Genomic DNA, 72,089 nt, shown 5'->3' on the forward strand with positions numbered 1-72,089 from the left:
CTGCCATCAAATCTCCATTCCCCAATCCACTGCTCTAAACACACCCCTTTGCCAATGCAATAAATACAGAGACCCTTGTCCTCACCTACCACCACACCAGCCCCCGCATCCAACACCTCATCTTTAAACACTTCTGCTAATTCCAACTAGACTCCACCACCAAGAACATTGTTCCCCTCGCACCCCTCTCTGCCTTCTGCAAGGACCGTTCCCTTCCACAGTCCTTCCTGTGCAAGTGGAAAAGATGCAAAATCAGCCAGTACACCACACCCCCCACCACCCCCATCCAGGGACCCAAACAATCCCTCCAGGTGAGACAGAGGTTCACCTGCCTCTCTTCCGACCTAGTCTACATCGGGAAGACCAAACGTAAACTTAGGGAACAGTTCACAGAGCATTGCAGCCTGTCCCGCAGGGGCCAACTCGACCTCCCAGTGACTGCCCATTTCAATTCCCCCAAACACTTACTTTCTGACATTACCATCCTTGGCCTCCTTTATTGCCACACCATCCAAACTGCAAATTGGAGGTACAACACGTTATCTTCCGTCTGGGCAGCCTACAGCCCGAGGACTCAACTTTGAGTTCTCCAATTTCAAACAACCTCCCTTCCCATCCACCGATTCCCTGCCCAGCCCCCCACCATGCCTTCTACTGCTCCCTGCCACCAACCGGATTCACTCCTCCCATTGATCAACCAGGTTGTACTCTCTACCAGTCTTCACCTATCCCCACTTCACCACCTGGCCTCCACCACTCCCTTTATCTGCAGTTTCCCCTTACTCCCAAGCCCAATCCTGAAGAAGGGTCACACCCGAAATGTCAACTTCTCCACTTCCTGATGCTGCCTTGCTTGCTGTCTTCTTCCATCCTCCTTCCTGTCTACAATGCTTAAAGGGTTGCTGCTCCAGCAATTGCATGATACTCCTCAGGCACTGCAACAGTCCATGCCCAAACTCAACAAAGTCTGGACAATACTCAGGGTTTCAGCTGACAGGTAAGCAGTAACATTCACATCACACATGTGCCAAACAATGAGCATTTCCAGCAATAGAGAATCTTACCATTCTCCCTTGACATTTAATGGCAATTCCATCACCTTGAATCACAGAAACCCTACAGTGTGGAAACAGGTCATTTGGTCTAACAAGTCCACACTGACCCTCTGAAGAGTGGCCCACCCAGACCCATTCTCCTGCCCTATTATTCTACATTTAACCCTGACTAATGCACCCAATTCATGGCCAATTCATCTAACCTGCACATCTTTGAACTGTGAGAGGAAACGGGAGCACCCAGCAGAAATGAGGAGACTATGCAAACACCACACAGACAGTCGCTCGAGGCTAGAATTGAATCCGGATCATTGGCACTGTTAGGCAGCAGTGCTAACCACTGAGCCACCATGCCTCCTAGTCCCCAACTTTCAACATGCTGGGGTTACCATTGAACAGAAGGTAAACTGGACTAGCCATATAACTACCGTGGCTGCAACAACAGGTAACAAGGCTAGGAACCTTGTAGGGAATAACTCCTGACTCCCAAAGCCTGTCCATCATTTACAAGGCACAAGTCAGTACTGTGATTGAATACTTCCTGCTAGTGTAGATGAGTGCAGCTCCGACAATCAAGAAGCTTTGACACCATGCAGGACAAAACAGACCACTTATGGAATTATAGAGTCATAGAGATGTACAGCATGGAAACAGACCCTTCAGTCCAACCCATCTATGCCGACCAGATATCCCAACCCAATCTAGTCCCACCTGCCAGCACATGGCCCATATCCCTCCAAACCCTTCCTATTCATATACCCATCCAAATGCCTCTTAAATGTTGCAATTGTACCAGCCTCCACCACTTCCTCTGGCAGCCCATTCCGGACACCTACCACCCTCTGCGTGAAAAAGTTTCCCCTTAGGTCTCTTTTATATCTTTCCACTCTCACCCTACACCTATGCCTTCTAGTTCTGGACTCACCGACCCCAGGAAAAAGATTTTGTCTATTTATCCTATCCATGCCCCTCATAATCCTGTAAACCTCTATAAGGTCATCCCTCAGCCTCCAACGGTCCAGGAAAACAGCCCCAGCCTGTTCAGCCTCTCCCTATAGCTCAAATCCTCCAACACTGGTAACACCCTTGTAAATCTTTTCTGAACCCTTTCAAGTTTCACAACATCTCTCCAATAGGAAGGAGACCAGAATAGCACGCAATATTCCAACAGTGGCCTAACCAATATCCTGTACAGCCACAACATGACCTCCCAGCTCCTGTACTCAATACTCTAACCAATAAAGGAAAGCATACCAATCGCCTTCTTCACTATCCTATCTACCTGGGACTCAACTCTCAAGGAGCTATGAACCTGCACTCCAAGGTCTCTTTGTTCAACAACACTCCCTAGGACCTAACCATTAAGCATGTAAGACCTGCTAAGATTTGCTTTCCCAAATTGCAGCACCTCGCCTTTATCTGAATTAAACTCCATCTACCACTTCTCAGCTTATTGGGCCATCTGATCAATATGCTGTTGTAATCTGAGGTAACCGTCGCTATCCACTACACCTCCAATTTTTGTGTCATCTGCAAACTTACTAACTTTACCTCTTATGCTCACATCCAAAATATTTACGTGAATAATGAATAATGAAAAGTTGTGGACCCAGCCAGTTCTGTATCCAAATGGCTAGTTCTCCATGTATTCTGTGAGATCTCACCTTTCCAACCAGTCTCCCAGGGAGAACACTTGAGTGGTGCTGCGTGTACAAACATTTACTCCCTCCACCACTGGCATTCAGTAGTAGCATTGTATACCATCCACAAGAAGCATTGCAGAAAATCACTAATGTTTCTTAGACAGGACCTTTCAATCTCACATCCACTACCATCAAGAAGGATGAGAATAAAAATAGATGGGAATTCTACTATCTACATAGAACATAGAACATAGAAGGATACAGCGCAGTACAGGCCCTTCGGCCCTCGATGTTGCGCCGACCGAATCCTACCTAACCTATACTAGCCCAATAACTTCCAAATGCCTATCCAATGCCCGCTTAAATGACCATAAAGAAGGAGAGTTCACCACATGTTCCCCTCCACTCACCATCTTGAAAACACAGCATTGTGCCTTCAGCATTGCAGTGTCAATAATCTTGGAACCTTTAAAGGCATTATGGGTACACCCCCATTAAATTGTCTGCAGTTGTTCAAAGAGGCAGCACACCACCACCTTCAAGGGCAACATAGATGGGCAATAAATGTTGACCCAGCCAGTGATGCCCATTTGCCACAAATGAATAAAAGCAATATCGCTCAAGCTATCCTCATCCAGGGCCTTCAGAAGGAAATTTGTTTGTCAGCAAAGTTTCACAGCATATCACCACAAACATGTGTGGGCGGCACAGTGGTTAGCACTGCTGCCTCACAGCGCCAGACACCCGCGTTCAATTCCCGCCTTAGGTGACTGATTGTGTGGAGTTTGCACATTCGCCCCGTGTCTGTGTGGGTTTCCTCCGGGTGCTCTGGTTTCCTCCCACAGTCCAAAAGTGTGCAGGTTAGGTGAATTAGCCATGCTAAATTGCCCGTAGTGTTAGGTGAAGGGGTAAATGTACGGGAATGGGTCTGGGTGGGTTGCGCTTCAGAGGGTCGGTGTGGACTCGTTGGGCCGAAGGGCCTGTTTCCACACTGTAAGTAATCTAAAACCTAGAATCCAAGGTGGACTACTTTTGGTGAAACACTCCCAGTTTGATCCAAATATTTGAAGTGCATTAAAATTCTAATAATGTGCTTTTTGTCACTGATGATAGAATGGACAGCACTTGGAGTGCTCATCTGGTGGTCTGGTCTTGCAAAATTGCAAACAGTTTACTTTAACTGGACTTGTGCTTCCGTAACTGAAAGGGTGCTTAAAATAAAGGCAGCTGCCAGGAGAACAGGCATTTACTTGCATGAAAATGAATCTTGGACTCCATCCCAGCCATTTGCTGCACAAAACATCTAGATGTATCCGGTAATCTGTGAATCCTTGTGATAAATTAGAAATGGACATAATATATCATGTTTCCTGACCTCAGGATGCACACAAGCACTTTTCAGCTAACAATTACTTTTGAAGTACAGCAATGCGAGGAAACACCATCTTCATTGCAGCAGCATTTCACAAACAGCAATGAAATAATATCCAGATCATCTATTTTAGCAGTTGGCCAAGTTACTGAGGGAGTTCCCTGGTTTTCGCTTGAAATTGGGCCGTGGGACTTTTACATCTATCTCAGAGGGCAAATAGAATGGCTGCTTCAACTCTCGTCTGATAAGTCACATGCTCAACAGTGCAGCACTTCCTCAGTCATGGAGAGCACTGTCATCGTTAACTTTATGCTCAAATCTCGAGTGGGATTTGAACCCATTATCCGTTTTAGAGGCCAATACTGATCTTCAGGATAATTTTATGTTGTTCAGTCACAGGATGCAGCCGAAGCTCAGCCAGTATTCATTGCCCATTCATAATTGCTCTGATGAAGTGGTATTGGCTTTCTTCCTAAATTCTTCTAGGAGAAAGTGAGGACTGCAGATGCTGGAGATCACCACTCCACCAAGAACATGCAGGTCCTTGGACTCCTCCATCACCAGACCATAGCAACACGACGGCTGGAGGAAGAGCGCCTCATCTTCCACCAAGGAACCCTCCAACCACACGGGATGAACTCAGATTTCTCCAGTTTCCTCATTCCCCCCCCCCCACCTTCGCTCAGTCCCAACCCTCGAACTCAGCACCGCCTTCCTAACCTGCAATTTTCTTCCTGGCCTCTCCACCCCACCCCCACTCCGGCCTATCACCCTCACCTTAACCTCCTTCCACCTATAGCATTTCCAACGCCCCTCCCCCAAGTCCCTCCACCCTACCTTTTATCTTAGTCTGCTTGGCACACTCTCCTCATACCTGAAGAAAGGCTCATGCCCGAAACGTCGATTCTTCTGCTCCTTGGATGCTGCCTGACCTGCTGCGCTTTTCCAGCAACACATTTTCAGCTTTCTTCCGAAATTGCTTGGCATATAGGGACATCCAACGTACTATTAGGAAGAGAATGAAGAGCATTGAATGAATAATAATAAAACTTAAAAGTCAGGTGACTTGGAGGAAAACTTGCAGGTGGTGGTGTTTCCATGTATCTAATGCACTTGTCTTTTAAAATAGTGATGGCGATTTTGAAGATGTTGTTGAAAGAGCCTTACTAAGTGCGGTACATCTTGTATATGGTACACATAATGCCACTGTGTATTGAAGGGAACAAATGTCAAAGGTAGTGGATGTGGTGCCAGAAAGTGGCTTGTCCTGGAAGGTGTAATGCTTCTTGAGTGTTTTTGGAGCTGCACACATCCAGTTAAGTGAAGAGAGTTCCATCATACTTCTGACTTGTGCATTGTAGATAGTGGACAGGCTTTAAGGAAACAGAAGTTACCTGTCACCGAGCCTGTACCTGCTCTTGTGGTCACTGTATTATATAGACTCAGAGAGATTTACAGCACAGAAACAGACCCTTCGGTCCAACTCATCCATACCAACCAAATATCCTAAATTAATCTAGTCCCATTTGCCAGGATTTGGTACATATCCCTCCTATTCATATAACCATCAGATGCCTTTTAAATGTTGTAATTATACCAGCCTCCATCACTTCCTCTAGAAGCTCATTCCAGACACGCACCATCCTCGGCGTGAAAAGGCTGCCCCTTATGTCAATTTTAATACTTTCTCCTCTCACATTAAACATATGCCCTCTAGTTTGGACTCTCCTGCTCCAGGGAAAAGAGCTTGTCTATTTATCCCATTCATGTCCCTCATGATTTTATAAACATCTGTAAGGTCATCCCTCAGCCTTCAACGTTCCAGGGAAAACAGCCCCAGCTTATTCAGCTTCTCCCTATAGCTCACACCCTCCAACCCTGGCAATCTCCTTGTAAATCTTTTCTGCACCCTTTCAAGTTTCATATGGCTTATCCTGTTCAGGTTCTGGTTAATGGAGATTATTATGAAGAAAATAGCAGTTAGTAAAGATGTTAAAGAATGTAGAGAAACATGAAAGTAGAAAGGAATAATCCAAAGAAGCCAAGTGACTTTGACATCCCTACTCCTGAAGGCAGGGCAGAGCAGAATTCAGTGATGATAGCAAGTTAGTCTTCCAGTAACCTGATATTAATCAGCAGTATGTACCATGGCATCCTGCAGGAAAAGATGTAAGGTGTTTGGATTGGCTGCTATAGCTCTCATATCCTGTTATCACAATTAGTCAGAATTCATTGAATGGATGATGGTGCAAGGTCCGAGATTTCAATATGCTTTGCAAAATGTGAGGAGCTTAAATGAGTGTTGTCAAGCCAAAGAACATGATGCAATGTGATACCCAAATAAGCAATAACTGAAAGTTGTTCTGGAGAATATCCAAGTACTTCCCTGTGATTCCGTTACATGTACTCCTAATTATTTAAAATTACTGTTACACTGTCTGTTTGATCCAAGTCTTCAGTCACCTGTCCTTATGTCTTCTACAATTGTGTATTTTTATTGGCTGATCATGCTCCAATGAAGCACTTAGGGAATTTTGCTACATTAAATGCACCATATAAATATAAGTTGTTGTTGTACTTTGTGTTGTGGAGATCACATTTTTGTTCCTTTCTCAACTCGAAATGGGCAGTGATGTTCCTGTATCTGCTTTTAGATAGAAAGCTGAGGAGGAATGAAAGGATGAAAAATTTGTCTTACACCACAGGTAGCATAAAGTTCCCCACCTTCTGGTGTTCACACTCTCCACTATACATTTATATGCTCCTAAATTCAGGTCACCTAGAAATACACTTGTGGTGGTGGTGTTTCACAAAGAAAGCTATTACTCAGTAATGTCACATTCTGCAATCTAACCTGCTGTCCATCTCCATAGGCAGTGCATTAACAATACTGTGAAAAACAACAGTGCAATCAGTTTGTACCCAACAATATGCCTCCAGGCAAATCAGTAACACGTCAGTCTGCTGTGCACTGATGAACCAAACAAGAAATAATTTCCCACACTTCCTCAGTAACTACACTTCATTGACTGTTATTATGCAAGATGTTATACGAATGAAAGTCTTTCTTTCAGATACATTTAATCAGTTAGCTACTTCCCCAAAAACTTCAGGATTTCACGGTGAGAATTGAATGACAGTTACACTGTGCGGAAACAATCACTCAACATGATTTTCCCTAAATTGATTAATGTCCATTGAACAGGATCACCACTCAATTAAGTATGATGGGCAGGCTCTCAAAGGTGGAGAACCAATGAGGTGACTTGCAGGTAATCAAGAGTAAAAGCAGCCTAAAACAGAGATGCCATCTCTTCAGCTCTCCTAATAAAAAAAAACTTGCTGAATTCCCTTAAAGGATCAGATAAATATATATTGCACTTTTCTCAATTCATCCAGTCTGAGAACAACAACTAATTCAAACCTAAAAGGGAAAAAAAACAGATCAATCAGCAAAGCTTGTAGGGTGAGGAATCTCTCCATAGTTCATCTTGTAATGGCACCTGCAGCCATCAAAGCATGCAAGAATGGCCTCTAAGCCTGACTGGAGCACTGGCTCCACCAGCCTGCTACTGGGAGTCAGCCTCAAGGCCCTGTACTTTTATCCCATCATCTGCAGGAACCTTGAGGTTGGCTAGAACATCCCATCATCCACTAATAATTGGATTGAGGGCAGGTGGTGAATCCTATCATCCTCCACTCATATGGAAATGGCATGCCAGCTGGTAGCTTGAAATACCATTACCGCCCATATTGGTTTTTACCCCTAAGGAATATGCTAGACAAAACCAGTCCACATTATCATGAATAACAGGTACTATAACAGCAGAGTATAGCAATTGTGTTCTGACTGGACTTCTTAAAGTACATGAAGTCAATCTTATCACCTACATCAACTGGAGTAGACTGAAATAAACGCTGTTCCTGTTATGATTGTATGAAGACTAAATCACCCTCCTCCCTTCCATAAATAGTCCTGCTGAAGGATTTATGCCCAAAACATCAACTCTCCTGCTCCTCAGATGCTGCCTGACCTGCTGTGCTTTCCCAGTGCCACACATTTTGACCCTTCCACAGGTACATAGGGTACTGGAGCTGGTGAACTCATATAGCTGGATGCCAATATGTTCCAGAAGGAAAGAACAATAAAACCTGTAAATGATATATACTGTCTGACTTGTATATTTGAAAATGGAACCCCCATATGATCAATACATTGAATTCCAATTATTCCATTTTTTAAACCCCATTTTTCCTCCTCCGAATTATCATATTACTGCCAAAACTGTGGGGTTCAATCCCTGTATCACCCAAGAAAGGCACAGAGGTCTGCCTCCATATGGCACATACTGTAAAATGTTGAGGTACACCAAGTATCTGCAGTGGGTGGAGACCTGAGGAAGATGTTCTCACCTTACAGATGTTTATAAGATCATGAGGGACATGGATTGGGTAAATCAACAAGGTCTTTTCCCTGGGGTCACAAAGTCCAAAACTAGAGAGCATATGTTTAATGTGAGAGGAGAAAGAATTAAAAGGGACCTAAGGGGCAACCTTTTCACACAGACGGTGGTGCATGTATGGAATGACCTGTCAGCGGAAATGGTGGAGGCTGGTACAATTACAATATTTAAAAGGCATCTGGATTGGTATATGAACAGGAAGGGTTTAGAGGGGTATGGACCAAATGCTGGCAAATAGGACTAGATTAATTTAGGATATATGGTCGGCATGGAAGAGTTGGACCGAAGGGTCTGTTGCCGTGATGCATATCTCTATGGCTGTATAAATACTGTGATCACAAGAGCAGATCCAAGCTAGGAATTTCTCATTCTCGTATACATGCAACACTTAGCAGCTGGCTACCCTGAATGTCCTAATAAAAATGCAGAAGTGGACTGTAAGTGAGCAAAAAAAAATCTGAGGCCCTTAGTGTACAGACGGCACAGGTACCAATAACGAGGATGTTACATTGATGTTGAAGGCATTTGATTTTCCATGTTTGATTCCAACTGTCCAGCCACATTGATGGCTGGCTTTACAGAGTTTTGAATAATGCCGGTCCGAGTGAAATGTTAATGGCTGAAAACACAGTGAGACAGTGTAAGTACAGGTTCAACCATTAGCGCTCACTGTTTTAAGTGTATCCGAAACAGAAGCTGAGCGGCGTGTGCTGGCTGCAGCGAAAGCTGCTGTGTGGGGGCTGCCACCATCCTCTAGAAACTCTGTCTGCTGCCTCACCCAGAGACTCCCAACACAGTGTAAAGTCGGCTGCGGAGGCATTTACGCATAATTGATTTTGCGCCGGTGGCGAAATGGAGACACTTATTTCCACACAGCCGCTGTTTTGTGTAAATGACACACTGGTGAATAAAGATTCTCCCCGTGACTAAGGGGCAGACAGAAATGGAACCGTACATTACACACCCAGCCGTTCGCTCTCCCTCCCTCCCTCCCTCCCTCACACGCACCAACCACTCCCTTCCATTTCTTCCCACTCGCTCCGTCTCGTATATGATGCATCTCGGACCTAAGAACAGAATCAAAACATCTCCATGGAAACTAATTTCCAGGGCTGCTACTGCAGACGTCAGTTGCCACCGCGCCCTGATTCTTCATCGGAGCAGTGGGTGGGATAGACAGAGATTGGACTGTACAGGGTGTTTTTTTTTGGAGGGGGGAGATGAGGGTGTGCTGCAGTGTCTACAGCCTGGGGTGTCTCTACACAGCCTGGCTGTACAGTGAGGTAAAGCCAAGGGATCTCACACGTTGAGAAAACTCTAGTTCCTCCCTCCCTCTCTCTTCATTTCTACACCTGAGACCAATCTAGCCAAGGGCGAGGTCGCATTCCGCGCTTGCGCTCTCTCTCTGCAGTCTGCTGACTTCTCAGAGCGCAGGGGAAAAACAACAACATTTCAGTCGGAGACTAGCCCCAGTGATCCACGTTCCCTTCCCCCCTCAACTCCACTCTCCTTCGCGACTGTGAAAGAAAAAAAAACTCTCGTTTCCCACTTCTCCCCCATCCCCCTCAAATATCAAAATGGTGCACGGTGGCATGAAATGCATTAAGTACCTTTTGTTCGGCTTTAATTTCCTCTTCTGGGTAAGTTTGACTGATCGTGTGTATGTTTCTCTCTGCGCTTGGCTTCGTCGTTTCGGGTTTAACAGAGAGAGTTTTGACTGCCCAAATATTACTGTCTGCAGGTGGAAGAAAATAATTTCGGTTTGATTGTCTTCTGTCTCCCCACCTTATCTCTGTTTTTAGAAAAAAAACAAAGTTGCTTTGAAATCTAGTCGAGTTTTCCAACAGTTTTTTGTTTTGATCTGTAGTGAGATGTGGCATTTTCACTAACTTTTGAACTCCGATTTTTTTTTACCGTTGCTGAGTTCCTGCAGTTTTCTTTCTAACTCAATGGTTCTGTGTGAAGTGGGAAATCGGTTAGGTCGGTACTGTTATCTGATGGAAATCTGTTGGGGGGGTGGGGTGGGGTAGGGGAGGTGGGAAAGACAAACATGGCTGTTATTTAAGAACATAGCCTCACCTGTTCACTGTCAAGACCTGTTCATTGGAAAGTTTGGATTGGCCGAAAATTGGAAGTGCTGCAAAATTCTCTTCAGTCTTAGAAGTCCTAACTTAAAACTTTTTTTTATTTGGACTGTTCTGTGCTTGGCATGTATTTTACAACACTATTACGTGCTCTATACAAGTGTGGTATACCTATGAAGTATACTGTTTGCTTTAATTTAGCTATTGTGCACCCAAGTTGTGATTTGCTCTTTTATGGGGTTACACCTGAAATGTTGACTTCTCCACCTTCAGATGCTGCCTGGCTTGCCATGTTCTTCCAGCCTCCTGCTTGTCTATCTTGGAATCCAGCATATGCAGTTTTTGGTCTCTAATTCTACTCTATTGCCTACAATTTCTGTGTCCATTTCTCCCATCACCCCCTCCCAAAAGCCCTCCTTCATGCCTTGGGTTTTGCCAGATGTAACCAGCTAGCCATTCTAACTAATTTTCACCAGCAAAAGATTAACCTTTCTTTAGAACATAAGAACTAGGAGCAGGCGTAGGCCATCTGGCCCTTTGAGCCACTCTACCATTCAATCAGATCATGGCAACTTTTTACCATTCAAGTAGTAATCCTTTTTACTGTTACTCCTACCAAATTGGTAGTACTTCACATTTATTAGCATTGTATTCTATCTGCCAGACTTTAGCTCACTCACTTAAAGTATCTCTATTCCTCTGCAAAGTTTCAGTCCTCTGCGCACTTTGCTCTGCCACTCATCTTAGCTTTGGCATACACTACATGCCCCCCAAAAGCAAAATAATGCTGATATGAAAAGATTGGAAATAAAAATGGGAAGTGCTGGAACATCTGAGGGGAAGCAACAGTTAATGTTTTGAATCCAATAATTCTTAGTCCAAAGAATAATCATACTGGACTCAATGCTCACTCTTTTTCTCCCTTCACAAATGCTGCCAGACCTGGGTTTCTCCAGTACTTAGAAGTGATGGAATGCATAGCTTTTATTCCAAATGCTATATTTGCTGACCTATGTTGGCTCCTTTTTTTATTATTAAATCCCTTGGTGTTAATGTTTTGAAGGCCTGAAAGTGATTGGTAAGGATATGAAAGATTATTTGCCTGGAAATGAGATTATTTGTCCAGACAAAGGAATTTAGAATAAAGGTACAGTTCAAGAGTAAAGAGTTCCTGGATTCTGACTGGGAAGGATTTTTTTTTTGAAATATTAGAGGGCAGTGAATCTTCTAAATATACTCAAGAATATTTAAATTCCTGGATCTCCAAGGAATCAAGGGTGTGGGCTTAAAATAAAAAGACTTGAGATAGATGAGGGCCCTTCCTGATGAAGGGCTTGTGCCCGAAACGTCGAATTTCCTGTTACTTGGATGCTGCCTGACCTGCTGCGCTTTAACCAGCAACACATTTTCAGCTTTGAGATAGATGATCAAACTTAAATGGTGGAGCATGTTTGAGCTTTATGGTGGACTCCTGGCCCAATTTCTTAGGTTCATTTACTTCTAACCTCTGTTCCTAAAACCATACAAGGCTTCAGCTTTTCTTCAACTCTCATCTCTTTAAAAAAAGGCCTAATTTCCTTTGCTTCACCATTGGCAACAATGCCTTCACCAAATAGTTTTGAAGTTCTGATACTTAACATGACTTAACAAGTACTTAACATTTAATAAATCAAGCTTTTAGTCTTAACCAATAATATTGCCTTTGGCTCAATGTCAATCTTGTCTGTTTGTACTTATAAGTTCTAAGGCAATTCATATTAAGTATCCCAAATAGATGCAACTTGTTCCTTTTTGTTTGCGAATTGTCTGTTTTAAACTAAAGCAAAAGTGAAGGTCACGTATCTAACAATCTTCTAATTTGTCTCGACTCCTGGATTTTTGTGTGGTGACTTTTCTTTTAATCCAGAAGTTGCAGCCTTTGGCAAATGGTCTACTTGTTTGTAATGAGTGGTGCAAATTAGTGTCCCTTTGACAAAGTGAACTATTTTTTTCAGAGGGAGGGTGGTGGTGTAGTGTTTCCAATTTGAAGTCAATTTTCTTGAATTTTTACCTATTGCTTCAATCTCTCTTATTAAAAAGATAATGGAGTACAAAGATTGAAAATCTAAATTTGATTTTTTTGTGCTGGCATTAAACACGACAGTGGAAGCTGCCAGCTAAAAATAACTGGGATAGAGAAGGGTGGGAACCAACTCCTGTCTATTTAGGCTGTAGCTATAGTGTTAACTTGGTGCGTGCTGAAATCTCCTTGTGTTCTAGAAATATGCATGAAAGGTATTTAGGGTTCTTATGCAGGGACTGTATATTTACCTCTGGATCAAAACTCCCAAGGTTGAATGCTAACTACATCAAAGGGTGTATTATAACGTGTGAAGAAGTTCATTAAAAACATCTAGAAGGCATTCAGACTTACTGCAGGGCCATCAATAAGTTCAGGTGGTGTCCCATGAAGGATGTTGTAGCACCCGACTGTCTACCTGTTTTCCTGTCATTTCCTGACGTGTGCTCAGGTGTCTGAAAAAGGAGTAAGCAGGGTCCACCAGGCAATAGAGGCCTTTAGGGATCAGTGGGCTCAGTGCATTAGCAAGGGTGATTTGCGATTTTTAAAGTTTGATAAGCTTCCATTGCTGTTCTATAAACAAAAACCAGAAGGTTAACTGATGGGTTTTTTGTCACTGTGCCCCACCAGGCACTGTGCCCCACCAGTTTAATGTTTTACTCTGCCTGAATGCCTTTGCCTCTTCCGATCAGGGATGAGCAGTATAATGTAGCTTTGTGTATCCACACTTTCCCAAGAGTCTTGTTTTAAAGTTTACATTGATATTATTAAAGTGAAGTATGTAAATCTTGTGTGACCATATCTCCTTATGTAGATAATTTTATACCTAATTAAATTTGGGTCTAACGCTATACTATTTCTTAGACAATCAGAAAACTTGAGTCATCCCATGTGTTCCTTTAGTGGTTTGGCCTTTATGAGAATATAGTCTTCACTTTAAATCTTGACTGGGTATCTGGAAAAGTTTCAGACTTAAGGTCATACTTCACTTGGCTTGTCGTAGGGGCTGCAATTTAGCCTCAGATAATGATGAAAAGGAGGGGAGAGATGGGAAGCAGCAACTAAAAATATTTTCTAACCTTGTATTTTGATGGATCAAGTGATTGTTTGTTGCACCTTCTGTCATTGAAGATAGGCTTTTAAAATCTGAACAGTCTCTTAGTGGGAGATTATTTTTATATTTTACTGTTACACATGCATTACAACAACATAAAGCTTTACCTTAATTGGTCAAAAGTTAGTGCAGTCATTATATATTTAGGCTTGAGCTGTTTGTTCTGTCTGAGTTCAGAAAATCAATTTAGATAAATTTTAACATTTTTGTAAGTGACAGTTTACTGTTAACAAGTTGATGAGGTAAATGTCCTATGCTAATATTTGCCAGAATTATCAACAAAAGCACAGTTAAACTGCTTACCAGTAATGAGTGCATCAAATCAATTGTATAGAATTTTAGCATGAATGGACCTTGCTAGTATGACCTTCAGAGATGACCTTGCCCTGAAAAGAACTGTAATGGAGATGCTTTTGTTGCTGATTGTTTAATTATATTCTAGTTTATAATAGCAACAGATCAACTTTAAATGCAGAGTACAGTGTAAAATACTTGAGTGAATTTCTACTTTGACAAACCAACTACTGAGAATGGTTCCTGATTACCCAACTTGTGTGCATTTTGCAAGTATTAAGTGACACAGGTGCAAGTCTAAGTTAAATATCACCATGGAGAGCTTCAGGATTGTTTACAAGTTTTTTAAATTGTTTTGCATCGGGCTAACAGTTTTTGTGATCGTAGAATCCCTACAGTGTGGAAACAGACGCTCTGAAGAATAACCCACCCCCCTACTGTTATCCTATATTTACCCCTGACTAATGCACCTAACCTACACGTTGCTGAACACTGGCCAATTTAGCATGACCAATTCACCTACCCTGCAGATCTTTGGAATGTGGGAGGGGGCCAGAGCACCCAGAGGAAACCCATGCAGACACGGAGCACGTGCAAACTCCACACACAGTTGCCAGAGGCTGGAATCAAACCCAGGTCCCTGACACTGAGGCAGCAATGCTAACTACTGAGCCACTGTTCCGCCCATTGATCTATTGAAACCTGTGCTTGTTTATCAGTTAATATTGTTTCATAAAGCTGGTAGTTTGCAAGTTGAGACATGGGTTCTTGTCTGGCAGCTGGTTCTGTTTACATTGTTTATCAGCAACATAAGGTGTTCATTGTTCACACAAGGGCATGGTGCACTGAAAGTTTGCAGCAATTGTGGGTGTGCTGGTGTGAATTGTCTATTTACCTCAATGATGGTCAAGAGTCTGGAACCTACCTTTTAAAACACAATTTTCTTTCGCACCCTAAATCTAGATTATATGCTAAGGAGTGCAGACCTTCATTCCTTATTCATTTTCATAGCCAGAACAGATGTTCAGTATCAAAGAAATATTTTTCTGGAAAGTTACTAAAGGGGCCAAGCAGAGCCCTTTTTTATTTTTTCTCAAAAAAAACTTCTGGCCAGGGTTGTGCACTGTGATGCAGCCTAAATGGTTGGGAATAGCTCATTCGTAAAGTTATAGCTCTATTATTGTATAGATTTGAAATGGAAGCCAGTTTACAGTAAATGTACAAATGAGATACTGCAAATTCAGGTAATCTGAAATAAAAGTAAATGTTCAGTGGGTCAGGAAGCATCTGTGAAGAGAGCTCAATAGAGTTAACATTTAAGGTCAGCAAACTTCTGCCAGTTTGTTCAGGCATTTTCTGCTTTAATTTCTGCAAATTAAAGTATTCCCACTAGTAATTAGTTGGTCTAAACTAAAACTTCACGTGGTTTAGCTTAAAATTTGATTTTTGGCCAGTGATGTGATAAATACCATGTGATATCTAACAAGTAATCTAAGATTTCATGCATGTGGGTGGATACTATGTGATCCCTCTTTTTAGAATTATATATAGGAGCCTTTTGCTCCATTTGTCTCTTTTTAGTTGCAAGATGGCCACTCTGGTAGTGAATGAATGGACACTGAGCTCTCCTGGTTATGGGCATGATCTGCTGAATTTACCAAAAAACTGAAAGAACTGTGGATGTTGGAAATCAGAAACAAAAACAAACTGCTAGAAAAACTGAGCAGCTCTGGCAGCATCTGAGGAGCAAGAGAATCAATGTTCCGTTCATCCTGATGAAGGGCTTGTGCCCAAAACATTGATTCTCCTTCTCCTGCTGCCTGACCTGCTGTGCTTTTCCAGCACCACACACTCTACTCTGATCTCCAGCATCTGCAGTCTTCACTCCCTCCTAGCATCTGTGGAGGGAAAGTAGAATCAACACTACTTTAGAATTTCTATCTCTTTATGATGTGTTTCAACTGTTAAAGCTCCTTTTTAAGTTTGATTTTCCTGGCATTTTGGTTGTTAAATTCAAAAGTCTTTTTAATTTCTCAGATTTGAAATTGTCCCATGTGTTAAAATAAGGGATTTGCTATCCCTTTCTACCAGATGTCGCCAATTAAGTTGCACTAGTGACCTAGTCAATGTTGAATGTTGTGCAGCCATTATTAAGCATTGCTGCTGCTTACCAGTCTGGTCAATATTTGATTTTTGTCCAATGTATTGGACAAGTCTCTAAATTCCTGAGCCATCAATAGTGCTGTCGTGCAGCATATGCTGAGTAATAGCCAATTTTCTAATGCCCAGTTTCGGTTCTACCAGGGTGATCCAGCTCTTCACCTCATCACAACTTCAGTTCACATGTGGACAAAAGAGCTGAATTAGTGAATGGATGTTCTCCCATATGATCAGAAATGGGGATGTTTGCTGCTGATTGCAAAATGCTCAGTATCATTCATGACGACTCAGGTAATGCTGCCGTCTGTAGCCAAATGCAGCAAGACTTGGACAATATCGAGGAATAAAAACAGAAAATCCTGAACAAACTCAGCAGATCTGGCAGTACCTGTGGAGAGAAAAACAGCTAACGTTTCAATTCCAACGTGATTCTTCTGATCCTTTACTGCTGCGCAAATAATGGGGAGCTGCCTTCTTGAACCGTTGTAGTCCCTGACTGATAGACCCACAAAGTTAATAGGAAGGATGAGGACTTTGACCCAATCACCAAGAAATTATATAGCTCCAAGTTAGGTTCATGTATCATTTTGTTAAAGTACCTGTTCAAGACAGTACAGAATTCCTGATGGACTTGACCTGAAGTCTCTCTTGGTTTGTCCTAGAGATCATATTTTGTGGTAGTCTGGAATATAAACCTCTTACAGACAGTTTAGTTTAAATTATTGCATATAGATACCTACAAGTCAGGCTTGAGTTAAGGTTCTAAAACTATTAGCAGGGTAGCAGCGCCAGCTCTTACCCCTGAGAGCTTTCTCAGGCTACTCTCCTTTATTGCTGCAAAAAAGCTGTCTTCATATAGAAATTGGTATTAAAATTACAAAACTCCACATGTCCTTAGTCAGATAAGCAGCATAAAATGGCAAAAGTTTGCAGAGAAAAAGAAACTCATTGACAGGTCTGTGTATGCTTGGCTAATTAAGCTATATGCACATCCAAAGTGGGAACCCTTGATCAAACCAGGCCAAATGGCCAATTGCTTTGGCTAACTAACCTTCCCTTTTAACACTACATCATAACGAGGGACTAGTCTAAACTATGTGGGAAAGGTCATGAGGTAACTTTGCTCAACTAGCATGTCCAGCTTGTAAGGGTAATGAGACATTCACATTCCAGAACAGTCTAGGTGAGGGAGCTGAGCTTCATCAGTACACATCTGCTCAGTGTGATACACGAACATGTATCAAGATTGCTCTATTACGTGCACGTTCCACTCAGCAATTAAAATTAAAGTTCTTTTCCTATTGAGTATAAGTTTTAAGTGTCTTTTAAGAATTTTAGTTATCTGACATCCAACTGTGAAGCATGCGCAATCTTCCAGCCCCTGGCATGAGAAGGAAGTACTGCCATACGTTCCACAAGTGAACAAATGTGATCACCTTATTTACACTGATATTAAGAATAGATGTCCTCAATTCTTTTGAACAAATGGCTCCCTCATTTCAAGTGCTTTCCCATGTCTCCTGTAGCAAATGTGTCACATGTAAGGCTACAAGCTGTCTCTGTTTGGAGGGAATCCGCACAAGGCTATGATGATATGCTGCTTTTTCTTTCTATGTGGTAGAGGTTATGGGTTTGGAAGATCCTATCAAAGAAGCCACAGTGAGCTACTGCAGTGCGTCATTTGGATAGTGAACACTGCCACTCTACCTGTAATGGTGGGCATGAATGTTGAAGGTGGTAGTTGGGAGCCTAGTCAAGCTTTGTCCTGGATTGTGCCAAGCTTCGTGTCTTCCTGGAGCTGCAGCCAACCAAGCAAGTGGAAAGTATTCCATCACACTTTTGCCTTTGTAGAAAGGGGAGGTGAATTATTTGGGGTAGAGTTCAGTCTCCTGACCTGTTCATATAGTTGATATATTTATGGTTAGCCCGGTTCAGCTTATGGTGCATGGAAGCCCCCGGGCATTGATATGGGACTTGAGCAAAGGTCAAGTGTTGATAATTAATTAGAATTGTTTTTTAGTTGGTCATTGCCTGCCACATGTTGCATGGATGTCATTTTCCACTTACTGTTCAAATATTGATAGATGTGGACATGGACTTCTTCAGTATTGAAGAACCTTTGTACTGAATATTGTGCAAGCATCACAAACATCTCCTCTTCTAACTGTGTGCTTTGTGTGACTCCAACCAGTGGATTGTTTTACCCCTGGTTCCCACGTACGCCTTAATAGCCTACTTGCATAAGTGCTGCCTTGACGTCAAAGGCAGGAAGTGAGGAGTGTAGATGTTGGCGATCAGTCATGTGTGGTGATGGAAAAAAAATGAGGTCTGCAGATGCTGGAGATCACAGCTGCAAATGTGTTGCTGGTCAAAGCATAGCAGGCCAGGCAGCATCTCAGGAATAGTGAGCTGCCTGGCCTGCTGTGCTTTGACCAGCAACACATTTGCAGCAGTGGTGATGGAAAAGCATAGCAGGTCAGGCAGCTTCCAAGGAGCAGCAGAATCGACATTTTGGGCATAAGCACTTGATCAGGAGAGCATTGTCCGAAATGTTGATTCTCCTGCTCCTTAGATGCTGCCTGGTGCTTCCAGCACTCCTCTCTCTACTTTGATGTCAAAGGCAGTCATACTCAACACTTTGGTCCAAGAAAAATGGACAAAAGCTGGACTGAAGTGAGTTGTGATCCAGAAATGGCAAGCAACTGCTAAGCAAACACTACTTAATGGAGTAGTCAATGATCCCTTCCATCAAATTTATCTCAAACATAGACTGAGCCTTCCGTTTTGTGAACAGGACATGCCTCAGCATTTTTCTACATTGTCGAGTAGATACCAGTGTAGCTGTACTGGAACAGCATGGCTGAGTGTCAAGCGCTCAAACACGTCTTCAGTACAATGGCCAGAAAGTTGTCAAGGTCCATATCTTTTGTAGAATCCATTGCCTTCAGCTATTTCTTGATTTCACATGGAGTGAATCGAATTGGCTAAAGAATGGCATCTGTTATGCTGGGGACACAAGGAGGAAGTTGAGAAGGATCAATCGCTCACTACTTCTGGTTTTTAAAAAAAAATTGATGTAAATGTTTCAACCTTGCCTTTTGCACTGATATGTTTGTAATTTAGAATGGGGATATTTGTGAAGCCTCCAACTCCTATTAGTTTAATTGTCAGAAAGTTATTCATGACTGTGACAGAACCATAGAGTTTAAATCTAATCCACTAGATTGTGCGATTACTTGGCGCAAGTAACGTTTGGTACACAGTTGCTTAGCTTGTGTGTGCCTTGTCAACCTGGTGAAGCCCTAGCACTCCTGATTTTTAGATCTGTCTAGTGCAGCTTCAGGTATGTCTCCCAGAGTTAAACCAGTGTTGATTTCTTGGTTTGATTTGTAATAGTGCAGCAAGAGAGATGCCAATTCATGAAGCTGCGGATTAGATTAGATTACTTGATGTGGACACAGGCCCTTCGGCCCAACAAGTCCACACCAAAGCGCAACCCACCCAGACCCATTCCCCTACATTTACCCCATCACCTAACACTATGGCAATTTAGCATGGCCAGTTAACTTGCACATTTTTTTTGGACTGTGGGAGGAAACCGGAGCATCCGGAGGAAACCCACGCAGACACTGGGAGCATGTGCAAACTCGACATAGTCAGTCGCCTGAGACGGGAATTGAACCCGGGTCTCTGGCGCTGTGAGGCAGCAGTGCTAACCACTCCGTCATCATGGATGAACGATACCTTTTCTGCTATTGCTGATATTCCACCCTCCTCTTGGATGCCTGTTTCTCTTTGAAATCTATCCAGTATAGCACTGTAGTATTACGAAACACAATGTCCTCCATATGAACGTGTTCAACAGTGGACTGATGAGTGCAAGTTATTAGTGTCGAAATGTGGCACTAGAAAAGCAGGCCATGTCATGCAGGATCCAAAGAGGAGGAGAGTCCATGTTTCGGGCATCAGCCCTTCATCAGCAATCCAAAAATTCTTCTGCTCCTTGGATGCTACCTGACCTGCACTTTTCTAGTGCCACACTTTTCTGATCTCCAGTATCTGCAGTCCTCACTTTCTCTCAATTTGGTGTCTCTTCTGCCCTGCAGTTCTGTTACCATCCAGTGTGACAGCTAGTGTCCTTTAGGATGTAACATTAATGATAGTGGTGGATATTGAAGTCCCCCACCCAGAGTCCATTCTGTGTGACCTTGTCACCCTCTGTCCTGGCTCTGTAATTTTTAACGTGGAGGATTACCCATATCAAGTGAGGGTAGGAAAGGATGATACCTACTAATCACGGGAGGTTTCTTTTCCCAGGGTACTAGTCATAGCAGGATGTTCGGGCGGGGTTTGGGGCAAGGTCCAATGGTACACCAATCGATCTTGGGGTCGTTGCACAAACAGATGCATATCCTCGTTTGTTGCTCTATATATCCCAAAACAAAAATAATCAAGGATGCTACAGCATGGCCAGTGGGAATTCTGGAGCAGCGGGTAGATTGGGCAGTAAGCTGGGATCAAGTCTGAAGTACTGACCTAGGAGAATCAGGAATGTGGGTCAAAAGTGTGTTGCTGGCAAAGCACAGAAGGTCAGGCAGCACCTGAGGAGCAGGAGAATCAATATTTCTGGCATAAGCCCTTTATCAGGAAAGAGACTTGTGGCTGGATGCTGAGAGATAATCAGGAATATGATTCTATCAGGTGTACATAACATACAGATTGCTTACATGAGAATTACCAAAAATTACATAATATAAAAGTTTGAATGTCAGTTGATCTTATTGGTTTAAAAAATTGAAGAAAGCAATGTTAAGGCTAGAAAGGTTTTCACAAAGCTGGAACGTGGATTAAATTGTGTAGATGAAATTATAAAGTCAGTTGGTGAATGGAGAATTAGAGGTACTTGAAATGCTTGCATTTTAATAAAATGGAACATAGATAACAGTACAGCACAGGATCTGCTTTTAGCCCACCGTGTCTACATTGGCTATGCTTCCATTCTAATCTAATCCCAACTGCTTGTACAAGATCCATAAACTTCCATTTATCCTGTTCACATGGCTGTTTAAATCCCTCTTTATACGCTGCTATTGTATCTGCTTTTACCACCTCCCCTGGCAGCACATACCTGATACCTACCACCCTCTGCTTTTATTTTAAAAGAAACGTTCCTCTCACATCTTTGAACTTCCCACTTCATCTTAAACCTGTGTCACCTAGTATTTGTCATTTCCATCCTGGAGAAAAAGATACTGACCGTCCACCCTATCCATGCCTCTGATTTTATATAGGTCTCTCGGGTCACCCTCTGCCTCTGCTGTATTGAAAATAGTCCAAGTTTGTCCAGCCTCACCTTTATGGCTAATGTGCTCCAATCCAGGCAACATAGGCGACATCATCAGTGCTTTGGAGCCTCCTGCGAAGCGCTTCTTTGATGTTTCTTCTGATATTTATAGTGGTCTGTCCTTTCCGCTTCCGGGTGTCAGTTTCAGCTGTCCGCTGTAGTGGTTGGTATATTGGGTCCAGGTCGATGTGTTTGTTGTTGGAGTTTGTGGATGAATGCCATACCTCTAGAAATTCCCTGGCTGTTCTCTGGCTTGCCCTATGATAGTAGTGTTTTCCCAGTCGAATTCATGTTGCTTGTTGTCTGCGTGTGGGGCTACTAGGGATAGCTGGTCGTGATGTTTCGTGGCTAGTTGATGTTCATGTATGCGGATTGTTAGCTGTCTTCCTGTTTGTCCTATATAGTGTTTTGTGCAGTCCTTGCATGGTATTTTGTAAACTACATTAGTTTTGCTCATGTTGGGTATCGGGTCCTTTGTTCTGGTGAGTTGTTTGAGCGTGGCTGTTGGTTTGTGTGCCGTTATGAGTCCTAAGGGTCGCAGTAGTCTGGCTGTCAGTTCTGAAATGCTCCTGATGTATGGTAGTGTGGCTAGTCCTTTTGGTTGTGGCACGTCCTCGTTCCGTGGTCTGTCTCTTAGGCATCTGTTGATAAAGTTGTGCGGATATCCGTTTTTGGCGAATACCTTGTATAGGTGTTCCTCTTCCTCTTTTTGCAGTTCTGGTGTACTGCAGTGTGTTGTGGCCCTTTTTGAATAGTGTCCTGATGCGTGCGTGCGTGCGTGCGTGTGTGTGTGTGTGTGTGTTGGGGTGGTTACTTTCATAGTTTAGGACTTGGTCTGTGTGAGTTGTTTTCCTGTGTACCCTTGTGGTGAATTCTCCGTTCGGTGTTCTCTGTACAGACCACCAGTCAACAACCCACAAGCCAGGGAAACAGCCAGGCAGAATGGATTCGGGATGATCCAGGTAATGATCACAAACGCTCACAACCGACTTCACAAATACAAACAAGAAATTGCACGCCAAAAGTCGTTAATTTCAAAAACCACTAATCATGAATGGACCCGGGCCATAGAACAGGCTGTCACTATAGGACAGAACAGGACAACACACCACAAAAAAAGGCACTAAAAGAAAAAATGGCCAAACTAACGCACAAAAAAGAGGACACTACAACACACCTGGGTTAAAAACCTCTCCCACAGACAGCTCACAGACATGGAAAGAACTACACTGGCCAAGGGACTCAACTACAACCACAGGGATGCCAAGACAGCAGACTTCCTAGCAGCACTAGAATGCACACTCAGGAACAATGGACTGACAGAAGAGACACAACAAACAGTGGTACCTATGATGATAAGAAAAAGACAAACACATAACCTCAACACCAAGGAGAGGGAAGCACTGAAAGCACTAAGAAACGATAGGAACATAATCATACTACCAGCAGATAAAGGCAGAATGACGGTCATCCTAGATAAATCAGATTACATCCAAAAAGCACAACACCTACTCGTAGATACCAACACCTACCAAATGAAGGAATCTGACCCCACACCACACTAAGGAGTCTACAAAAAAACGGACAGATAGCCAAAGCTGACCTACAAAGAATGAAACCGGAAAGCAACAACACCCCCAGATTCTATGGACTACCTAAAGTACACAAACCAGACATCCCACTCAGACCCATAGTATCACTACCAGGGACACCATCATACAAACTGGCCAAAGAACTACAACAGAAACTGAAACACCTGGTCAGCGGATCCAAACACTCCATACAATCAACACAGGAATTCTTGGACGTCATCAGGAATACACACACAGACAAAGAAGAAACCATGATCTCATTCGACGTGACGGCACTGTTCACTTCGATTGACAAAACCCTAGCCAGAGAGACAATAGCCAACCTACTGGACATACAGAACAGAAAACAGGAGGCGGAACCTATCAACAAAGACGGCATACTTAAACTACTGGACTTGTGCCTCACTACACACTTCACATTCAACAACCAGATATACGAACAAATCAACGGAACACCCATGGGATCACCAATCTCGGGACTCATAGCAGAGGCAGTTATGCAAAGGTTAGAACAAACGGCCCTACCACAAATTCAACCCAAACTCTGGGTCAGATATGTCGATGACACGTTTGTAATCATTAAAAACACAAATAGAAAATACACACCGAATCATCAACGCCACACTCACAGGAATCCGATTCACGAGAGAAGAAGAAAAGGATAGCCAACTCCCATTCCTAGAAGTGATAGTACAGAGAACACCGAACGGAGAATTCACCACAAGGGTACACAGGAAAACAACACACACAGACCAAGTCCTAAACTATGAAAGTAACCACCCCAACACTCTCAAACGAAGCTGCATCAGGACACTATTCAAAAGGGCCACAACACACTGCAGTACACCAGCACTGCGAGAAGAGGAAGAGGAACACCTATACAAGGTATTCGCCAAAAACTGATATCCGCGCAACTTTATCAACAGATGCCTAAGAGACAGACCACGGAACGAGGACATGCCACAACCAAAAGGACTAGCCACACTACCATACATCAGGAGCATTTCAGAACTGACAGCCAGACTACTGCGACCCTTAGGACTCAACGGCACACAAACCAACAGCCACGCTCAGACAACAACTCACTAGATCAAAGGACCCGATACCCAACATGAGCAAAACTAATGTAGTTTACAAAATACCATGCAAGGACTGCACAAAACACTATATAGGACAAACAGGAAGACAGCTAACAATCCGCATACATGAACATCAACTAGCCGTGAAATGACACGACCAGCTATCCCTAGTAGCCACACACGCAGACAACAAGCAACATGAATTCGACTGGGAAAACACTACTATCATAGGGCAAGCCAGACAGAGAACAGCCAGGGAATTCCTAGAGGCATGGCATTCATCCACAAACTCCATCAACAAACACATCGACTTGGACCCAATATACCAACCACTACAGCGGACAGCTGAAACTGACACCCAGAAGCGGCAAGGACAGACCACTATAAATACCGGAAGAAACATCAAAGAAGCGCTTCGCTGGAGGCTCCAAAGCACTGATGTCGCCTAGCCAGGGGACGAAACGTCTGCAACAAAAACTTCCAGCTCGGCGAACAGAACCACAACAATGAGCACCCGAGCTACAAATCTTCGCACAAACCTTGAACAGGCAACATAATCTAGGTAAACCCTCTTCAAAATATCCACAACCTTCCTATGATGTGGTAACCAGAATTGCACACTTCACTCCAAATGTAGCTGAAATAAAATACTTTATGCAGCTGCACAGTCTTGCCAGTTTTTGTACTCATGCCCTGCCCAATATAGGTATACCATATATTGCCTTTTCCACCACCGTTCCTGCTTTTGAAGAAGCAATGAAGTAGCACCCCACGATCTCTCTATTAATGCTCTGGAGGGTCCTGCCGCTTACTGTATATTTTCTGCTTGCCTTTGACCTCCCAAAATTCCCTCCCACTCATCCAGGTTAAACTCCATCTGCTGTCTCTCCCCTCCCAATTTGCCAACTGATCTAAATCCTGTGGTACTCTTAGACACCCTTTCTCACTCCACAAATCCTCCAATTTTCACTTTGTCTGCACAGTTACTAATCAGGCCACCTACATTTTCATCCAAACCATATGTAGTTTGTGTACAAACTGAAGTCCGAGCATTGATCCTTGCAGGGTTTGAAAAATAGAAGTTGTAGCATTCTTGCTGAGGGAGTTGTCATAGCTGGAGGTGCAGTGATTGGAGACTGAGTGGTGAAATGCTATAAAAGGTGTGGTGAAAACCTGAGGTAAGTACACTGCAAAGCAATGACTGGAACCACAAACAAGTTTGTGACTACATAGGGAAATCTAAATAAATGAGTAATTGTGGGGCATTAACAGAAGTTGTGGGTAGGGATTGAAATATATTAATGAAAGTATCTGTCTCTTGGGTGCAGCTGTTCCGGTTGGGTAGTGAGTTGTGAAAACACCAGGACTAGAAGTTACATAGGTAATGCTGGCATGGTTGAGTATCTGGGAAGGCTTTCCCAATCTTTGGATGAAGATTAGAGCTGTCGGGAGTGTGGTGTTGGAAATACTGATTTTTTTTTTTCTCTTTTTCTTCTCCATGTGGGGGATATGGGAAACATGAGCAAGGCGAGGTTTCCTGCCTGTTGCTAGGTATCCTGGCAGGAAGCCATTTTGTTTCATGGTGATTGATTTACAGCAGTGAATTGGGTAAAACTTTTTAAAAATGTTAATAATCAACCAAGTTTGCAACTGAAACTGTGTAAGCTTGATCTTGTATGATTGGAACTCCTGTCTGGAGATTACTGGAATGGTTCCCTGCAATATAACAATTTATTGAATTTGTTTTCACAATTTGTTGTTCAGAGTCATGAAGGTCAGGTCTCTGGGTTACTAAACCATAACTAGAAGATGTAGAATAATGCCAACAAAGCTTATCATGAAGGACTGTGCGCTTCTCGACCTTTTCCCTTGCCTGAGTCATGGTGACCCTCCAGTTAAACCAATTGTTTCACTGAGAGCAGCTCTCTGGACTGAGAATTATGGCAAATTTACATTTTACGGTTCATTTGGAGAGGATAGATAAAATGTCTTGGAGTACAAAAACGATGCGGATTTGCTAAGTTTGTGACCTCCATATGACCCCTTTTGGACACTAAAACAAAAAACGAATGTAGATGCTGGAAAACACTTTAAGAAAAAACAAATTTCTGGGAAAACTCAACAGGTTTGACTGCATCTATGCAGAGAAAGCGGAGTTTACATTTCAATCCAGTAATCCCCCTCCAGAATTGTGTAGCTAGGAAGATGTTAATATCTATTCTGAAGGTGGGGGGGGGGTAGAATAAAGTAAATGGGGGAGGGAGGTGGTGGATGAAGCCCACGGAGCAATGGAAAAGAACAGTTGGATAGGCAAAGGAATGGATAAAGGTTAGCCTGGGGGAAATCGATTGCCAATGAGGATTATTAGTAGCTGAAAATACGTTATTGGTGGTAACAGCCATGTGATGCTGAGGCATAGTTTGTAGGTGTTGGCGTAAGGGCATAGGAAGGTTCTTGATGCCCTTAAAATTATTGCACATGATAGTCCCAAAGGTTGCAGAGTTCCCATGTGGAAAATGAGGTGGTGTTCCAACTTGCACTGAGCTTTACTGGAGCACTGCAGCAAATCTGAGACACGTGTTGGCAAGGGAGCAAGGTATTAATGTAGTAGGCAACAGGAAACTTGGGTTATTTTTATGGACAGGATGTAGGTGTCCTGCAAAGCGGTCACCCAGTCTGAGTTTCATCTCCCCGATGTAGAGGAGACTACATTGTGAGCAGCGAATGCAGTAGTGCAGGTGAAGTGCTCCTTCATCAAGAAGGTATCTCTGGGGCCTTGGTTATTGAGGGAGGAAGGAAGTAAACAGGCAGATGTTGCACCTTCTGTGATTTATATGGATGGGTGTTGTGTAGGGAGAAGAGGACCAGGATGTTCTGGATGGAATGGTCTCTGGAGAAGGGACAGAGTGGGAAATTGGTCTCTGGAGGTGGTGGGAGATAATGGCTAATGATCCTTTTGAATGTGGATGCTGGTGGGGTGGCAAGTGAGGAACAAGGGACCCTATCGGTGGAGTGGGAGGGAAGAGAAGGGTGAAGGGCAGAAGTGTATGAGATATCAGATGTGGCTGAGGATGCCGATGGTGTGTAATCCTCAGTTGAGAAAAGAGGTGGACGTTTTGGAGGTCTCCTTTAAATAAGCTGGCATTTTTAGAATAGATGTGAAGGAGACAAACTGAGAATATAGAATTGTTACAGGAATCGGGAAGTGAGGATGTACAGTCAAGGTAACAGTGGGAGTCGATCTGTTTGTAGTGGTTACTGGTGGCCAGCCTATTCCCTGAAATGGAATCCGGATGTTGAGGAAGGGAAGGTAGGTGTCAGATGGACCAGGTGAAGGTGAGAGTGGGATGGAAATTGGAAGTAAAATAGATAACTTTCAGCCCCTTATGGATACTTGGCTTTAAGGTCATTGCTGCAACTGTGATGTCTCCCTTAATTGGGGAAGTGATACTGCTGCTATGTCTTGAGATTGAAAATGGACAATGTTGAATGGACTTCCTCCATGCAGCACAATCTCGATGATCTGAGCTACTGAAGCAATATCATTGAGTATTTCTCAACCACATGAAGTAAATTTAAATTGTGCTGATTTGTTCTTCCTGTGATTGTGGTGGTTCAAATGTAAACACTTGACATTGAAGAGGACTGAGTGACTTAAGCTCTGGTGCAACCCTGGAATTGGGAGGGAAGAGGATCATAGAATGTTGAGGGGTTAAGAGTCAGATACTTCAGCAAATGGCCAGAAGTCCTGGGACCTAGACTAGATGTGGGTTTGTATTTTGGTCCCCTCAAATTGGGACACTGCACCCATGAGTTTTTGGAACATTGGAAATACTATCAGAAAATGTTGTTCCCTGCAACCAGCTGTGTTTCTCATTTCAAGCATGAAATTCCCAGCTCTTATTTTCTGACTGCATAGTGTAACATCAATTGCAAACTGTACGTAAGTGCAGGAGGGGGGCAGAGAAGATCATAACATTGAACGATATTGGACATGAATAAAATGTTTAGGAACAAGATTGGGCCAACCAGCCTGTTTGATTCTCTCTTTTTCAGTCTGCCTTGTATTTCAGCTTCTACAGCTCTCTGGGGTTTGCTTCGAAAGATTCACCACCCTCAGGAAGCAATTCTTCCCCAACTCTGAGATTATGCTTTCTAATTTAGACTCACCAGCCAGTGGAAACATCCTATCTACATCCTGTTCCACCTTTTAAGAGTTATTTCAATGAAATCATGTGGCATTCTTCAAAATTCTAGTGATTACAAATGAAGTTTCCTCAACCTAATTTCATAAGACAATTGTTGTCTTAAGGATTAATTGGGTGAACTTCCAGTTGCACTCCCTCACATCCTTTTGAGGACATCAGAATTGTACACATTATTCCAGGTGCCACCTCACCAAGGCTTCAGGCAATTTAAAAAAAATACATCTTCTATACTCAATTGATTGGTGTGTCTGTATGCCAGGTTTTTGTGACCACACCAGGGCTATGGACACCTATACTTCACAATCTCTCACCATTTAAAAGATATTCTGCCTTTGTGAAATTCTCCACTTTGTTAGAAAAATACATTCATCTTCCATCTGTCATGCATTTTTGTCCAATTACTTAGCCTGTTTGAGTTCACTTTAAGCTTCCTTGAATCTTTCTTACAACTTGCATCCCCACCTAGTTTTGTATTATCAGCAGATTTGGAACTGTTACAACTTGTCCAGTGTACAAATTATTTATATAGATTGAGCTATTGCCCTAGCACTGATTCTTGTCGTACCAAACTGACAAGTCTACCATCATGAAAATGACCCATTTATTTCTGTCTCTAAATTGATTTTTTTTAATGCATAACCCTGACCTTCTGATCTAATGTTTTTGTTTACTAACCTCCTTTAGTGAAACCTTGTCGAGACCATTCTGAAAATCACACTTTAGCAATGCACTAGTTCTCACTATTGAAGTTCCTTTGTGGGGGAAAAAAAACTTGCAACAGTTTGGCAGCTATGATGTTTCTCTTCCATAAATACACAGACTATTTAATTTGTCATCGTTTTCTCTGTATCCAATTATCATATCCTATAATAGATTCGCATTTTCTATACTACTGACATTGACTTAACAGATCTGTAAAGCTCCTTCTTGTTCCTACCTTTAATGCTGGACTTATTTGTTGTTTTTCAGTCTGCAGGATATTTCTGGAACTTAAAAATTGAGAGAGATGATCACCACTAATGCAGCCATCATTTCTAGAGTTGCTTCCTTCAACACTCTGGGATTTAGCTTATCTGGTCTAAAGGACTTGTTAATTCAGTTAACTACTTTTAATAGGTACCATCTCTGGGGCAGCACAGTGATCCAGTGGTTAGTACTGTTGCCTCACAACACTACGGACTCCGGTTCGATTCTGGCCTTGGGTAGCTGTCTGTGCGGAGTTTGCACGTTCTCCCAGTGTCTCCATGGGTTTCCTCCCACGTTACAAAAGATGTGCAAGTCAGGTGAATTGGCCATGCTAAATTGCCTGTAGCGTTTGTTGCGTTAGTTGGGGTAAATCTAGGGAAATGGGTCTGTGTGGATTACTCTTGTTGGTTTCCTCACAGTAGGGAATCCAATGTAATCTTTATTAACACTCATTTTTTAGCTCCTCAACTTCACAAGTCCTTTGGTTGCTTGGTCTTGTAGTTTTTCTGTCTTTATCTGTTAAGACCACAAAGTAATTTCTTCTCCCATTTTCTATTCATCATTATGAATTATTCTGTCTCCATTTGGCCTAGGTAATTTATCCCTTTTCACTTACCTTAATAAACTTGTACAGTCCTCCTCTTATATTTCTCTCCAGCTTGTATTTTTGTTTTCTCATTATTGGTTCTTGGTGTTTCTATGCTTTCAAAATTGCATCTGATTTCCCAGCTTGTCTAACACATGGATCCTTTATGAACCACTCATTTGATCTAATGCAATTATTAGCTTTTATTAGCCACAGTTAATGTACCTTTCACACTGGGTGTTAGTGCATTTAGAATGTGTATCTGTCATGTACTATTTGAAATTGCTAGTATTTAATCATTTGCCAATTCATGTAGCTAATTTATCCCAAATATCTTAACTTCCCTTTGTTCATATGTTTCAGAACAAATAATATAATGTTCAATTTTAATGTGAAATTTTATCATTTCAATATTTTCCTAAAGCTAATTTACTGTAAGCTTATTAAGTAGCCATTTCTCATTGCATGATAGTAAACCTAAAACAGCCAGACTATAGTTGGTTCTTCAACAAATTGGGGCAGCATGGTGGCACAGTGGCTAGCACTGCTGCCCCTCAGTGCCAGAGACCTGGGTTCAATCCTATTCCTTGGATGCTGCCTAACCTGCTGTGCTTTAACCAGCAACACATTTTCAACTGTGATCTCCAGCATCTGCAGACCTCACTTTTTACCCTCCCACCTCAGGCAACTGTGTGGAGTTTGTTCATTCTCTCCGTGTCTGCGTGGATTTCCTCCTACAGTCCAAAAATGTGCAGGTTAGGTGAATGGGCAATTTAGCATGGCTAATAGTGTTAGGGGCAGGGGTAAATGTAGGGGAATGGGTCTGGGTGGGTTGCTGTTTGGCGAGTTAGTGTGGACTTGTTGGGCCAAAGGGCCTATTTCCACACTAAGTAAGTAAATTGATCTAGAAACTCATCTTGTGCACGCTCCAAGAATACATCCTCCACATCATTAGTGCTGATCGGATTTACCCAGACTTGATGTAAATTGGAGTCGGCCCATTATTGCTGCATAACCCATGTAACATACATCACCAATTTTCTAATTGTATGCTTTCTCCAGCATTGTATGATCCCAAACCTTAGTGATAAATAACAACCATGGTTGCTGCCTCTTGCTTTTTCTTAATTTCAGCCACACTAATTCTCCATCTTGGCCATTTGACCTACTCACCTTGCCCTTGCTTCATTTGTCTCCTAATTGTGATTATGCTACTCCTTTTAAGAAGATTAGGTTGTGTTTTTTTTCTTCAGAAGGCTGCAATGACACATACCAAAATGTCTGGTGTTGATCAACTTGAGAACGATTTCAAATGTTTTTGTAAAAAAAACACTTTGATGAAAGAGGAGTTGCCAATTCTCCCAGCTCTGCTTTTCTCAGGTTTAGTTTGAGCAGTCCAGCTGTTTGCGAAATGCAGACAGTTCACTTTGAGGTAACTGGTCCAAGAAACACCTATATGGGAGGTATTCCATGCTGAATCCCTCTGCCATCCCTCTGTCCCTCCTGTAAGATCCTGTGTTTGATTTTACCTTTTTTTGTCAAGAGGTGTTTATGGGGATTATTGCAGGAATTTGGCACAGCATCATTGAAGTTTGGTTAATCTGTTAGGTTTTCAGAGGTTAAGTTGTTCTGTTCTCGGTTTGTGTTTCATCTGGTAAGCCTAAGTGATTTGACCAGCTGCATACCTCCCTGGAGTATGCTCTTTACACCTGCTTAAAACAACTAGCAAAGTTTGGGTCTGGGCTACTTTATTGATATGTTTTTGAGGGATGAAGGGCTTATGCTCGAAACGTTGAATTCTCTATTCCTGAGATGCTGCCTGGCCTGCTGTGCTTTGACCAGCAACACATTTGCAGATGTTTTTGAGGGGGCCTGGCCTGGTCCATACATAAATTTTGTTCGTTACTTTTGTATTTCCTGTTGCTAGCTTTGTTTTTGTTCTATCTGAGCTTTGCCTGTGCTTCCCATCCCATAGCCAATTTTCCCTGATAGTACTAGCAAGCCTCATTGCAAGGGTGTTAGTCCTGGTCCTCCTAAAGTAAAACTTATCCACCTTGTATAGGTCTCACCTGGCCCAGACCGAGTCCCATGCCTCAGGAATTCGATACCCTCCCTGTAGTTTTCCAGCCACCTGTTCTGATGCTCAATTCTCTTCCCTATGGTGGAACGAGGAGTAAGCCTGAGGTGACTGAACAAACATCAGTTCAGCACAGGAACTGGTTCTTCAGCCCACCAAGCCTGCACCAACTTGTGATGTCTCTCTAAACCTAGAAGTCTTTAGCCTCTATGCAGTTTGCATCTCTGTATTCCATGCCTATTCATGTATTTGTCAATTTGAACCTTGCTCTTGCATCTGCTCCCACCTCCTTGGCAGTGCATTCCAGGAATATTTCGCCCTATAAGAAGGAAAAAAAACTTACCTTCCCATCTCCTTTTAAACTTCCCCCCCCTCTTTTCTTAAACCTATGTTCCCTAGTAATTGGCCTTTCTACTCTGAAAGATTTGAGTATCCATTCTATCCACACCCCTCATACTTTTTTGTAAATGTCAGAGGTTGCCCGTCATCCTCCCAACATTCATCTGAAAATAAATCAAGTTTGTCCCACAAGGAGCTTTAATAGTTCATGCACTACATCAACACCTTCCATCCTGACTTCATTCATCTGGTCCACGTCCCTTCATGGACCTCTGTCTCTAGTGTATGACTCCCTACCGACAACATCTACAAACCCGATGACTACATCTTCCTACCACCCCACCCACTCGCACCCCCCCAGAAAAAGCACAATCCCCTACTCTCTCTTCCTCTGCTGTAGCTGCTCTCTGGATGAGTGATTCCACTCCAAGGCATCCCACGTGTCGTTCTCCTCCTATGATCAATGATGCCCTCAATCACATCTCCTTCATTTCCTGCATCGCTGCCCTCAAAACCTCCCCCCAAAATTACAAAGATAGAATCCCTCAGTCCTCATCTCTTCCACCCCCCCCCCCCCCCCCCCCCCCCAACCAAAAGTATATTTCCCTCCCCACCCCACCTGCATTCTGTACAGGCCGTTCGTTCCCACTGCGACTCCCTTGTTAGGTCCACACTCTTTCTTCCAATACTGCCTCCATTTCTCTTGTTGCTGTGAAAGGTGCAAAACCTGGTCCCCCCACCTCCACCTCAGTCCAAGACATCAAAAGGAACAAATGTCTTCCGCCTACAAATGGGAGCCTACAACCACATAGCATGAACTTTGAATTCACCAGTTTCTGAATCTTCAACCCCCATCCCAGCTTCTACCCTCTGATTCAGATCCGCAGTCTTGACTTGATCTACCTGTACGTCTTCCTTCCCACCTTTCTGGTCCCCCTTTCCCAATGACCTATCACAATCACTTCCTACCTTTGCCCACCTACCTTTCCCTAGCTCCACCCCACCATTTATCTGTCAGCTCCCTTTCTCCTCCCCAGTCATGAAGAAGGGCTAAAATGTCACTCTCTCACTTCTCTGCTGCTGACCTGTTTTCTCCAGTGCCATGCTTTATCAACTCAACCTCTCCTCATAGCTAATGCCCTCCAAACCAGGCTTGGTAAACTTTTCTGTACCCTCTCTAAAGTCTCTGTATTTTTCTAGTAGCATGGCAACCAGAATTGTATGAAATATTCCAAATGTGGCCTAACTGAAGTTCTATGCAATTTCAGAATGACTTGCCAATTTTTTTTCTTCTGTCTCCCCGATCGATGAAGGCAGGCATACGACATGTGTTCTTGACCACTTTATCCACTTGTATGGTTACTTTTGAGGGAACTGTGGACCTGTATCTGTTGATGCCACTGTATGTTAATGCTACCAAAGGTTCTGCCATTTACTGTACTTGCCTCCTGCATTAGACCTTGTAAAATGCATCACCTAGCATTTGTCCAGATTAAATTCTATCTGCCATTTCTCTGCCTACATCTCCAGCCCATCCATAGCCTATTGTATCTTCTGGCAGACCACCTTGCTATCCACAGTTCCTCCAGCTTACATCTGCAAACTTACTAGTCAGACCATCTCTGTTCTCTCCAAATCATTTCTAGTCATCGCAAACAATAGTGATCCCAGCACTCATCAATGTCAAACACCACTGTTCGCAAATATCCAGTTGGAAAAACCTGCTTCACTGCTCCTCTGTCTTATATGACCAATCCATTTTGGTATCCATCTTAGAGTTTGCTGTCACCATCTCACATGGAATTTGATTTCACCACCTATACCAGATCTTACATCCACTGTCCTGACCTCCTCAACTTCTTCATCGTTTTCTCCAAAAAAATGGATCAAATTTGAGACCTGTAACCTTCCCCTGCACAAAGCCATACTGCCTATTTCCTATTAAGTCCATATTTTGCCAAATGTGAGTGAAGCATGTTCAGTAATTTCCCTATCACTGGCACAAGGCTTGCTAACCTTGAATTTCCCAGATTATCCATGTTGCTGTCCTTAAACAAAGGAACGATGCTGGCTGTTCTCCAGTAATCTGGGATCTCTCATGTGATCAAAGATGATGAAAAGGTTTCATGCAAGGCTTCAGCAATTTCTTGCCGTGCCAGTCTCAGGATTCGAGGATAGATTGTATCAGGTTCTGAGGAGTCATTTATCTTAATTGAATTTTCAGCCAGAGAGTGGTGCGCCTGTGGAATGCATTGCCACGGAGTGCAGTGGAGGCTGGGATGTTAAGTATCCTCAAGGCAAAGATTGATAAATTCTTAATCTTGCAAGGAATTAAGGGATACAGGGAGAGTGCAGGTAGGTAGCATTGAACTGCCCATCAGCCATGATTGAATGATGGAGTGGACTCACTACTTCTCCTATTTTTTTATGATCCTCCTTTGGACTTAGTTTTCCAAACAATCAACACCAACATTTTTTGATGTCGGCATGAGCTTGAATATTAACATACCCCTCTGTAGTACCACCACCTACTATGACCTTCTCCTTTTGTGAATACCAATGTAAAATATTTGTTAAGGACCTTGCCCACTTCCTTTTGCTCCCATCATCAATTCCTTCCTTTGTCCTCAAGTGGACTTAGTCTTTTCCCTAGCTTGTGTATATATAAAACTCTTTTGGATTTTCCTTTTAATCCGGTTTGCCAAAGGCATTTCATGCCCTTTTTTTTTTTTAGCCCTCCTTCCATCTTGTTTAAGTTATTTCCTGCTTTCATTATATTCTTAAAACGCTTAGTCTGTATTCAGTTTCCTAAGTCTTGAATATGCCTCCTCTTCCTTCACTAAACTCTCAATTTCTCTTGTCGTCCAAGGTTACTGAATCTTGCCATTGTTATTGTGCATGTTCACATGAGCATGCTGGTTTTGAAACCTAATCTCCTCCTCCGCACCCCCCACCCCGTTAAGAGGACTACTCTATCCTTATCGGAGGAAGTGAGGGCTGCAGAAGCTGGAGATCAGAGGTGGAGTGTGGTGTTGGAAAAGCACAGCCGGTCAGGCAGCATCTGTGGAGCAGGATAGCCGACATTTCGGGTGTAAGCCCTTCATCCTTATCCATAATAAAATGAAACTTAAGGAATTATGGTCAGTGTTCCAGCAACGTATTTGAGGTCTTTTTTTTTAATCTGCTTCCTAGCTCCCTAAGATCTACTTGCAGGACTTTGGCACCAATGAGACATGGTTGGGTAATGTGGACCATGACCCCTCTTCTGTAGAAGTGTGAATACTGTCAGCTGCTGCATGAGCTCCCTCCTTCCCCATCACCCCATGAAGGGCTTTTGCCCAAAACGTCAATTTTCCTACTCAAATCCTGCCTTGATCTGTTCTTTTCCAGCACCACTCTAATCTTGACTCTGATCTCCAGCGTCTGCAGTCCTCACTTTTGCCTTGAAGCGGGCTGTTATCCAGTTTTATCTAACTTTTTTTCTCCTGTACTTTGATAACTAAAACTTGGGACTTCAATTGGTAAATTCGAAGACAAATTAATCACATTGCAACCAAAGACTATGTTCCCCTTGAAATTTTCTGGATCCAAGCAAAGTGACAAGGCAGGGGAATTCCAGTAGATTTGAAGGCTGACTGGAGACCCCAGACTACTTGTGAGCAATGTTGTGGCTGCTGATCCTATGTAATTAAAATGCTAACTTGCACCTTTTCAAATCACTGCTCACCAATAATTTCATTGCAGCCAAACAATTGCACCACGACTATTTTTTTTAAAAAACTGTTAGAAACTTTATAAAAGTACAGAAATAGCTGGAGAACCCCAGCAGGTCTGGCAACATAGATATTGGGTCTGTGTAGCTGAGCAGCTAGTTACTGTTTCATTCACCCAGAACAACTTTGAGTTTCTCTATGGGAAATGCTGCTGCCAAATTAGACTGACTTCTGAAGTTGAATTTGATTTGCAAGGTTGAGAAGCAGTTCATTTTGATGTAGTTTAGTAACAGAATTGGCAAAGGTTGAGTCAGCTTCAAATGGCAGAAATCTTTATTCTGCCCACAGTACAGAAGCCATGATGGCGAGAGGTCACCATCCCAGCGATGTATTTGTGGGGCAGCCTTTGAAAGGTGCTTGTCAGAAGTTTGTACAGAGAAAGATTCAGAGTGGTGGAGGGTCGAGCCCTGTAAGAAATACATCTGGCACTGAAAAATTGCAGGAATTAAAATTGCAAGCTTCATCCCCACATGCTCTTTGTTTCTCATACTTTTCGCACAACCTCTGACATGATGGCTTCAAATAGAAGCAGATTTTCAATGCTATATTCCTAGAATTATGGGTTAACGCTAGAATTTTTTTCTTAATTTTGTGCGATACGAACCTAACTAAATGGCATGATTAGAGTGTGGAGCTGGATTCCTCTTATTTGTCAAGTAAGAATGCAGATTTGTTTTTGTGCTTGCAATTTGTGGTAATAGTTTTAATTGCTGTAATGTTAACAGTCGATAGTCAGTGTCAACATTGTGCTAGCTGTGTCCTGAACAAAGGAATCTATAATTTATGGAACTCCCTGTAATTATCTATATTGTATGTAATTTAAATGCATCTTGGTTTGAATCAATCATTGTTAATTGGCTTTCAGTGAAAGCTGGCTTCTGCAAGACCATTGAAACAATTAAGCTAATTTCAGAAATAATCCATAATCGCTAAATGGAAACCATAAAAAAAATCAGTTAACTAACATGTGGTTTTCTAAGCTATATGTATTGTCACTTATTTTTGTGGCTACTGTGTCTTTGAATTTTTTTTTAAAAAATTCAGTTCTTGACAACCTCAACTTGGAGTTTGGTAGGAGAAACTTTAAACACTTACTACAGGCAGATGCAAGAAATAAACCGTGCAATTTCAGTTTTTTGCTTTCTATCTGAAATCATAAATGTTTGTTTTTTTTTCATTTTAAGATGTTGCATATTCCCCAAAACTTGTTAGTGAACTCAAAATTTTTAAAATGACCTGGAACAAACTCTCCGGTTAAATTGCAAGTAGGGTTTACTCGTGCATTCGCACCTTGGGGATGCTTGAAGCAGGGTGTACATGTTAAAGCACACAGCGAGCAAACAGGACAGGCAATAGTTTACAATTATATTTGCCTTTACAACGCAAAGGTATGGATGTGTGAATTCATGATTTGTCAGTCTAGAAAGGTGTAATCCAACAAAGGTTCTTTTCTTGGAATTCTATTTTATAAAAATCACAACACCAGGTTATAGTCTAACCGGTTTGTTTGGAAGCACTAGCTTTTAGAGCACTGCTCCTTCAGGTGGTTGAGAATAAGATTGTAAGACACAGAATTAATAGCAAAAATTTACAGTGTGATGTAACTGAAATTATATATTGAAAAAGACTTGGACTGTGTAAGTCTCATCTTTTAGAATGAACATGTTGGTTTTGGTCATTCTTATGAAAATCGTGAAACATTTTTTTAGAAGTTACATTCTCAAGTGAACTTTAACAATTGGTGTCATGTCGGCCCAGACATTGTATTGAAGGTGTGAGGCTGCCTGTACCATAATGGTCAGACTGATTCTAATCTTAAACAAAATAGATTTACAGAATCTAAAATGGATTCATGCAGTTTTTGAAAAATGTAAAATTTAATTCTGCAAGTACAAATTCATCCCACAAATTCTTGTGTGTGGTGGGGGGGGTGGTGTGGAGGAGATGATTAGGAGTGTCTTATATGAGAGTAAAGGAGTATAGGTCGGTGAGAGGGTGTGTGGGAGAATATGTGAGAGTGTATGAGAGAGGATCTGCATGTGTGTGTATATATAGTGCAATGGGGTCACCTGTGGTGTGACATGAACCCAGGGTCCCTGCTGAGGCCATCCTCATGGGTACTGACTTGGCTATCAGCCTCTGCTCGGCCCCTTTTCGTTGTTGCCTGTCCCAATTTACATATGAAAGAACTGAAACCAACATGGTCATTCTGAATGATAGACTGAACAAGCAATCTAGGTCTTTTTCAATATATAATTTCAGTTACATCACACTAAACTTTTGCTATAATTTCTGTGCCTTACAATCTTATTCTCCACAGCCTCCTGATGAAGGAGCAGTGCTCTGAAAGCTAGTGCTTCCAAATAAACCACCTAGACTAAACCTGGTATTGTGATTTTTAACTTCATAAACCCCAGTCCAATACCGGCACCTCCAAATCATATTTAATATTAGTTCAATTGACTGAGCACATTTGCAGGCTTTTCAAGTTGACAAAGGCACAGCATTTTAAGACTAGGTGCAGTGTTTGAGTGATAACAGGAATTTTATAGAGAATTTAATCTTCAGTGCTATTGTTTTGGCACCACCTTGAAAGCCAGTACTGTATTATAATTCATGTATTCTCTGTCATCATTATACTTGAAAATGCTGTGCTTCATAACAACTGCAACACTTTTTGTTACAGTTGTGCATGTGTTGTTAATCAACACTTCTTGGGGAAGGAAAGAGATTTGTTGGATTGAAATGCATATGTGTCACCTCCACTTAAATGTTGTATCTCATTAGAATCTGCATGGAGCATAATCTGCACATTGATTTTTTTTTCCCATGATGCATTACAAGATAGCCGATAAAATCGGTCTGCTTTCACATCTAAAGCCATTAACTTGTCTCCCATTTTGAAAGGATGTTTTCAGTTTTGATTATTTACAAAGATAATTCTGTTCATACAGATGCACGAGGCCAATAAACTTCCAATGTGTTTTTTTTAAAAAAGCCATTTGTTTGCTCAAAGTTTAAAAGTTGAGTACATATTAAAATTTGTGTTTACACAGCATCTTTCGCAATCTCAACATTCCAAAATACTTGACAAATAGCAAAATAACTTGGATTGCTAAATACCTTCGCCACATTTTTTTCTAATTCCAAAAATCATGCTGTTGCATCCACCCAGCTCCGAAAGCTAGGCAAATAGATTTAAGCTAACGTGCTTCCAATTAAACCCATTGGACTATAACCTGCTGTTGTGATTTTTAACTTTGTACACCCCAGTCCAACACCAGCATCTCCAAATCATGAAATCTATTTCCCTTTTCAACCAAGATATGTGTAACTTTTATTTAGTAATTGACCTTGATTTTACGCCCCTCAAATTGTTTCATTTGTCTCATAACTAACTAGGAGTAACACAAGGGACACAAGTGATGCAGGCTATATTATAGAGATGCATGGAAGTTTAAAGCCTGTCAACATAGCATGTCACATGGTGAACAACAACTTCATTCACCACCTTGCAAGTTGTTCATTTTTATACTATAAGTTGAGCACTTAAATTTGGAGGGAATTTTTTTTTGAGGCTTCATAGAATGACATTAGTGTCAACACTTTTTTTAAACCTATAGGCATTGCTGTAATGTAGGAAATGCAGCAGTCAATTTGCACTTGTTATCATTTTCCCACAATTTATAATGCAATGCAGTGGCTTAGTGGTTAGCACTGTTGCCTCAGAGCCAGGTACCCGAGTTCAATTCTCACCTCTGGCAATTGGCTGTGTGCAGTTTGCACGTTCTCCCAGTGTCTGCATGGGTTTCCTCTGGGTGCTCCGGTTTCCTCCCACAATCTGAATATGTGCAGGTCAGGTGAACTGGCCATGAGAAATTGCCCATAGTGTTAGATGCATTATTCTGGCATAAATGTAGGGTAAGGGTCTGGGTAGGTTACTCTTCGGAGGGTAGGTGTGGACTTGTTGGGCCAAAGGGCCTGTTTCCACACTCTAGGGAATCGAATTTAATAATCAGGTAATTTCTTTTGAGATTTATATTGACCAGGACAGCAGAGGGAATTCCCTAGCTCTCTATAATTGTGACTTTAGCGTCTTATGCAACCACCTGAGAACAATCAAACCATTAAAAGAGCCAGTAGGTGAGAGGGCTGAGAAAAAAGACTTGTTGCAAAGCATATAAGAAAGGTGGTGAAACTGTTTGCATTTTGCCATCTGAATTGTATTCCCTTTTATGTACTTGCTCACTCTCTTGTCTTGTAAAACATGGTGTGTGTCTTTGCAACACTTGGGAACAAAGTACAAGTCCACCTTCACTCACCTCTTGGCTGAGGAGATTCATCAGGGCTACTTTGCCATCTGTATGACATATGACATCGAATCAATGTGGCCATTAGCCCAAATACTTAAAAGTATTTCTACATAAATTACATAGGCATGGTATCTTGGATATGAAATGCTTAGGAATCCATGAGTTTAAGTGCAAAGAAAGATGGGATCCAGGAATGTGTCATCTCTATGCTGATTGAGTAGAGAAAAGAAGAATTAGTGCAGATGGGGCTTTCATCACCTTTGTTTGGCAGGATGATACCTATATCAATAAGTATTTACTACTTATAGTGGAAACTTGCATTGCAATCAAACTGCAGTTTTCCACATTGTTTTTTTTTCTCTTGTTCTGAGCCACTTTTCACAGGCCACATGTTGCAAATAAAACTATTTACTTTGCAAATTAAGTTTTTAATTTAGTGTTGACACATTTTGTTCAGACTAATGTTTGCATGGGATTGGATGGGCTGCTATATTCTACACTTTCTATCAATTTTATTTGTGCTAGCTTGCCTATCCAGAGATGAAACACTGAAATAATTCAACACAAATACGGAGTGTAATGGTACTGCATCACAAGAGTTGTTGAGCATGAAAAAGAAGCTCTTGAACACTAAAACAAAAACAGCCTTCAAATCCAATTACTAGCCTTCAAGTAATCATTCTACCCTAGGTTAGTTCAATGCATCAACATTAAGTGCAGCACAGTTAGCTGACAGTAGCTAATCATACCATACAATGTAATTGCATAACCAAGTAAATAATTGCTCCTCCTATGCAGATGTATTTAAATTTGCTTTGCTCTCCGTCAGCTTTGGCATTCACTAACTGGGAAATGGATGAAATGAGAAACAGGCAAAATATGCAAGTAAAAATATTCCATTTATGACATGTCATTATATAAACACTCCATTATGCATGAGCATTTTTAAAATTGCCTCAGTGTATCATTTCTAATTTGCTATTTAAGTCCAGGGTTTTTGCTGCTGTGCTCATCAACTTGTGATTTCTCGTCGTTGAAGTGAATTAATGAAATATCACTAGTTGAGGTAGTATAGAACTGGAAAATATTGGATAAATATGTGGAATGTTCGGACTCTTCTTGTAAATATAATTAATCTAATAACTTACGGATCTTGTGTTTCAGCTCGCAGGAACTGCGGTCCTGGCAATTGGATTATGGCTACGTTTTGACCCACAAACGAAGGACATTTTTGAAATTGAAGAGAATCCTTCATCTTTCTATATAGGTAAGATTCCAAATCTTTGAGAAATGGGTCAGGAGGAGAAAATCAAGTGCTAACTGTTCATCCATATCAATTTCCCCTCTTGCATGATGTGATGCAACATAAAATCTTTGATTTTTCAGCAGGTATTATGTTAGTGTCGATGCTATTAAATTTAACTGACACAAGATTGCAGTTGTGTAACAAAGGAAATCGGTTGCACTTTCGACTGAATTTTCTCATTTTGTGTATCATCTAAAATATACTAGATGTACGCATCGTCCTCTCCTATGGTAAACATGAACATCTGGATTTTTGTTGTGTATGGATTTGTGTAGATGAGAGCCGACATTAGTGCAGGGTGGCTTGAGTTAGCACCTGTGAAGTAATTGGCTGAACTCTCATTGTGGGAGGTCATCCACCTTGGTAGGAAGATCAGAGTTGTTTTTCTGAAATGATTAGGAAGTAATGACGTCAGATATGATCTGGGTGTCCTCCTTCCTACAGTAGTGAACGATAACCTGTCGGTGAAGGACAAATTAGAAAGGTATGTTGGCCTTGAAGACAGGCAGATTTAAGTACAGGTCTTGCTTCTATTATCTATAACCTTAGAGAAGTCATTTGGAGTATTGCGTAGTTTTGGTCACCATACCTACAGAAGGATAAGTTTTCCATAGAGGGAGTGTAGCAAATATCCGGGGGGGCTACTTCTGGGAGAGTGGGAATGTACTTTGAGGAGACTGGGTCAGAATTCTCTAATTTTAGAATGAGAAATGAATTCGTTGGAGCTTAAGTTTTTAAAGCACTAGGCCAGATAGTTGCAGAAAAACATTTGCCCTACCTGGGGTGTCCAGAACCAAGCAGGCACAGCCTCCAAAATCAGGAGCAAGTTATTTGGGACTGAGACTGAAAGGTGAGTCTCTCCGCCCAGAATGGGAGAAGGTTTGATAGGCCTTCAAAATCGTGAAACACTTCGTTCCAGTGACAGCAGGATCAATACCTAGTGTGAATATGTATTTGGAGAAAGAACCAGGGGTAGTGTGAGGGGGAAGAGTGGAAAGTGAGTTCTGATCTGGAAGTCTGAAAGGCTGGAGGATGTAAATTCTGAAATCCTCTTGAAAGCGAAGTAGACCTGTACTTCAATATAGAACATTTACAGAACTGAAGAATAAACCCAGGGAGTAGATTAAGTAGTGTCGTTCTTCAAATAACTGGCACAATCTCAATGAATGGAATAGTTACTTGCTGTGTTGTCACTTGTAATCCTGTCATAAATCTGTGTGTAAATTCCACATCTGTTGGGTAGACATGCTTCATGATTAAAACTTAAACCAGGAATGTTTGGCATTCTTTTACTGAATCTTTCATGTGTTACTAGTTAAACCACACTAAACAAGACCTTGAATTGGTGTTCAAGGTCCCCACCTGATTTTCTTTCTTTTTATTGTCTCTGATTTGTCTGAACTTGGTAAATGGAAGTCAGTGAATAATGTTGCTTGTTGTGAGCTGATGGTTATCTCAGTGCCACTGAGCCCTGGCTCTGTCTGTTGTAAAAGGTGGGTAACAATGCTGTGTCTGATCAGGACCTTTTTCAATCTATTTTACAGTAGAATGATGCTTCATTGTTTTGTGCCAAACACTTGAGTGAATAAAGGTGAAAGAGCAGAAGACTTCTTATACAACCTGAACTTCTAATTGCCTGCACTCTCATGTCCTCCCTACCTGGAATTTCTCAGGTTTTTTTTGTACAGGATGTTGACTGGGGGCTTTCCATGGTGTGCTTCATTTAGCCTTCAGTAAACAAGTTAAGAGTGGATGCATCCATATTGTCGGGAGGACATTCATGGTTATGATAAAAGTCCTAAAGCTGTGTCACTTGATAAAATAAATCACTGTCCAGGAATGCATTTTCTTTAAAATGTTGCAGGATGTCAACTCCTGCAAAATACCCAGCATTTTAATTTCACAGCAGGCACTTTTTAACCAGTATTCTTGATGCAAACTTGCTGGCTCCCTTCAAGTTAGACTAATCCAAAAGTAAAGGTGAGGACAGGATAGTTAGGAAATGTGACTACACAATATGCAACAACATTTGGACAAAGACCTGACCCTGTGCTATGTTGCCTGTCCATTGCAGATTGGTACTAAATCAGGTAAATGATTCTGAACCACATTTAAATAGAGTAGGGTTAATCTGAAACAATGCTTCAAATTCAGTGAAGGTAGGCAGGTGGATATATAGTGGCAAAAAAACACTTTGCAGCAAAAATCGCCACAGTTCTGGAGGGCCGAAGGCTGTTCTCTCTAGAAAGTGACTGATTGATTGATTAATCAGAGGGTGACCACCCCTGGGGAGAAGTTGAGAAAATAAATCCTTTGTAGTAACTTCAGGCACTGCTGCTATTGAACCCATGCTGTTGGCATTACTCTGTTGGCAAATCAGCCATCAAATTGACTGACCCACTTCAGCTTGGCTGGGAGTCCGACTAAGGTAAACTGCTTGATGATAGCTATGCTTACCACAGTGCCACCATTGTACTTGGGAGTATCTGCAAACCCTTCCTATAAAGGGACTTAATGTTAGGGTTAGGTTTCTGGGTGGGATAGTGGAGGCGGAAGCTTCAAAACTGATACTTTAATTAGGAGTATGTTTATATGGGTAAAGTGGACATAATGGCCTCATTTATTACAGTTTTGAGTGATATCTTGGGCTGTGGTTCCATTCAGTAATGAAGTGATTGCTGCACAAGACCAGAGAGAAACTATTGTTCTCTTCAGCTGTACCCTCATGACAAATATAGGGTCTCAGAAATGCACTATTTCTAACATTTGTTTCCATATGAATAGGAGGGCGGGGAGAAATGGTCTTTTTACAAAACAAACTACTAGCCTTATGCTGGAATGACTTTTGTTCTTTTGAACTCAACCTATTGGTGGTTCCTGTCCATCTAGTTTTAAATGATGAAGCTTAACATTATGAGCATTCAGCAGTTAGCTTCTCAGCTATCTAAGTAATGTTTTTTCTTGGAAAAGCTGTCTGAAGTTCACTGCTTAAAATGACTGACATTTGCTTTAAAAGAAACACCATCACGAAACTCAAAAACTAAACTTTCACATTCACATGCAAGTTCCCAACTCATGCTAACATACTGCATTCTTGCATCACAAGCTTATGGAAATTCTTTCTCATATTTGTTTCCTGCTTTCCACTAGAAAACTGTAATTTTGTGATGGGCAGGGGAATTGTTTTCTGTAAGTTTTTTTTATAATAAAAGTGTATGTGGGTGTGACCTAACCTTGATCTAATGACTTATGTTTATTTTTAATGGTACAGGATCTGCTAGAGAAAGAACCTTGAACATTTAGTCTTTCTTTTCTAAAGAATTGCTTTGTGGAAAATGTTGTTTACAGCTCCCATGCTAAATTGTACTGAACAGAGCTATAGTGAGAGAGAGAAGTACATTTGTGTTAAGTTCAATTTTGGGAATTATTTAATGTTTTAAGATTAGCTCCCACTGTAAAATAATTGATTAAACATTTTTTGGTATGCCTGTGATTTTGATCAAAAAATAATGTATATGCTGTGATGAAAGATCAGGTATAAACTGTTTAAGTCACTAGTTTGAAATGAAAACCAAGCATGTTTGTTTACTTTTTTCAAGAAATGGTTGAAAACTTAATTCAATTAGTCCTGCACAGCCGTTATTTTAAGTCGGTCTGTATTAGAGAGCAGATGACTACAAGGCCTCAGTATTAATGGGATTTTGTGGTGAGAGTTTAGTCAGAAAAAACCATTGTGCTTAGCTTAGAATCCAGTATGAGGAACTTTTTAAAAAAAAAGTTGCTCATACTGGGGACTATATTGAAAGAGACCTGACTGAAGTTGGACACAGATATAGACTGTACTTCTTTTAGAAAAGGAGATGGTTTAAGGTAGTTAAGGAAATAAGCTATACTGTCACTGAAGTAACTTCTGAAGCTGCTAGATCAGGATTGTTTTGTTAGAACTTCTATAATGCAATGGTTGTGTTTTTGTGCAACCCAGCGTTATTGAAAAATCGTGCTTTAGAAACAGCGCTTAGTGTTGATGTAATCACGTTACAGCCAACACACTTTCTAAAGTTCAGGCATTAGAAAGTGTCCCAATTTGGCAATCACATTATGGAGAATTCAGGTTAACAAATCATGTGTTACAGCAGAACTTTCTTTCTGCAGATTTATTAAATGACCGTGTGTAAGCTCGACTGAAAGGCTTCAAGGAAAAGACTGTGTAGGACCAGGACAGGACTGAAGTGTTGAGTCAAACTTATAGATGTGACAGGGAGGATATATTTCTGGAGATTCTAATTTTCTGTGAAATGATAGTGTTTCAGAATAAGTGGGCGACTTCTGTTTTTGGTGTGTTTTTTTTGAAATCCTTCAAATTGTTTAATTTTGTTTTTTAGTGTAATAAACTTGTTGGCTTATGATTTGAGTGAAAGATTGTCACATTTGAAGAAACAAGAATTCTGCACCAGCATTTGTAAATCCTAGATATATTTCCATGTGTGAACAGTGAGTGAAATCATAGGGAACTTCTTAAAAATGGGGAAGGCGATTAGTATGCTTTCCTTTACTGGTCAGATTGAGTACAGGAGTTGGGAGGTCATGTTGTGGCTGTACAGGACATTGGTTCGGCCACTTTCGGAATATTGTGTGCAATTCTGGTCTCCTACCTATTGGAAGGATTTTGTAAAACTTGAAAGGGTTCAGAAAGGATTTACAAGGACGTGGTCAGGGTTGATGGATTTGAACTATAGAGAGAGAGGTTGAATAGGCTAGGGCTGTTTTCCCTGGAGTGTCGGAGACTGAGGGGTGACCTTTTATAGAGTTTTATAAAATCAGGAGGGGCACGAAAAGGATAAATAGACAAAGTCTCTTCCCTGGGGTCGGGGCGGGGGGGGGGGTCCAGAACTAGAGGGCATAGGTTTAGGGTGAGAGGAGAAAGATATAAAAGAGACCTAAGGGGCAACTTTTTCACGCAGAGGGTGGTGAAATGGGCTGCCAGAGGAAGTGGTGGAGGCTGGTACAATTGCAACATTTAAAAGGCATCTGGATGCTTATATGAATAGGAAGGGTTTGGAGGGATATAGGCCAGCTACTGGCAGGTGAGATGAGATTGGATTGGGATATCTGGATGGCATGGATGAATTGGATCGCAGGTCTGTTTCCATGCTGTACATCTGAGACTCTATGGTGGCATTTCCATGCATTTACACTCCTGTGGTTTATGTTCCTTTATAGGTGTCTATATCTTGATTGGAGCTGGTGCACTGATGATGGTGGTTGGATTCCTAGGATGCTGTGGTGCAATTCAGGAATCTACTTGCATGCTTGGATTTGTAAGTTGAAATACATAATCTATAATTGGCCTGTGAACAGAACAATTCTTGTAAATAACATCTGATTTGCACAAAATGTGCTTCAAGCAAACAGACATATTAAATAATAGAAATTAATGATTATAGTCATAGTTTTGCAAATTTTACCTTATTCATTTAGTCTGAGATGTATAAACAGATGTAGAATTTGGGTGAGATTAAAGCTAAGATGCTGACATATCCTTCTAGGTTGAATATCTTTTAGCCCAATATGGAGTGTTTTTTTTTTCTCTACAAGCATTCCAAATAACTGGGGAGATCAGGTGCAGTAACTCTCCCTCTGTGCCAGTTACAGAGAACCTCTTGCAAGCAGTATATCTGTTGTAGGTATATCAAGTGCATTGCCAGCATCGACTTTTATCATAGCATGGGTATAGAATTAGCTATGCCCATTGAATTGAAAGATGTGCTCCTTCAATAACTCTCTCTAACTTTATTCACTGCAGATATCAGGTCCTGGAGACACCAATTTGTTCACCATACCCAATCTGAATGTCTTCCAGAACTTGGTGTCTGTCTTTTTTTTCCTTTATAGATAAAAAGTGGATGTTCACTTTCTTGCAATAATTTACATAGCACAGCTTATGAATCACTTGTCACCTTGATGTGCCAAAGTTCATCTTCTCTAATTGTTTAATTCAAGCTTTCATGACAGTCTACCAAAATGACTCTGTATCAAATACCAACTTTTCGCTTCGTAGGCAACTCCATTCACTTGATATGGAGCTCATCATCCTGACTGATATCTTCCTTTTCTGTAATATGGTCCACATCATAATCTTGTATCATGCACATGGTCAGAAGGAAGTCGGAAGTCAGAAGCATGAAGCAGAACTGTTTTATATACCTGATGCATAAATTGGGGAAGGGCTAGAATGACTTTCATCCTCTTTATTATTAAAGTCCCAAAAGATTGTGCAGATAGTCCAGTCTGGCAGTGATGCGTTGCTCCTCAGTTGGGTAAATCAACATGTGTTTGTACACTAAATAAAGGCTACCCATTTTGAGCTAATAATGCATTCAATGTAACATTCTACTTGGGCTCTAGTTAGACGTGACAGGCTACCAGACAAAAGATGGAGGATTTTATTTGGAAACATGTTTGGTTTCACTAACACATTGTCTTCTATCCAAGTTATTATTAAATAGCCTATCTGATGTGTGTCCAGTGTAATTTCAATTGAGACCTGTAAATATTCTAGCAGTTGAAGTAATGGGTGGGACCACCAAAGTGTAGTCAAATGTAGTGGTGAATGTACCACTTCTTCCATGCTGTTAATTGACAGCACGAGTTCATGGCGGTGAAGTTGCTGCTTTCCTGGCATTCTTCATCTCTTCCTTGCACCTCAATCCCCAAAAGTTTCTGGCATGTCCTGCAGTGTGGTTCTTATGAACCTGCCTAGGCCATTTGTTTGGAATTCTCTGCAGAAATCTTGTTAGTGTAAGAAATTAGTTCAATCAAAAGTATGGTAGGCCTCATGAGCAAGTCCAGGGCTTTAACACAATGTGCACAATGAGAAATTTTTGAAGGGAATGGGAAAGGGTTTATTGTTTCTCACTTTATTGTAAAATTTAAACCGGGCCAATTTTAATGAACACATCCAATTGTAATTAACTGTCATGAAAGCTTGAATTAAACAATTAGAGAAGATTAAAATTGGCACATCAAGGTGACTAGTGATTCATAAGCTGTGCTATGTAAATTATTGCAAGAAAGTGAACTTCCACTTTTTATCTGTAAGGGGAAAAAAGACACACAATCTGAATGTCTTCCAGAGCTTGGTGTATGATGAACAAACTGGTGTCTCCAGGACCTGATATCTAGAGTGAATAAGTTAGAGAGTTATTGATTGAGCACATCTCATAACAGTAGAGTCCTGATGGCAAACAACAGCCTGGTCATCAGAGGAAATGGGCTGCTATGCTGGTGTATTACTCTTGCACACAAATAACTAAAGCCCCATTGACTGTGCGAAGTGTCGTAATACATTTTAAAATCTGACTTCATACATTCTTTGGGGTTTTGAGTCAACAGAAATTTGTGTTAGAAGAATGAAATGGCTATTTTTCTGGAGACTTCTGGTTGTGATAAACTGTCCAGATAATCAAAGGCTAACTAATCAATAGTATGTTAGTTTCAACTTCATCCCAGCACTAAAGCATATATTGGGTGACCAGGTCAGATTTCTTCCATGATGCAGAAAGACTGGTCTCCTTGCAAATAACTGAACTCTTTGTAAGATTGGGATCTAACTCTGGATTATGGTTGCACTTAGACTGTGACCGTAACAAATATGAATGTGAGTGATCTGAGTGCATCCTCCGAAATATGGAGTTTAAAGTTGAATCTCTCTGAGTCACTGGTTTTTAAATAGTTGATATGTAATACAAAAATCATCTTCTCTTTCAGTTCTTCTTGTTTCTCCTTGTCATATTTGCAGTTGAAATAGCAGCTGGAATTTGGGGCTTTCTGAATAAGGACAAGGTATGGATCAGTTTCTTCTTATTAAAAAAATAGCTATTTCTTGTGCTGAAAAACTTATGGATGTCGGTGTTGAGGAATTGAAACTATTTGTGGGCGGCACAGTGGTTAGCACTGCTGCCTCACAGAGCCCGAGACCCGGGTTCATTTCCCGACTCAGGCGACTGACTGTGTGGAGTTTGCACGTTCTCCCCGTGTCTACGTGGGTTCCTCCGGGTGCTCCGGTTTCCTCCCACAGTCCAAAGATGTGCGGGTCAGGTGAATTGGCCATGCTAAATTGCCCGTAGTGTTAGATAAGGGGTAAATGTAGGGGTATGGGTGGGTTGCGCTTCGGCGGGTCGGTGTGGACTTGTTGGGCCGAAGGGCCAGTTTCCACACTGTAAGTAATCTAATCTAATCTCTTTCAGCCATCAGTTATCACCAGCCATTCCCAGGTTGGATGTAGTAAAACTTAACTTGTCCAGAAGGAAATGGGGTGCAGTACCTGATCGAGTATTGATTTTCCTCTATCAGTCACCAGTCTCTTTAAGATTGCTAAACTGCAGAGGTTGGGTCTATTGTCTGATGACTATGAAAAACTGGACTGAGATTGTCAAGTTATTCTAGTGTTGGAGCTTCTGTCAACAGCACAGAGAAAATCCAAATTTGAATTTGGAACTAAAAGTCAGAGGTCAATGAACAAATCAATGCCATGCATCTCTCCCTTAGTAGTTTTATTCTTCGTAACATCTTTCTAGCTGGTGTAACTCTCCAGCCCATTAAATGGAAGCCCATAAGTAGTTCATTTAAGTGGTGGCTGAGTGTCAGCTGGGTAGAGCATCCTCTTCTATCAGAGTCTGAATTCAGACTGGAGCTGCTATCTGTCTCCCACCCACTACAGAGAGATGCTTGGCTACGCTGCTCAATAACCAGCCTTATTTTATTGGCCTTTGACCCCACTCCTGGATTCTTAGTGCCAGGCTTACCAGACAATGCCAGATTTCTGCGTTAGAAGGCCCATCAGTATGAGCTCAGACAGTCGAGGTGTTACATTCATTCTGGTTTAGGGCCATCTGTCACCAGCAGTCACTGACATCACTGAGCCTGATGTAACCTTTTGTAGGTAAACCTTTTGAGCCATATTTCCATTTGAGCTGATTAAACATAAGAACTAGGAGCAGGAATAGGCTATCTGGCCCTTTGACCCTGGAATTACTCCATATTTAAAATCAATTTGCATGCAAAGGTATCCAGATCTTTCTAAATGCCATTTTTTTAAAAAATATTTTGATTTTTATCAAAGTGAAGCTTTACATTTTACTACACTATTCCATCTGCTATCCCCTCATCTGGCCTACGTCTGTCTGCAGCGCAGCTGTTCTCTACACTGTTTACTTTTCAACTTGAAATGTATGTTTCAGCAAACTTTGAATGCATTGCACTTAGTCCCCTCATCTAACTCATTCATATAGATTGAAAATAATTGTCCAAGTACTGATATTTGCACTGCTTTATTAGTTACAGCCAACTTAATGTCCCCCTTGGATAATTTCTAATCACAGCTCTCGAGCAGGTAGAACTTGCTTCCTTGCTGAGTGGTAGAAACAGTCCTGCCAAGTGCCCAAAAATGTTCTTGCTATTCCTAATCTTGTCTGTTCATTATCCAGTTCTCGCACAATATTGTCTAGATTCTTGGTTCCCTGTTACTTCTGAATTGTTCACTTATTTCTACAGTGAAGGTAAATTTAGTTTTGTTTAATGTCTGATCTTTCTCAGTCCCTATTAGCATCAGAAACAGGTGAAATTCTAACAAACCCATCTTGGTTTTTATCTCTTGTCATTTGCACATCTTAAGAAATATCTGCAATAATTTTAATGAACCTTCATGGTCTAAATTTAAATTGTTTTGACCTTTCTTCCTCAATTTCTTTGGTCTTTTAAAATCCTCCCAATTCTCTAACTTGTTCTGATTTTGGAATTACAACCCACTTTCAAGACAGCTACAAATTGAACCTAAAAATTTGTCCTAGACGTAGGGATGCTACCACTTTATCATCCTGATAAAGGGCTTCTGCCCGAAACATTAATTCTCTTGCTCCTTGGATGCTGTCTGACCTGCTGTGCTTTTCCTGTGCCACACACTCTTGACACTGCATCATCAGAGTCAATTTCACAGAATTATAAATCTTTTGACCAAGTGATTCCAGCTTTACCTCATCTTATTTTAGCCACAATTGGACCATGTTTTCTGTACATTATTTGAAACATCAAAGTCAAAATACAGTATTATTTAAATACTGTTTCTTGTCTACACCATCATAATGTAATCTTTCCAATCTTAAGAGACTACTTGTCTATCAGCCCCAAGTCGTCCCTGCTTTTGGACTTAGCTAAATCATTTTCAAATTCAATATAAATGTCTGTTCTATTATAGTCACACTTCCCCAGTGGTCCCTTTTCCGACAAAGTGGTTCTTTCGCATTGCATGCTATTAGTCTAAAATAACCAAATCTCTACTTGATCACTCAACATGCTGATCTAGGAAACTATCTGCCATGGTTACCTTCCAAGAATTTGTTTACTATGTTACTACAAATTGTTTGTCCAGTATACATGGATTGAAGTCCCTTGTGATTACCTCATTGCCCTTCTTACAGCATCTAATTCTTTAATTTGTACTCCACACTAGAACAACAGTGAGGGAGCCTGATAATAGGTATCTCAAATATGTTCCATTACAGGCTTTTTAAAAAAGTTTCTCATTTTTTTTAGTTTGTGAATTATTATGCATGTTAAAAACCTGAGGCAAAATATTCCTATCAGTCAGCATCTGTCAAGAGGGCACACATTGAAATGGTACTTTCTCAGATCTTAGTGTTTTTTAAGCACGAATTTAAATGATCCCAAAGTTGTCATGAAGCCAGGTTTCTTTGTCACTTTTTTTTGGCTATAATGCAAAAGTTAATTATCAGCTTGCTGCACCTTTTTAATGTGACTCTCAATTAATTTCACTTTTAATAATTTCCCTCTTGCTTAACTAAATCCTGTAGGTCACTGAAGATGTGACAGGTTTCTACACGTCCTTGTATACTGAATATGTGAAAAATCATGACAAGAGTAAGGAAGCAGCTTTAAAAGCAATACAGAAAGGTGTAAGTTATCAACTTTTTTTTTGGTTATATATGTCCTTTTTCTTTTTCTTAAATTATTGTTATACTTTTGACCAGCTTGAAGTGCAGTTACACTTCAGTGTTTGTGTAATGTAATTTGCCTTTGAACCGACTGTAAACGTATGTGGTATAAATGTGTTGCCTCCAGTTATCTTTGAGGTGGAGTGTGGTGAAACACTATCTTGAGTTAAATCCTGAATTGAAGCTCTACTTCCAATGCAGGAAGGAAAAAAGAAACCGAGCAGCAATAGTAAAGAACCTTAACAGCTCCGTAGCTTCTTTCAGCTGTTCTTGGCTATTCAACTTAGCAACTGCCATCACTCCTATGTCATGCCTGTAAGGTGACATTTGTTAGTCTGATGGTCAGGGCTTCTCTGTAACCCAAGTGCCTTTTCAGAAATGCTTTCAAAATTCATCTGCTCTACCATCACTGTCACGTGATTCTCCACCAGAAGAGTGCACTTTTCTCCTTTTTGTATCAGAAATGTTGTATTTCTGGTTATTTCAAAGCTACTGACCATTAATTGAATGACCTTCATCATTCTGAAGAACAAATGACAGGCCCCCAAGACTTCAAAGAAGGGACTTGTATTTCCATGTCAGTTCATTTACAACCACTGGCATTTCAAAATACTCTACAACTAATGATTTTTTTGAAGTATCGTCATGATTGTAATATTTTCAAAGGCAAAACATATATATTATGGCAAAATGCTAAATAAAACCTGAAAAGTCATTGAAATGCAGCATTAATGACTAGAAAATATTGATACCAGCTGACTAGAGTGTGGGGGAATAAAGTTCTTGGGGTATGTGCTTCTGTAGAAGAGCAAGAACAAATCTGCAATCCTATTACCAAGTCATACCATGGGGCTCATCCTATGTGACTACTATTTCCTGGAACTGGCTATACTTCTAATGGGGTGCAATGAAGCATTACATGAGTTGATTAAAGGAGGTGTGAACGACACATCTATGGTAGACATGTTTGCTCTATTCGGCATAGGTTTTTTTTAAAACAACATAGGAAGTTCAGGAAATCCACTCTACTTAATGTCTGTCTATGCATGTGCCAGATGATTAGGATAATCTGGATTGCAACAATAGATGATTTGAGGTGCTCTTATCTGTGAAATCTGAGTAATCATTCATCAAAACCTGGTGAGAGCATCCTGTGACTAAATGACCTACATTTTATTTTAAAAAGTGAAAATCCTTGTGTGTGCATGAATGCCACTTTTCTCGTGCATTGTGTCATAAAAGTGTATAGTGAAGACCAAGCCCCCCCTAATGTGTGACTGGAGTGTTAAAGACTTGTGCTTCAGTTGTAGCCCTGCCCAGTACCACCACTGATTCGTAATTATGCCATCTCACAGAATATGATTGTCGGAGGTCAATCATCTCATCAACATCACGCGATGATGTTTTGGGCAGCCATCTTCAGATGTTTGATTTGAGGATTTTCCCTCCATCATAAGGTCAGAAGTGGGAAGTGCCTTTGTTCAACAGTATTCTTAAGTTCTGAGCAGCTCCTGGTTAAGGAACCCCCACCCCCAAAACCACCACCACCAGCACAGTGTTCAAGCTTGAGCTGATAAGCAGTAATTGCCAATGGTACATAAAAATTCCTGATCAAAGGCTTATGCCCAAAATGTTGATTCTCCTGTTCTTCGGATGCTGTCTGACCTGTGTGTTTTTCCAGCACCCCACACTCGACTCTGATCCAGCATCTGGAGATCTTTCTCTTTCCAACAGTATATAAATGCCAGGCAACAACCATCCTCCAGTGTCCAACAGCATTGCTATTGTTGAATCCCCAACCCCTCCTTCCTGGGTAAGGAGGCAGGGATGTGATCATCGGTCAAAGATATATTTAATAAATCAATCACCGACATTACGAATACAAAAGCAGTCTCTCAGGCTGAGAATTTTACAGGGAATAATTTAGGTAGCACACTCCCTGGAGTCTATGCATTATCCCAAAGGCACATGTTTGGAATGTTGCAAGAGATGTGACTTTTGTGAATGAATGCAACTGGAACATATATGAAGTAAGGCCACCAATCAGGATAGAGCCATCCACTTGATTAGCACCTCATCTCAGTGACGACTTTCACCAGTGCACAGTGGCAGCAGTGTGTTCCATCTGCAAGATGCATTGCAGCGACTTGACATCGTTTCAACAGCACAGTGCCTCAGTGGTTAACATCCCAACCTGCCAGAGACAGGGGCCCGGGTTCAATTCCAGTTGCTGACTGTGGAGGTTGTGTTCTCCTCCAGTCTGCATGAGTTTCTTTCGGATGCTCCAGTTTCCTCCCACAATCCAAAGATATTTAGGTTAGGTCAATTGGATATGCTAGATTACCCGTGCTGTCCAGGCTAGGTGGATTAGCCATGGGAAACGCATGCTTACAGGGATATGGTAGGGGGCTGGGTCTAGGTTGGATGTTCTTCAGAGGGTCTGTGTGGGCTCAATGGGCTAAATGGCCTGCATCTACATTGTAAGAATTCTATGATGCTATGAGCAGCACTTTCTAAACTTGTCCTAATATCCCTTGATGAGTAAGGGCAGCAGGCACATAGGAGCCCTATCAACCTTACGAACAGTTCAAAGTCCCATATCTTCCTGATTTGGAAATATATTGCTGTTCTTTTACTATTGTTGGGTCAAAATTGTAGAATTTGCTCTGATTGGGCAGATTACATCAAAGCCACACACCAGTTCATGAAGATGTCTTCAGCAAAATTAAGATGGACAATTATTCCTGATTATTGATATCTATTCATGGGGTGTGGATAAAAGAATGCAGTTGTGATTTTAAGTGGTAATCTAAAATAGTATTAGTTATTTTATAAAAATGAAAACTAGCTGATGAAAAAGCGAGATGCGATATATTGTTTCTGCTAGTTAAGTACTCTGAAGCTATTATCTGTAATGCTATTACACAGTTTCTGAGGAAATTATCTTATTTCAGCTGAATTGCTGCGGAATAGGTGGAACTCTTGAACCACTTATTCGACCCACCTGCCCATCTACAGACTTCACAGGAGAGTTTACAAGACAGGTATGAGACTTTGGTTTGTGACATTTACACTAAAATAAAACCAGTGCAGATGCTGAAGATGTAAGGAGAAGTCAAATTGCTGGCAAAACTCTGTAGGTCCAGCAGCATCTGTGTGGAGAAAGCAAAGTTAATATTGAGCCTGGTGACTCGTTCATCTTCAGAATGTTACCTCTGCTTCCCACAGATGCTGCCAGACCTGCTGAGTTTTGCCAGCAATTTCTGCTTGTGTGATTTACACTGTGGGTTTAAACTTGTACTTTGGCAGTAGCAGTTTTTAAAATTTGATGTACAACTTATTTTCCTACAAGGTACATCCTCTTTACCAGTTAATAACAAATGTGAATTTTGTGTGCGTGTCAGAAGACCTATTTAAAGACAGCTATTTACCCATTATAATTGAACTGCCATATAGCTATTGGTGTAGAAAGAAGTAGATATATAATAACTAAATTCCTGGTTCAGACAGTAAATATTTCAGCAGCAACTGAACCCAAATTGTTGTAGGAAATAATTGAGTGCATACAATTCTGCTTTAACATCTGATAAATGGGCCTAGACTGGCATGAACACGATGGGCTGAAGGGCCCGAGTGCATTTTAATATAGCTGTACTTTTGGTTTAGTCAAATGAGCAGGAGCACAGCTGAATGATGTGGACTTGTTTTATTGTCAAGTGATCTAATTTCACAAAAGGACAATTGTTAGAACAGTTTGGGAATTGAGTATTGTTTTCTTTATAGTACAGTTCTTACCACTGACTTAAATTCTAAAAGTAGTTGCATCATCATTTCTATTGTGGAAAGAAATGAAGGAGGTAGTTGGTTTGTTAGAATATTTTAATTGTCAATCTAATAATACAACTGTCTGAAATCCTAAGACTTAAGGGGTTGGAGACTGGGGAAAAATGCAGTTAAAACCCATTCTGATATTCTGCAGTTTAATTTTAAGAAACTTACAAAATAAAGTTGTAGGTGGTATGAAAGGATGCATTTGGCAATGTGACATCTGACCTTTATTATTATTCTAGAAGCAGAATGTATGTTTACCTTGGGCCTCTGTGGACAGCACACTAGCACTAGCTTTCCAAACACATTAAATCATGTTATTGTGTATCCATCATCATAAGTTATGAAAATGAGATTCATTGACCCAGCTTAGCAGTTGCTCTTGGCCTTTGCATATATTTTGGCTCTTTGCAGAACAGTGTTTCCCAGAGTCACTTATAATCCCAAAACTCATAATGGCTTAACCCAGTGTGCTTCAATGTGCATCTCAGTATATTGAAGCGTCCAGAGGTAATCTTAAACTGTATCATAGTATAAATCCAGTGTGTTTTAAGGGAAAATTAGACATGTTTACCGTCCAGTCTGAGCAATATTTGGAGGACTTGCCATTTGGTGTCAGTTTAAATTTGTTATTTAAGACCTACAATGTTTAAAGTTATCAAAGCAAAATGACTTGAATATTAAGCTAATAAAGTAAGATTTTACAATCAGTTTAAAATGAAATTTTAAAATTTTAAAGTGAATAGACTGAAGTACTGAGAAATGTTAGTATTTATCAAGGCCTGTAAGGACATAACAGTTAATATGCAGACACAAAAATAATTATGGTTTAGACTTAGTTTAAAAAAAATTGCAGGAGAAAAGACCAAGATTTTTGATGTACATGAAACCGCAAAATGACAACTATCAAGGAAGGATATACCAGCCTTTGAGAGAAATGTAGCAAGCATTCACTAGTCTGATTCCTGGGTTAGGGGACTGTCATTTCAGCAAGATTGAATTAACTGTTTGTTTTTCTGGCATTTGGAAGAATGAAGATGAATTCATTGGCATGAAAAATTCTTCAGTGACTCCATGGGATAGATGCCAGGCTCATGTTTCTCTTTGAAGTCTAGAACTTGGTGCCAAAATATGGGGGAAATTTAAAAATCTAGAAATTTCTGGAATCAAAGAATTGTTTCATTGGTGTTTCTACCCTAGAAAACTGTGACTGTTTAATAATGGAGTATAGTTAAGATGGGCACTTTTGGTTACCATGGGAATTGAGGCATAAATATTTGTGTGGGAAGGTGAAGCTCTGAAGATTCACCATGATCTTTAGTGAAGTAGACTCGGATAGTTAGAAGGAAACCTCTCACTGTTCTTTTGATATTACTTTTGTTAGATGAATCCACAAAGCCTTTTCATTTCAACTTCTGATATTTTTGATTTTGTGCAGTCATGCCTAACTGCTATTAAAGACGTATTTGACCGGAAGGTTTACATCATTGGAGCAGTTGGGATTGGCATTGGAATTGTAATGGTGAGTGAAACTACCTAAACACTGGAGTATGTAGCTCTATTACAAAGCTTTATCTCTCAAGTTGTTTTACAACAATAACCCTGCTTTTTTTTCTCCAGATTTTTGGCATGATCTTCAGCATGGTGCTGTGCTGTGCCATTCGCAACAGCAAAGAGATGATTTAAAGAGGAAGTTTGAAACAATGATGCCATTCAGTAATGAAAAGCATTTTTGCCTGATATTTGCTTCTTGTTAACAGCTTAACTTTAGCATTTAATTATTTTCCTTTTTTGTATTCAGTTTAAAATCTAACTTTTTTAAAATAAGACTCACTGTTTAATGTATCCACATAGTTCAATATTTTGTTTGACAAGTTAAGTATCAGTGTGTACTTGGAAATGAGGTTTTCTTTAAGGTTATCATAAATTTAAAACTATATATTTGTCTTATCTGTTTAAATTGGAAATGTTTATTCTAGAAGGATGGCAGACCTTGGATTCAGAATTTAAGATGTTAACTTAGTTAAGCTTAAGAGGTATTACAAAATTAGATGTTTTCCCAATTGTGATGTATCAAATGAACACATGCTATTGTGGAATCTTCACCTTCTCAATAAATCCTTTAAAGTATTTTGATTATTGTTTTAAAGTCACAAACTGTAGATACCGGATTTGCCTTTTTTCTTTGAGAAATAAAGTTTAAATTTGAACCTCCAGAGAATGTGTCACTGTTTTTTAAATATACAGAAAATAATCAGGAAAGTGGTTTGTTGTCTACGCCCCCTTCCTATCTGCTTAAGCTCATGAAGGGCGATTCTTCTCTATGAAGATGTCCAGAATTCCAGAGGTAATGAAGCAGAAGTCTGAGATGCTCATTACGCAGTCAACTTCTGGCAGGGCATAAAGACATATGCAGCACCATCTTGACTCCAAAGAGAAATTCAATTAGTCCCATTGCCCCATTCGGTTGCGGTAGCCCTACAATTTTATTTCCTTCCATTGCCAATCTAATGTCCTTTTTAAATTAATTTTGTTTCTACTTACCCCACTTTCGTACTTGGGGCATGAGCACTCAGCAATTAAAAATGTTATCCCTTGTTTGCCTCCTGCAACCCATGCTTTTTTGCCCTAAGTCTTTTATCACTATTTCCTGGTTCCTAATACTGTCAGCTAATGGCAACAGTTTTCCAAACGTCAGAATCTTAAGGTCCTCATGCCAGTAAAGTATTTGATTTGGCTATCACCTTGAAGGCAGTTTGGAATTGTATGGAAGAGGCAAGTAGTAACAAAGGATCCAGGGAAAATGAAAGCTGGCACATCTTGTGTCTTGTTGGCCCACTGTTTTCACCTGTGCCAAATGCAGCAGATTCCAGAACAGTACCAGATATTTAACACAGTTGACTGTTACCGTGTAAGGCACTGTCTCTCAAATCTTGAAGCACTTTTATTTATCCTCCCCTTTAAAACATTACTGCTTTAAGAAAAACAGCCTAAGCTTCTCCAATCTAATTTCATCAATAGAATCGTTCTGATAAATCTTTGCCATTTTGCACCTTTTATATACTTCCAAAGTGTAGTGACAACAATGGGATGCAAGACTGTAACTGGATCTTTGTGAAGGCCTGGCATAAATTCCTAGCTTTTGTACACCATTCCTACATTTATGAAGAACATAATCCCTTATGTTTTGTTATCTACTGTCAGTATGTTCTGCCACCCCCATAAGAAGTCAAACTGTGAAATGTTCGTATTTGTGGGGGTCTGTGTACACATGACAGTTAATGTCAGGTTCATGCTCACTCATTGGGACTGCACCATTGTCTATATTGCCCCTTCCTGTCTCTTATCAAAAGGCATCACCTCAATGCTCAATTTTCCACTTGTAGGCTCAGTTCATTGACCTATTGCTGCAACCCTTTTGCCATTGATCTGCTTCATCCTCACTCCCAAATGTGACTTATAAGTCAACCTTTTGAAACCTGAATATGCTCCCAAAAGTCTGAACTTTGACCCACTAGTGTAGATGGTTGCCATTTTGAAATGTGGAAAGTCTGACCTAATATGAAGCTGATGTGGCACTGATTATCGAATTAATCACAAAGATACCTTGACTGCAATTGAAGTGCTTTAAAATCATGACGTGTCTTCAACATCTGATTGTCACGCATATGATTTGATGAACTATGATGCAATCAATTGAGGCCAACTGCTAATACAGGGAAACCATTTAAACAACTGAAAAATACTTGTATGCCAAAGGCAGGGAAAAGCATGATTTTTTTTGGTGTTGCAAGAATTCAGTTATCTTAAGAACTGCAATCTACAATTATTACCATGCCCAAGTTTAGCATTATTAGTACACATGGGAATTTGAGGAAAATCACCATTCTTCAACCTGCAATTTAACAGTTTGCTGTGACTTTGTAAGGTAATATTGATCCTCTTATTCCATGAACTTTAAGTTTTGTTCAGCTGAAGTTTAATGTAGTATTTTGGACTTTAGGAAAGTGACCAAAATAATATCCATTGCATTTCCTCCTTCAACATTCTCTGTTACTTGATCAAAACAATTAGTTAACCATTTTACAATTAATTAACTTTAAACCTTTTAATATCTGTTTATCTTCATTATTGATTCTAAAACCTTCCCTAGCACTGATGTTAAACATTTATGCCTTTTAGTTATTTGGACTGCCCCTACCATCATTTTCAAAAGGGTTTACCAAACTCCAAATACTCTGACACCTCTTTTGTATCAAAGATGGATTATGGAATGCTGCTCTATTACCTCCACCTCAAATTCCCTTAGCAAACTGGAATGTTAGCCACCCAAATTTTAATATCATGTCAATGGATCACTGACATATTGAACTTAAGGTAGGTTTTTTTCCAAATGGACCTAAAAATTAGTACAATTTGAGTACAATTTAGTGACTATCTGGAAGGTTTGTATGGAATATACTCAACCTTGAAAAACACTATGGAAACCTGGAAGTATGTCGAAGAATTTCAGGGAAACAATGCAAAGGAAGTGATTTGTTGGAGATGGTATGTGTCTTTGCAATGGCCTGCATCCCAAGACTATGGCCATCAAGTGAAGTGAAAGAAAGTAGACTTGGTGAAAGCTGTGTAGTCCCTGGTCAGGAATACACAAAGGAATCAACCAAATGCACCTCTGGGGTATGTGTGCGTGCAATAGTCTGGAGTTCAAATTGTGCAGGGCTGTAGAATGTGGTGAAGATTACAACTGAGAACAGCTTCTGAATGCCACTGCTTGTTAGTTTCATAAAGGACAAAGTCGTTCTGATGAAAGCACCTCACCAGTCAAAAGCCATAGTCAAATAAGCCAGACCTTTTGACTGATCTACTGTATCGAGAATTTCCAAAAACCAGCCACTCAACTTCCGAAGACAATTACTGCAATCACCCAAGTTAATGACCTGAATGTTCCATTTCCCAGGAACAAATGAAACTGACTCCTTTTTTACTGTTTTCACTGCCATGTATTTGTATTGAATTTTATTTTTGTTCACACTTTAGTATCTAATACTTTTGCTTCCTTGAGGTAAAAGTCTGGTTAAATTGGGTCCATTTACAGCACAGTATATGGGAATTGGGATAATTATACACATGGGAATGAATCCTTTGTTGTAATAAATAAGGAAAATCAGTTCCTTCCTCCATTCCTGTGATCACAAGTGGGGACCCCTCTCCAGGGACTGGTTGCAGAAGTAACCTATTCACTCTCAGTATAGAATAGCTGACTATTAAGTCCTGTTTCTCAATTTACACCTTGTCAATTACCTTCTCCATCTCTACTGATATTGTTAGCATCTTTTCCTTAATAAATACTGACACAAATGCTTGTATATTCTAAACTTGCCCTGTCTCTCCAAAAATATATTACCCTGTTTGTCTCTAACGGAACTGTCTGCCTCTTCTACCCGCTTACATGTTAGATGATGATTTTTGGGTTCCCTTTTATGCCAACTGCTGGTCAGGTCTCGCTCTTTTAACAGTCTTATTTTTCCTCTTCACTTCCCTATTCAAATTATTGTATTTGACCTGGTTCTTGGAGAACTTACCTGGCGTGCATCATTCTCTGCTTCCTCATATTCTCGAGCTCCCTAGTCACCCAAGGCCTGCTGCCTTCGTTTCCTGGCATGTTGCCTTTGTTGTAATATCCCACCTCCTGAATTCCAAAATCTAATTTCATTCTAATTATATGACATTAGATTCTGACCAGGTATGAGACCGTTCTAGGTACAAATATTTTCTAAACATAACAGAAATTACCTTTGATCGACAGTCAGTCTATCCACAATGGATAGACTGGGATTTGATCTGCTTTCTTTTTGCATATGCAAATGTTCAAAAAAAAAGGCCTTATTGGTACTTACAAACCATAAGGTAGTGAGCTACCTTCTGATTACTTCAAGTAATTAATGTGGCAATGTTCTAAATTATATACAATATCTTTTATGCAGTGTTAAACACTTACCTCCATGTAAAGATTACATTTTGCCAAATATAATTGCTTCTCTTCCAAAACACTAGATAAAAAAGAGCTCATGTAAAATACAGTTGATATATTTTTTCTTCTCCCTCCCTGTAAACAATCTCTTCCCCACTTGATAACACCTTCAGATAAGGATTCACCTAGTCGGGAGAATGTGAGTCTGATTGAAAGTTGTTGGCATATAGTTCTGAAATTCCATGGTGCGCTCGTCAACTCTGTCATTTAGCCCAGATGGCTGATTTGCAAAGCAGTGAATAGGGTGATCTCACTTCTAGGCGGAAGTTGCCATGTGAAGGGCTCTGCTTCACAACTTCTCCCTTTGTCTGAGATGTGGTGATCCTCGGGTTAAACCATCACCAGTCATTTCCCTCCAATAAGATAGCCCTATCGTCTGGTAGGATGATGGTGACTTTACTAAGTCTACGTTGGTTACAGATAACATTATTCTGGCTAATTGATTAGTATAGTTTGTACAATTTATAAGCAAACTAAATTAATCATGATTCATGATTCCTCTTACTCATCCTGCATACCCTCAACCTGAGCTACAATCTTTTGTGACTTGCTGCTGTTCCGGTCCAGTTATAACTACCGGTTATTGGTTCTATTTAACCTTGGCTCGATTCCTTCCCATCCCATTGAAATAAAACCTCTAGCAATGTAGACATTTACATTTGATATTTTGTTACTTGCGCATTAAGGTTATTGTACAAAGTTACCTGCATGGAACGACAAGCATAAGTTGTGTAGCACTATTCATTAAAAACAAGGAAAACTGAAGAAGCCAAGAGCTTAAGTAGTTTTGTTTGCTTAAAATCAAGTAAAAATTTACCGAATTGAGATTTATTCATCAGGGCTTTTGTCAAATATTGCATTGTGTTTTTTTTAAATCTAGGTATTAAATTGTTTTTAAATTGACCTGACTCCTTCCATGACTACTGAGCTGGCTGTTACTGGTTCCGTCTTGTAACTGGCAGTTCAAAATCAGCAGTGACTTTGTAATCAAAGGACGTTCCAGGCTTTTAAGCTTTCCCCTCATTCTTGCTTCTTAGATTTCTTTCACCTGAATTTTTTTCACCCCACTTGTACTGTACCTGGATGCATTGAATGTGCAGAAGCTGGTGGTTCTAGGTCACTTGTGATTAGAATTTACAAAACCACAATAATTATTATCATAGCATAGAAAAGGGCTATTCTGCCAATCTAAATCAGATCTCCAAATAAATAATGCATCCCTGTGTATGAGGGAGGATGTGCTAGGGTTGGAGGGGGGTCCACAGGACTGTTACAAGAATGGCCTGGAGTTGATGGGCTTGTCGTATCAGGAGCAGGAGAGAACTCTGGATCTGTACTCTAGAATTTAGAAAGGTGAGGGAGGATCTGATTGAAACTTACAAAATGCGGTGAGGCCTGGATTGAGTGGATATGGTGAAGATGTTTTCATTAGTAGGAGAGACTTGGACCCAAAGGCACAGCTTCAATGTAGGAACGACCTTTTAGATCCGAGACAAAGAGTAACTTCTTCAGCCATAGAGTTGTGAATCTGGAATCGATTGCCACAAAATGATGTGGAGGCCAAGTCATTGAGTGCACTTATGACAGGTTCTGGATTAGTAAGGAGATCAAGGGTTACAAGGAGAAATCAGACAAATGGAGTTGAGAAACATATCAGCCATGATCGAATGGTGGAGCAGTCACAGTGGGCCAAATGGCTTAACACTACTCATAGACCATGTAGTCTGATGGTTCTCTCCCCTCACGGATTCCTTATGCCCTTATCACATCATGCCCTCCCATGTATTTCTGTCATCAGCAAATTGGATACATTTCGCTTTGCTCCCTTCTCCAAGTCATTAATAAATCTAGTTTATAAATTGAAGCCCTATGACTAATTGTAGCTCTCCACTAGTTACATCCTTCCAACTTGAAAATGGCCCATAACCCTGACTCTCTTCAGTGTTGCTAAACAACCCTCAATCCTTGCTAGTATATTACTCTCAATACCATAAACTCCTACCTTATATTTTATGTGACCCCTTATTGAATGCCTTCTGAAAATCCAAGTACGTGACATTTACTGGCTCCCTTTATCAACTCTGCTTGTTATATCCTCAAAGAACTCTTCACAAAACCATTTTGACTCTGCTTTAAGCTTTTATAAATGCCCTGCGATTTCATCTTTAATAATAGATATTAATATGTTTTCAACAACAGAAATGTTAAACTAACTGACCTGTAATTACTACTTTTCTGTCTTCTTTGCTTCTTAACAGGAGCATCACATTAGCAGTTTCCCAATGGCAGAAGACCTCCCAGAATCCAGTGATATATAGAATACTTCATCCAATGCTTCCAGTATCTCTGTAGCTTTAAAACAAGTGATCAGGTTCTGATAACTCATCACCCATTAGTTTGTTATATACTTTGTCCTTTGTTATAGAGATTGTTAAAAGTTCTTTCTTTCCAGTCACACTTTTCTTCTCTATTATCTTAGAGATCCTCCATTGTAAAAGCTGATCTAAAATATTGGTTTAAATTATCTACTGTTTACCTGTACTGCTTTATTAATTCCTCAGTTACATCCTCCACGGGTTCTACACTTCAGCTATTCTGTTTCTTATACTTTCCCTGCTGACTGTAGACAACTTTCTTTGTATCTCCACAATTGTCCTTATTGAAGTTGAAGACATTGATTTGAGAACCATGTTGGCCTCCCTCAACCATGTGTTTACTACCTTCTGGAGGATCCTCAAGTATGAAATGTCTTCAATCCCACTCTTTACTTGATTTAAAATAAGGTCAAAAGTCACACGGAAGTGACTTCACCTGATGAGGGAGCAGCGCTCTGAAAGCTTATGATTTCAAATAAACCTGTTGAACTATAACCTGGTGTCATGTGACTTCTGATCTTGTCCACCCCAGTCCAACACTGGCTCCTCCACCTCATGATCTAAAATAGATTCTTCCTGGATTGGTTCTGCAATGTCCTACTCTATGAAGCAATCATTAATGCTCTCAAGAAACTTGTCTTCCATGTCATTCTTACCCATCAGATTTGTCCAGTCAATTTGCAGATTAAAATCTCACATAACAATTGTACTGCCCTCTTTGTATGCCTCCATTATTTATTTACACTTTGACCTACAGTAAAATAACTCCTTGTGGACATCTAGACAATTCCTACCACTGACTTTGTTCTTTTCCAGTTTCTTATTTCCACCCAAACCAATATTACATCATGATATTTTGCACCTATCTCTCAACTCATTAATACTTTTTTAACATAGCTACCCTACTTCCTTTTTCTTTTTGCCTATTTTTCTGAAATGTCAAAATTTGAGGCTGAGGCTGTACCAAAGCTAAGTTTTGGTGCCCTCAATATATTTTGTATCCAGTTTGTACTTTTAAGACTTATCCTCTAACTTCTGAACACTGTTAACATATGCCATAAATAACCATATGGAAAATCGTTTCACTTCCTCCATATTTTTATGACTTGATAATTATTGTATAGTGCAGTCACAGTCACACTGTCCTGTCCCTGATCATGAACCAAGTATGAAGTTATTAATCTGAGGAGTATGCTTACTCCTGAAACCATGTCCGGGTACATCTCCCTGTTGTGTCATAGCGTTCGCAGCTTTAACTCCAGCTCATCAACACTGAGCTGAAATTCCTTGAACAGGCGAGGAGTAAGGAGTAGGATTAATAAAGAGATTTCTTACTTGAGCATCCTCCAGAAGGTAGTAAATACAACATTGTTGAGGGAGGCCAACATGGTTCTCAAATCAATGTCCTTGCTGCAGATGTGGTGACCATGGATAATGCTGGCATTCACCAACTCGATATTACCCACTGCTACCCATTTCAGAGTATCAACAGGCCAATACGAGCTAGGTGTGTTACCTGTATTGCAGTAACCAGATGAATGCTGCAAAGTAATGGAATCCAGAAGGTGATTGTGGACAGGAGTAAATGAAGAAATGAGTTTAAGTCCATAAAGATCAGCCACTCAAGTGTAGCAGCTTCAGGTGCTCCATAATTTTTGAATTACTATTTTTGAAGTTAAGTGCTGATGGACTGGAATCTGATTGTACTGCTCTTCCGCATGTGTATGCATTGTAACAATTCATACCAAGGTTTGTCACACTAAATATTAACCTTGATGGAGACTGAAGGAATGCACCTTCTAAAGATATGAAGAGATACTTCAATTTACACTGTTGTGAAAGAAAGATATAGGGCATTATGAATCAACTTCCACAAGAAAAAGAAACACCCAGGTCACGTACAGGAGGAATTGATGCTTCTCATGAAGAGCAGACAACAATTGTAAGCTCAAATTTGTAACAGTCACAAAGTGTCAACATTTACTGATAAGAAAGCATTCTGATTGGCAGACTCTGCTCTCTCCAGAGACAAAAACAACTGCAGTTTCTAGAATCCAGAGTAGACAGACAGGAGCTTGGAAGAACACAGCAAACCAGGCAACATCAGGAGGTGGAGAAGACGACATTTCTTGTGGACACCCTTCTTCATGACCTGCTGAATCCTCCTGAAGAAGGTTGCACCCGAACCATCGACTTCTCCACCTCCTGGTGCTGCTGTTCGTCCAGCCTCCTGCCTGTTGCTCCCTCTAAAGCAGTGGTTCCCAACATTTTCAGCATCAAGGCACATTTGAATGAGACATGAGACAATTCTACAGCAGAATATTCTATTCAGTTAAATTCACTTTTTGCAAATGGCCCACTGACTTGCATTTACTTTGGTTATGGCCTTGCTAAAGATATTTTCGACATACTGCATGCGGCAAGATAAAGAAGGATAAAAAGCATTAGTGTTTGAAATACACCAGGAAAAAGTCACTGTCTTTTTCTGCAAGCACAGACATGTTTTCTGCTCATCAACTGTTTGCCAACTTCCCACTGTGGGTGAGACATTCAGGTAAGGGACAAATTGGATTTCCTGGCCATGAAAAGGTCAGCTAGCCCTCAGAATACTGTCTCTGAACAGCTCTTGCATTATTTCTTTAGGTTCAGATGTTTCATTGACTAAACAGAGTAATCTCTTATTTTAATAAGAAACTTATAATTATTTTTCTTAGAATCTGTTCTAAGTCTTAGATCTGTGGCTCGACTAAAAGAAAAAAATTCCAGAAATATTCACTTTAAAATCTGTGCTGGTGTGGAAACATGTTCAGGCAGGCAGGCCAGCTTTACAGTCATTCAACAATTGTACCTAGTCTTTTACTACAATACACAGTTTCTTCTCATCCTCAGGATATGATCCTTGATCACTGCACATGCTGAAACTGACTGTTTGGGCCTGTGCACGTGCAAGCAGGCTGCATACTGAGCGGATTTCCCATCTTACAACCGTACGCAATAACAAATATCCATACATGTGCAGTATTGGAGGACTGTGCAAAGTAGCGCTGCTTCTGGAGAATTTTGAACATCAAATATAGAACAGTGCAGCACAGGTACAGACCCTTCAACCCGTGGTGTTGAATTGATCATGATGCCAAATTATTTTAATCCCTTCTGCCTGCCCTTGGCCCGTGTCCCTCCATTCATTGTATATTTCTGTGCTTATCTCAAAGTCTTAAATGCCCCTATCGTATCTGCCTCCACCATCATCCTGGCAGCACTATTCCACACACATACTGTATAAAATATTTGTCCCTCATATCTCCTTTGAACATTCCCCCCTCACCTTATTTGCATGCCCCATAATTTTAGACATTTCAACTCTGGGAAAAAGATTCTGACTGTCAACCTGGTCTCTGCATCTCATAATTTTGTAGAGGTGTATCGAATCTTCCATCAGCTTCCGCCGCTCCAGAGAAGACAATCCAAGTTTTTCTCGTCTCTCCTTACAGACCATGCCCTCTAATCCAGAAGGCATCCTGGGAAACGTATTCTGCACTCTCTCCAAAGCCTCCCCATCTTTCCTGTAATGTGGCGACCAAAATTGAATGCAGTAATCTAAGTGTGGCCTAACCAAAGCCGCAACATGACATCCCATCTCTTGTATTCAATTTCCCGACCAGTAAAAGTAAGCATGCTGTACGCCTTCTTTATCACCCTACCTACTTGCATAGCTACTTTCAGGGAACTATGGACTTGAACCCCAAGATCCCTCTGTACATCAATGCTGTTCAGGATCCTGCCATTAACTGTATACTTTTCCTTAACATTTGATCCCCAAAGTGCAGCACCTCACACTTACATGGATTAAACACCATCTGCCATTTCTCCACCCATATCTGCAACTGATCTATATCCTTTGATAATCTTCTACACTATCCACAACTCCACCAATCTTTGTATTGTCTGCAAACGTATTAACCCGCCCATCTACATTTTCATTCAAGTCATGTATATAAATCACCAACAGCAGAGGTCCCAATATGGATCCCTGCAGAATACCAGTAGTCATAGATCTCCAGCCTGAAAAACAACCTTCCACCACTACTCTCTACTTTCTATGGTCAAGCCAATTCTGAATCCATGCGGCCAAGGATCCAACATGGATCCCATGCATCTTACTCTTCTGGATGAGCCTACCATGAGGGACCTTGTCGAAGGTCTTACTAAATTCCATGTGGACAATATCCATTGCTCTACCCTCATCAATCTCCTTTGTCACCTCCCCGAAAAATTCACCCAAGTTAGTAAAATATGACCTGCTCTGCACAAAGCCATGCTGACTGTCCCTATGTGCACCACGCTTTTCCAAATACAAGTAAATCCTATTCCTCAGAATTCTCTCCAGTTGCTTCCCAGTTGCTACCGATATAAGACTCGCTGGTCTATAGTTTCCTGGATTATCCCTATTTTCACAGAAACAACCTTAGCTACTTACAAATCCTCCAGGACCTCTCCAATGGCTAATGCAGAAACAAAGATCTTGATGAAGGTCCCAGCAATCTCCTCTCTTGCATGTCTCAATAACCTGGGCTGGATATCATCAGGCTTATCCACTTTAATGCTCTTCAAGAGACCCAACACCAGTTCTTGTTTGATCACAAAATTTAGCAACACACTTCTCACTTTGTTGCAGTCACAGCAAGCCATTTGAAAATCTCTAGAATTTATTGTTCTTAATCTGTAATCTAGAGCTGTTGACTCTGATTCAGCAGTCACTCTGCCTCCTCTGGGCTCAGAAGGTATGTCAGCCCCTTTCTATTCGAGACTTGAGACCAATAATCCAAGCTGACACTTCAGTATAAAAGTGTTGTTCCAGTCCAGTGGCTTGGATCAGAAGTTAGCAACAATCCAATCTGCCCACTCTAGAGAAGGGAGAAAGTCACTTGGCATTTTTTCCTTTAGGTTTTCTTGGGGTGTAAGTGTAACTGATAAGGCCACTATTTGTTCCATATCTGCCATTCACAGAATCACTTAATTATTACTGTGCAGAAGGAGGCTATTTGCCCAAATACCTGCACTGGACCTATTATGTACTGTCAATTTCGGGCTTTTCACTCTATCCCACCAAACCAGAATTGTATAAATAACAATCCAATACCTTCTTGAAAGTCTCAATTAAACCTGCCTCCACCATATTTCAGATGTCCATTCCATAACCACACCTGTGTGTAAATTTTTTTTCTCACACCACCCTTGCCTCATTTTAAAATTATCCCTTACTTGTTCTTGTATTTTCATAAGCAGAAACAGTTTCACCGTACCTATTGTATCCAACCCTTTCAAAATTTTGAAAACTTCAATCAGATCTTCTCTCAGCCTTCCTTTCTCTGGGGAGAACAGTCCCAACATCTTCAGTCTATCCTCATAACTGAAATCCTGGAATCATTCTTGTAAATCACTTTTGCACCCTGTCCAAAGTATTTGCATCTTTCCTATAATAGTGGTACCCACAACTGTACACAATAGTCCAGCTGAGATCTATCAAGTGTCTTGTACAATTTCAGCATCTTGATCTTTAATCAATGCCCTTATGAATAAAGCTGCGAATACTGTATGCTTTATTAATTGCTCTCTCTCCATCTACCCTGTGACCTTCAACATCTGTGCACATATACTCCTAAGGGCCTCTTCACCAGCAACCTCTTTAGAGTTATACCCCTCATTTTATGTTCTTCTGATCAGAGTGCATCATCTCACACTTCTGACATAAGAACAGCATTGCAGGTGTGCAAGAAGGCAGCTCACCAACACCTTGTCAAGAACAGTTAGTTGTTGTGGTTCTGTTCGCTGAGCTGGAAGTTTTTGTTGCAAACGTTTCGTCCCCTGGCTAGGCGACATTATCAGTGCTTTGGAGCCTCCTGCGAAGCGCTTCTTTGATGTTTCTTCCAGTATTTATAGTGGTCTGTCCTTGCCGCTTCCGGGTGTCAGTTTCAGCTGTCCGCTGTAGTGGTTGGTATATTGGGTCCAGGTCGATGTGTTTGTTGATGGAGTTTGTGGATGAATGCCATGCCTCTAGGAATTCCCTGGCTGTTCTCTGTCTGGCTTGCCCTATGATAGTAGTGTTTTCCCAGTCGAATTCATGTTGCTTGTTGTCTGCGTGTGTGGCTACTAGGGATAGCTGGTCATGTCGTTTCGTGGCTAGTTGATGTTCATGTATGCGGATCGTTAGCTGTCTTCCTGTTTGTCCTATATAGTGTTTTGTGCAGTCCTTACATGGTATTTTGTAAACTACATTAGTTTTGCTCATGTTGGGTATCGGGTCCTTTGTTCTAGTGAGTTGTTGACTGAGCGTGGCTGTTGGTTTGTGTGCCGTTATGAATCCTAAGGGTCGCAATAGTCTGGCTATCAGTTCTGAAATGCTCCTGATGTATGGTAGTGTGGCTAGTCCTTTTGGTTGTGGCATGTCCTCGTTCCGTGGTCTGTCTCTTAGGCATCTGTTGATAAAGTTGCGCGGGTATCCGTTTTTGGCGAATACCTTGTATAGGTGTTCCTCTTCCTCTTTTTGCAGTGCTGGTGTACTGCAGTGTGTTGTGGCCCTTTTGAATAGTGTCCTGATGCAGCTTCATTTGTGTGTGTTGGGGTGGTTACTTTCATAGTTTAGGACTTGGTCTGTGTGTGTTGCTTTCCTGTGTACCCTTGTGGTGAATTCTCCGTTCGGTGTTCTCTGTACTATCACGTCTAGGAATGGGAGTTGGCTATCCTTTTCTTCTTCTCTCGTGAATCGGATTCCTGTGAGTGTGGCGTTGATGATCCGGTGTGTATTTTCTATTTCCGTGTTTTTGATGATTACAAACGTGTCATCGACATATCTGACCCAGAGTTTGGGTTGAATTTGTGGTAGGGCTGTTTGTTCTAACCTTTGCATAACTGCCTCTGCTATGAGTCCCGAGATTGGTGATCCCATGGGTGTTCCATTGATTTGTTCGTATATCTGGTTGTTGAATGTAAAGTGTGTAGTGAGGCACAAGTCCAGT

The 72,089-nt window shown here is 40.9% G+C and overlaps 1 protein-coding gene across 1 annotated transcript; it reads left to right on the forward strand.

The window, feature by feature from the left end:
* Positions 1–9,731: 9,731 nt before the first annotated feature.
* Positions 9,732–58,885, forward strand: cd9a (CD9 molecule a). The gene is made up of 8 exons (XM_060842955.1): positions 9,732–10,173; positions 41,686–41,788; positions 47,048–47,145; positions 49,595–49,669; positions 52,696–52,797; positions 55,791–55,880; positions 58,103–58,186; positions 58,285–58,885. Exons 1-8 carry the CDS (start codon positions 10,111–10,113, stop codon positions 58,348–58,350), a joined length of 681 nt encoding a protein of 226 aa, XP_060698938.1. The 5' UTR covers positions 9,732–10,110; the 3' UTR covers positions 58,351–58,885.
* The last annotated feature ends 13,204 nt before the right edge of the window (positions 58,886–72,089 follow it).

Source organism: Hemiscyllium ocellatum, chromosome 23 (assembly GCF_020745735.1).
Source record: "Hemiscyllium ocellatum isolate sHemOce1 chromosome 23, sHemOce1.pat.X.cur, whole genome shotgun sequence".
Taxonomy (NCBI): Eukaryota; Metazoa; Chordata; class Chondrichthyes; order Orectolobiformes; family Hemiscylliidae; genus Hemiscyllium; species Hemiscyllium ocellatum.

Coding starts and splice junctions, on each gene's coding strand:
- cd9a (XM_060842955.1), top strand. CDS start 10,111: ATGGTGCACGGTGGCATGAAATGCATTAAGTACCTTTTGTTCGGCTTT. Junction 49,670..52,695: donor GCTTTCTGAATAAGGACAAG/GTATGGATCAGT, acceptor TAAATCCTGTAG/GTCACTGAAGATGTGACAGG. Junction 52,798..55,790: donor TAAAAGCAATACAGAAAGGT/GTAAGTTATCAA, acceptor ATCTTATTTCAG/CTGAATTGCTGCGGAATAGG.